We start from the raw sequence: 72,089 nt of genomic DNA, 5'->3' as shown, positions 1-72,089 counted from the left end.
ACGCTCTTTACTGAGGAGATCTCATGAGGGTGAGACTCACGAGATCTCCTCAGTAAGGAGACTATAGCACGCCAGGGAAGGACCGCAGTGAAAGTGCTCAGCATCATTGATCGCGCCGGGGGCACCACCGCCACCGACCGATCAATACTGCTGCTGAGCACTTTCAAGGCCCCCTGGATGCCCGAGGCCCCTGGGCTGTAGCCCAGTAAGCCCTAGGGTTAATCCGGCCCTGGGAAAGATAGATGGAGGCATTGTGCTCTATTTTTATTTATTTATTTTTTACACTGCTACATAGAAGAAGAAACATGTGGAAAATTGGCAGCAGATGCAACCCCAGAAAGAGTAATGGATCTTACTCTGATCAGGCTGTATGCAACAAGAAGGAATTCCCAGATTCCATTTGCTGCAGTTGCGGCTTCCACCTTCTGTCGATAATGAGGTTCTGTTTGCCGATCCCTGACCGTGCTGAGGTTCCTTGTGCCATCCTTCTTATTCTGAGTTTCCGTGTGCCACCTCTTGTCTGTGTAAAGGTCCTGGTAGCTGCCTTCTTCTTTTGTTGAGTTTCTGGGTTGCAACTTCCGTCAATGCAGAGATTCTGTGCGCCACATCCTGTCCTTGCCTAGGGTCCAGTTGCCTCCTCCTGTCCATGCTGAGGTTCCGTCAGAAAAATCTTGTCTGTGCAGGGGTTTCGATCATCACTATCTGTCCATGCTGAGTTTTTGGCTTCCACCTCATTTCCATATGGAAACTTGTTCCTCCCCAGCTGCACAGTGATTTGGTAAAGATTTGATGGGACCTGAAAGAAGAACAATAATTATGAAGTATGACCTCAGAGGAGGTAGGAGTTTATTTGATATATTGCATTATAATATCAGTAACAAGCTCACTTTATCGTATATTTAAATATGTCTAGTACAGGGCACTATTTTAGCAAAGTAGTAAAATGTCGTCATTGTCTTACTTCTAGTTCATTTTACATAATGTATTCAAGGTAGTATTTTTATTTCTTTTGAACCGAAAATCATGTGTTCATTTTTTGTTGATATTATTTACAAATAAAGTTAAAATTCAATGTATTTGCTTGTTTTCTCAATTTCAGCCACTCCTGTCCCGAAGAAGAGGTACAGAGGGATTGGGAGGGAGGAACCTCTTCTTGGGGTCAAGAGTGTGCTAACCACTAAGCTGGAACGTCATATAGTTTCTAGGAAAGATCAGGGCCAGATTAAGGGAATGGAGGCCCCTGGGCTAAGGTGGCCTCATTCCACCGTGAGGGCCACCTCCGTGATCTGAGCCTAGCCGCCCCCAAGGCACTTACCTCCTTCTCCTGGCATTGCAGTCCTTCTCCGGCGCGCTGTACGCTCTTTACTGAGGAGATCTCATGAGGGTGAGACTCACGAGATCTCCTCAGTAAGGAGACTATAGCACGCCAGGGAAGGACCGCAGTGAAAGTGCTCAGCATCATTGATCGCGCCGGGGGCACCACCGCCACCGACCGATCAATACTGCTGCTGAGCACTTTCAAGGCCCCCTGGATGCCCGAGGCCCCTGGGCTATAGCCCAGTTAGCCCTAGGGTTAATCCGGCCCTGGGAAAGATAGATGGAGGCATTGTGCTCTATTTTTATTTATTTATTTTTTACACTGCTACATAGAAGAAGAAACATGTGGAAAATTGTCAGCAGATGCAACCCCAGAAAGAGTAATGGATCTTACTCTTATCAGGCTGTATGCAACAAGAAGGAATTCCCAGATTCCATTTGCTGCAGTTGCGGCTGCCACCTTCTGTCGATAATGAGGTTCTGTTTGCCGATCCCTGACCGTGCTGAGGTTCCTTGTGCCATCCTTCTTATTCTGAGTTTCCGTGTGCCACCTCTTGTCTATGTAAAGGTCCTGGTAGCTGCCTTCTTCTTTTGTTAAGTTTCTGGGTTGCAACTTCCGTCAATGCAGAGATTCTGTGCGCCACATCCTGTCCTTGCCTAGGGTCCAGTTGCCTCCTCCTGTCCATGCTGAGGTCCCGTCAGAAAAATCTTGTCTGTGCAGGGGTTTCGATCATCACTATCTGTCCATGCTGAGTTTTTGGCTTCCACCTCATTTCCATATGGAAACTTGTTCCTCCCCAGCTGCACAGTGATTTGGGAAAGATTTGATGGGACCTGAAAGAAGAACAATAATTATGAAGTATGACCTCAGAGGAGGTAGGAGTATATTTGATATATTGCATTATAATATCAGTAACAAGCTCACTTTATGGTATATTTAAATATGTCTAGTACAGGGCACTATTTTAGCAAAGTAGTAAAATGTCGTCATTGTCTTACTTCTAGTTCATTTTACATAATGTATTCAAGGTAGTATTTTTATTTCTTTTGAACCGAAAATCATGTGTTCATTTTTTGTTGATATTATTTACAAATAAAGTTAAAATTCAATGTATTTGCTTGTTTTCTCAATTTCAGCCACTCCTGTCCCGAAGAAGAGGTACAGAGGGATTGGGAGGGAGGAACCTCTTCTTGGGGTCAAGAGTGTGCTAACCACTAAGCTGGAACGTCATATAGTTTCTAGGAAAGATCAGGGCCGGATTAAGGGAATGGAGGCCCCTGGGCTAAGGTGGCCTCATTCCACCGTGAGGGCCACCTCCGTGATCCGAGCCTAACCGCCCCCAAGGCACTTACCTCCTTCTCCTGGCATTGCAGTCCTTCTCCGGCGCGCTGTACGCTCTTTACTGAGGAGATCTCATGAGGGTGAGACTCACGAGATCTCCTCAGTAAGGAGACTATAGCACGCCAGGGAAGGACCGCAGTGAAAGTGCTCAGCATCATTGATCGCGCCGGGGGCACCACCGCCACCGACCGATCAATACTGCTGCTGAGCACTTTCAAGGCCCCCTGGATGCCCGAGGCCCCTGGGCTGTAGCCCAGTAAGCCCTAGGGTTAATCCGGCCCTGGGAAAGATAGATGGAGGCATTGTGCTCTATTTTTATTTATTTATTTTTTACACTGCTACATAGAAGAAGAAACATGTGGAAAATTGGCAGCAGATGCAACCCCAGAAAGAGTAATGGATCTTACTCTGATCAGGCTGTATGCAACAAGAAGGAATTCCCAGATTCCATTTGCTGCAATTGCGGCTGCCACCTTCTGTCGATAATGAGGTTCTGTTTGCCGATCCCTGACCGTGCTGAGGTTCCTTGTGCCATCCTTCTTATTCTGAGTTTCCGTGTGCCACCTCTTGTCTATGTAAAGGTCCTGGTAGCTGCCTTCTTCTTTTGTTGAGTTTCTGGGTTGCAACTTCCGTCAATGCAGAGATTCTGTGCGCCACATCCTGTCCTTGCCTAGGGTCCAGTTGCCTCCTCCTGTCCATGCTGAGGTCCCGTCAGAAAAATCTTGTCTGTGCAGGGGTTTCGATCATCACTATCTGTCCATGCTGAGTTTTTGGCTTCCACCTCATTTCCATATGGAAACTTGTTCCTCCCCAGCTGCACAGTGATTTGGGAAAGATTTGATGGGACCTGAAAGAAGAACAATAATTATGAAGTATGACCTCAGAGGAGGTAGGAGTATATTTGATATATTGCATTATAATATCAGTAACAAGCTCACTTTATGGTATATTTAAATATGTCTAGTACAGGGCACTATTTTAGCAAAGTAGTAAAATGTCGTCATTGTCTTACTTCTAGTTCATTTTACATAATGTATTCAAGGTAGTATTTTTATTTCTTTTGAACCGAAAATCATGTGTTCATTTTTTGTTGATATTATTTACAAATAAAGTTAAAATTCAATGTATTTGCTTGTTTTCTCAATTTCAGCCACTCCTGTCCCGAAGAAGAGGTACAGAGGGATTGGGAGGGAGGAACCTCTTCTTGGGGTCAAGAGTGTGCTAACCACTAAGCTGGAACGTCATATAGTTTCTAGGAAAGATCAGGGCCGGATTAAGGGAATGGAGGCCCCTGGGCTAAGGTGGCCTCATTCCACCGTGAGGGCCACCTCCGTGATCCGAGCCTAACCGCCCCCAAGGCACTTACCTCCTTCTCCTGGCATTGCAGTCCTTCTCCGGCGCGCTGTACGCTCTTTACTGAGGAGATCTCATGAGGGTGAGACTCACGAGATCTCCTCAGTAAGGAGACTATAGCACGCCAGGGAAGGACCGCAGTGAAAGTGCTCAGCATCATTGATCGCGCCGGGGGCACCACCGCCACCGACCGATCAATACTGCTGCTGAGCACTTTCAAGGCCCCCTGGATGCCCGAGGCCCCTGGGCTGTAGCCCAGTAAGCCCTAGGGTTAATCCGGCCCTGGGAAAGATAGATGGAGGCATTGTGCTCTATTTTTATTTATTTATTTTTTACACTGCTACATAGAAGAAGAAACATGTGGAAAATTGGCAGCAGATGCAACCCCAGAAAGAGTAATGGATCTTACTCTGATCAGGCTGTATGCAACAAGAAGGAATTCCCAGATTCCATTTGCTGCAGTTGCGGCTTCCACCTTCTGTCGATAATGAGGTTCTGTTTGCCGATCCCTGACCGTGCTGAGGTTCCTTGTGCCATCCTTCTTATTCTGAGTTTCCGTGTGCCACCTCTTGTCTGTGTAAAGGTCCTGGTAGCTGCCTTCTTCTTTTGTTGAGTTTCTGGGTTGCAACTTCCGTCAATGCAGAGATTCTGTGCGCCACATCCTGTCCTTGCCTAGGGTCCAGTTGCCTCCTCCTGTCCATGCTGAGGTTCCGTCAGAAAAATCTTGTCTGTGCAGGGGTTTCGATCATCACTATCTGTCCATGCTGAGTTTTTGGCTTCCACCTCATTTCCATATGGAAACTTGTTCCTCCCCAGCTGCACAGTGATTTGGTAAAGATTTGATGGGACCTGAAAGAAGAACAATAATTATGAAGTATGACCTCAGAGGAGGTAGGAGTTTATTTGATATATTGCATTATAATATCAGTAACAAGCTCACTTTATCGTATATTTAAATATGTCTAGTACAGGGCACTATTTTAGCAAAGTAGTAAAATGTCGTCATTGTCTTACTTCTAGTTCATTTTACATAATGTATTCAAGGTAGTATTTTTATTTCTTTTGAACCGAAAATCATGTGTTCATTTTTTGTTGATATTATTTACAAATAAAGTTAAAATTCAATGTATTTGCTTGTTTTCTCAATTTCAGCCACTCCTGTCCCGAAGAAGAGGTACAGAGGGATTGGGAGGGAGGAACCTCTTCTTGGGGTCAAGAGTGTGCTAACCACTAAGCTGGAACGTCATATAGTTTCTAGGAAAGATCAGGGCCAGATTAAGGGAATGGAGGCCCCTGGGCTAAGGTGGCCTCATTCCACCGTGAGGGCCACCTCCGTGATCTGAGCCTAGCCGCCCCCAAGGCACTTACCTCCTTCTCCTGGCATTGCAGTCCTTCTCCGGCGCGCTGTACGCTCTTTACTGAGGAGATCTCATGAGGGTGAGACTCACGAGATCTCCTCAGTAAGGAGACTATAGCACGCCAGGGAAGGACCGCAGTGAAAGTGCTCAGCATCATTGATCGCGCCGGGGGCACCACCGCCACCGACCGATCAATACTGCTGCTGAGCACTTTCAAGGCCCCCTGGATGCCCGAGGCCCCTGGGCTATAGCCCAGTTAGCCCTAGGGTTAATCCGGCCCTGGGAAAGATAGATGGAGGCATTGTGCTCTATTTTTATTTATTTATTTTTTACACTGCTACATAGAAGAAGAAACATGTGGAAAATTGTCAGCAGATGCAACCCCAGAAAGAGTAATGGATCTTACTCTTATCAGGCTGTATGCAACAAGAAGGAATTCCCAGATTCCATTTGCTGCAGTTGCGGCTGCCACCTTCTGTCGATAATGAGGTTCTGTTTGCCGATCCCTGACCGTGCTGAGGTTCCTTGTGCCATCCTTCTTATTCTGAGTTTCCGTGTGCCACCTCTTGTCTATGTAAAGGTCCTGGTAGCTGCCTTCTTCTTTTGTTAAGTTTCTGGGTTGCAACTTCCGTCAATGCAGAGATTCTGTGCGCCACATCCTGTCCTTGCCTAGGGTCCAGTTGCCTCCTCCTGTCCATGCTGAGGTCCCGTCAGAAAAATCTTGTCTGTGCAGGGGTTTCGATCATCACTATCTGTCCATGCTGAGTTTTTGGCTTCCACCTCATTTCCATATGGAAACTTGTTCCTCCCCAGCTGCACAGTGATTTGGGAAAGATTTGATGGGACCTGAAAGAAGAACAATAATTATGAAGTATGACCTCAGAGGAGGTAGGAGTATATTTGATATATTGCATTATAATATCAGTAACAAGCTCACTTTATGGTATATTTAAATATGTCTAGTACAGGGCACTATTTTAGCAAAGTAGTAAAATGTCGTCATTGTCTTACTTCTAGTTCATTTTACATAATGTATTCAAGGTAGTATTTTTATTTCTTTTGAACCGAAAATCATGTGTTCATTTTTTGTTGATATTATTTACAAATAAAGTTAAAATTCAATGTATTTGCTTGTTTTCTCAATTTCAGCCACTCCTGTCCCGAAGAAGAGGTACAGAGGGATTGGGAGGGAGGAACCTCTTCTTGGGGTCAAGAGTGTGCTAACCACTAAGCTGGAACGTCATATAGTTTCTAGGAAAGATCAGGGCCGGATTAAGGGAATGGAGGCCCCTGGGCTAAGGTGGCCTCATTCCACCGTGAGGGCCACCTCCGTGATCTGAGCCTAGCCGCCCCCAAGGCACTTACCTCCTTCTCCTGGCATTGCAGTCCTTCTCCGGCGCGCTGTACGCTCTTTACTGAGGAGATCTCATGAGGGTGAGACTCACGAGATCTCCTCAGTAAGGAGACTATAGCACGCCAGGGAAGGACCGCAGTGAAAGTGCTCAGCATCATTGATCGCGCCGGGGGCACCACCGCCACCGACCGATCAATACTGCTGCTAAGCACTTTCAAGGCCCCCTGGATGCCCGAGGCCCCTGGGCTGTAGCCCAGTAAGCCCTAGGGTTAATCCGGCCCTGGGAAAGATAGATGGAGGCATTGTGCTCTATTTTTATTTATTTATTTTTTACACTGCTACATAGAAGAAGAAACATGTGGAAAATTGGCAGCAGATGCAACCCCAGAAAGAGTAATGGATCTTACTCTGATCAGGCTGTATGCAACAAGAAGGAATTCCCAGATTCCATTTGCTGCAGTTGCGGCTGCCACCTTCTGTCGATAATGAGGTTCTGTTTGCCGATCCCTGACCGTGCTGAGGTTCCTTGTGCCATCCTTCTTATTCTGAGTTTCCGTGTGCCACCTCTTGTCTATGTAAAGGTCCTGGTAGCTGCCTTCTTCTTTTGTTAAGTTTCTGGGTTGCAACTTCCGTCAATGCAGAGATTCTGTGCGCCACATCCTGTCCTTGCCTAGGGTCCAGTTGCCTCCTCCTGTCCATGCTGAGGTCCCGTCAGAAAAATCTTGTCTGTGCAGGGGTTTCGATCATCACTATCTGTCCATGCTGAGTTTTTGGCTTCCACCTCATTTCCATATGGAAACTTGTTCCTCCCCAGCTGCACAGTGATTTGGGAAAGATTTGATGGGACCTGAAAGAAGAACAATAATTATGAAGTATGACCTCAGAGGAGGTAGGAGTATATTTGATATATTGCATTATAATATCAGTAACAAGCTCACTGTCATGTGCACTAGGAGTCTTTACCCAGGGATCACCAGGTGATGGACTTACCAGAGCAGTATAGATGGTAATATGGTACTCTGGTAGCGGGGTGATCACGGAACAGGAGACAGCAGATGGTAGAGAATGCTCGTGGAAAGTCTATAACTAGCAGCACTGGTAATATATAGGTAATAGTACACGAGGAACTGAATGGACAAAGGAAACATGATGGTAGTCAGTGGTCTGCGGATAGCAAGTTGTACCACTGCTATAGTGAGGAGGAATATCCAGAAGAAACGAGGAGGTAATGAGAGTCAGCGGTCTGCGTTTAGCAAGTTTTACCCTTTGTCTAGGTGAGGGAACAGAATCCAGGTGGAGGTATCCGGGAAGTCAGTGGTCTGCGTTAGCAAGTTGTACCACTGCTATGTGGAAGGATACTGGAAACAGGTGACACAGGAAACAGGAATCAGTGGTCTGCCTCTAGCAAGTTGTACCACTGAAATATATATGTGAGGAGGAGCACGGGGAGATAAATGTAATGCAGAGTATACACGGGCACACTGAACTTGATCCCACAATGATATGTACAAAATAGTAATGACTGAGCAGCACTGCACAAATATACAAAGTCACAGGAACTATCCTGACAAAAGGTAACACAGTCAAATGATGGCAACAGTCTAAGTGGATAGGCAACTCCAGAGGAGAACAACTCAGTCCAGCAAGGTATGCAATACACCAGCACAGTCAATGATAAGTATGCATACCGTGGTTCAGAAGAGCAGGCTGTCAGAAAGAGGTGCAGGGATACCTGAGCGGCTGGAGGCCGGCAGGATACGAAGTCCCAGGAAAATGGAAGCGGTAACCAAGTAGGTGCAGCGCACAGGTAGGTAGACCAGCAACGATGGAAACAATACTCAGGAAGCAGTAGTATATAGAACTGGACACCTGGCGATCACTGGAGGGTAGAAGTGGTATGGCAGAGAAGACAGCAGCAGAGCGTTGATCCAATGCAGACAGGCGAGTTGACACAGGCAGGAACACTGTAGAAGCACGGAGAGCGGATCAGCTGGCTGCAGACACGAGGAGTACTGGAGGGTAGCGATGAGCAGGACACTGCAGATACACGGAGGTAGCGGATAGGAATCAGCAGGTGCAGTCACGATGAAACACGGGAGAGTTGAGGTGAGCGGGAAACTGTTGAGCACGGAGGCAGCGGATAGGAATCAACTGGTGCAGTCACGATGAAACACGGGAGAGTTGAAGTGAGCTAGTAACTGTAGTGCACGGAGGCAGCGGATAGGAATTAGCTGGTGCAGTCACGATGAAACACGGGAGAGTTGAAGTGAGCTGGTAACTGTAGTGCACGGAGGCAGCGGATAGGAATCAGCTGGTGCAGTCACGATGAAACACGGGAGAGTTGAAGTGAGCTAGTAACTGTAGTGCACGGAGGCAGCGGATAGGAATCAGCTGGTGCAGTCACGATGAAACACAGGAGAGTAGAAGTGGACTAGAAACCACAGGAGAGTTGAAGTGGTCTGGAAACCACAGGAACAACAGGAATCAACAGGAGCTGAATACACGAGGAAACACAGGAACACCTTCAGAGGCTCATGGGGAATGAGACTCCAAGATCAGGCAACGAGGTATAGACAGCAGGTGCTTTAAATAGGGAGTGTTGCCTGATCAGCCAATTAACTAAAAGGAACATGTACTGAAGGTTTGAAAGGGCTGCACATGCGCAGACCCTCAGGATGGTGGACGGCCACGGTTCCTAAACACACGGGAAGAAGCACTCACAGTCCGGTGAGTGACACTCACTTTATCGTATATTTAAATATGTCTAGTACAGGGCACTATTTTAGCAAAGTAGTAAAATGTCGTCATTGTCTTACTTCTAGTTCATTTTACATAATGTATTCAAGGTAGTATTTTTATTTCTTTTGAACCGAAAATCATGTGTTCATTTTTTGTTGATATTATTTACAAATAAAGTTAAAATTCAATGTATTTGCTTGTTTTCTCAATTTCAGCCACTCCTGTCCCCAAGAAGAGGTACAGAGGGATTGGGAGGGAGGAACCTCTTCTTGGGAACAAGAGTGTGCTAACCACTAAGCTGGAACGTCATATAGTTTCTAGGAAAGATCAGGGCCGGATTAAGGGAATGGAGGCCCCTGGGCTAAGATGGCCTCATTCCACCGTGAGGGCCACCCCCGTGATCCGAGCCTAGCCGCCCCCAAGGCACTTACCTCCTTCTCCTGGCATTGCAGTCCTTCTCCGGCGCGCTGTACGCTCTTTACTGAGGAGATCTCATGAGGGTGAGACTCACGAGATCTCCTCAGTAAGGAGACTATAGCACGCCAGGGAAGGACCGCAGTGAAAGTGCTCAGCATCATTGATCGCGCCGGGTGCACCACCGCCACCGACCGATCAATACTGCTGCTGAGCACTTTCAAGGCCCCCTGGATGCCCGAGGCTCCTGGGCTGTAGCCCAGTTAGCCCTAGGGTTAATCCGGCCCTGGGAAAGATAGATGGCGGCATTGTGCTCTATTTTTATTTATTTATTTTTTACACTGCTACATAGAAGAAGAAACATGTGGAAAATTGTCAGCAGATGCAACCCCAGAAAGAGTAATGGATCTTACTCTGATCAGGCTGTATGCAACAAGAAGGAATTCCCAGATTCCATTTGCTGCAGTTGCGGCTGCCACCTTCTGTCGATAATGAGGTTCTGTTTGCCGATCCCTGACCGTGCTGAGGTTCCTTGTGCCGTCCTCCTTATTCTGAGTTTCCGTGTGCCACCTCTTGTCTATGTAAAGGTCCTGGTAGCTGCCTTCTTCTTTTGTTGAGTTTCTGGGTTGCAACTTCCGTCAATGCAGAGATTCTGTGTGCCACATCCTGTCCTTGCCTAGGGTCCAGTTGCCTCCTCCTGTCCATGCTGAGGTCCCGTCAGAAAAATCTTGTCTGTGCAGGGGTTTCGATCATAACTATCTGTCCATGCTGAGGTTCCTTGCGCTGTCTTTCTCACTTTGAGTTTCCGTGTGCAACCTCTTGTCCGTTTAAAGGTTCTGGTAGCTGCCTTCTTCTTTTGTTAAGTTTCTGGGTTGCAACTTCCGTCAATGCAGAGATTCTGTGCTCCACATCCTGTCCTTTCTTAGGGTCCAGTTGCCTCCTCCTGTCCATGTTGAGGTCTCGTCATCTAAATCCTGTCCATCTGTCCATGCTGAGTTTTTGGCTGCCACCTCAATTCCATATGGAAACATGTTCCACCCCAGCTGCACAGTGATTTGGGAAAGATTTGATGGGACCTGATAGAAGAACAATAATTATGAAGTATGACCTCAGAGGAGGTAGGAGTATATTTGATATATGGCATTATAATATCAGTAACAAGCTCACTTTATTGTATATTTAAATATGTCTAGTACAGGGCACTATTTTAGGCAAAGTAGTAAAATGTCGGCATTGTCTTACTTCTAGTTCATTTTACATAATGTATTCAAGGTAGTATTTTTATTTCTTTGGATCCGAAAATCATGTGTTTAGTTTTTGTTGATATTATTTACATGTGAAGTTAAAATTCAATGTATTTGTTTGTTTTCTCAATTTCAGCCCCTCATGTCCCCAAGAAGAGGTACAGAGGGATTGGGAGGGTGGAACCTCTTCTTGGGATCAAGAGTGTGCTATCCAGTAAGCTGGAACGTCATATAGTTTCTAGGAAAGATAGATTCATTGTGAGCTACATATTTTTCTTTATACTGCTACATAGAAGAAAATACAACTGGTAAATTGTCAGCAGATACAACCCCAGAAAGAGTAATGGATCTTACTCTGATCAGGCTGTATGCAACAAGAAGGAATTCCCAGATTCCATTTGCTGCAGTTGCGGCTGCCACCTTCTGTCGATAATGAGGTTCTGTTTGCCGATCCCTGACCGTGCTGAGGTTCCTTGTGCCATCCTTCTTATTCTGAGTTTCCGTGTGCCATCTCTTGTCCGTGTAAAGGTTCTGGTAGCTGCCTTCTACTTTTGTTGAGTGTCTGGGTTGCAACTTCCGTCAATGCAGAGATTCTGTGCGCCACATCCTGTCCTTTCTTAGGGTCCAGTTTCCTCCTCCTGTCCATGTTAAGGTCCCATCATCCAAATCCTGTTCATCTGTCCATGCTGAGTTTTAGGCTGCCACCTCATTTCTATATGGAAACATGTTCCACCCTAGCTGAACAGTGATAGATTTTGTGAAAGATTTAATGTGTACTGGAAGACGAACGAAGATTATGAAGTATGACCTCAGAGGAGGTAGGAGTATATTTGATATATTGCATTGTAATATCAGTAAGATCCTCACTTTATTGTATTTTTAAATATATCTAGTACAGGGCACTTTTTTATGCAAAGTAGTAAAATGTCGTCATTGTGTTACTTCTAGTTCATTTTACATAATGTATTCAAGGTAGTATTTTTATTTCCTTTGGAACCGAACATCATGTGTTCATTTTTTGTTGATATTATTTACAAGTACAGTTAATTTTCAATGTATTTGTTTTGTTTTCTCAATTTCAGCCACTCCTGTCCCCAAGAAGAGGTACAGATGGATTGGGATGGAGGAACCTCTTCTTGGGGTCAAGAGCGTGCTAACCACTAAGCTGGAATGTAATATAGTTTTTGGGAAAGATAGATAGAGGCCTTGTGCCCTATTTTTATTTTTATTTTTTTCATACTGCTACGTAGAAGAAAAATCCTGTGGGATATTGTCAGTAGATGCAACCCCAGAAAGAGTAATGGATCTTACTCTGATCAGGATGTATGCAACTAGAAGGAATTCTCAGATTCCATTTTCTGCATTTGCGGGCGCCACCTTCTGTCGGTAATGAGGTTCTGTTTGCTGACTCCTGTCCGTGCTGAGGTTCCTTGCGCTGTCCTTCTCATTGTCACGGTCCGGAGACTGGATAGGAGCCCAGTGGCAGGGAGGAAGGCTGGTCAACAGGAGATTAGAATATAATAATAGTCAAATATAGACGGGTATGGTACACAGATAGGTAATGAGGTCCAATGGTTATGGAAGAAGCGAAGTCGAGGGCAAGCCAAGGTCGGTACACAAAAAGTACAGAGAATCTTTTGATCTCTCCTGGATTGCAACAATGAGTTGTCTTGAAATGCTTAGAGAGAGTACGTGATTCCAATCCCTTACGGATATTGTAAACATGTTCCCTTATTCTAACTTTAAGTGGTCTAGTGGTTCTACCCACATATAGTTTGTTACAAGTACATTCAATTGCGTAAACAATGTTGGTCATATTGCAGGTAATAAATTGATTAATGTAGTAAGATTGATTATTTACTGTGAAACTCTCCATCTTGTTGAACTCCAAGGGACTGTTCCTGCACATCATACACATACCGCACTATAGAAACCAATACTTCTTGTGGAAGGTCTCTCAGTCTCAAGGTGACACTCCTGACTATCTTATCCTTAATATTTGGGGCCTTTCTATAGACAAATGATGGTCTATTTGGCAGGATTGTCCCAATAATTATATCTTTCTTAAGGACATCCCAATGATTCCAGAATATGCTCTCTATTTTTTTATGGGCCATATTATATTGTGTTCCAAATGCCCATTCATATTTCCCAGAGTGAACCAGTTCCAACTTTGTATCCTGAGTAATCAAATCAACTCTCTCAAGTTTCTTCAGACTATCTTCAGCTTTCTCTAATGAATCTTTACTATACCCTCTAGTGACAAAAGTATTTTTGAAATCTCTCAGTTGTTCATCTAATACTTGACTCTCAGTACAATTTATTTTGAGATGTTTCATTTGTCCCAGTGGTGTATTGGAAAGCCAGTTCACATGATGATGACTATTGAAATGCACATAAAGAGCTTTATCCTTTATCCATTGGCTTCCTATATGTCTTAGTTTGAATGATGTTATCTTTAATGTAAACTTTTATATCCAAGAAATTAACAGAGTTCTTACTAGAGTCAAATGACAGTTCAATATGTGATGAATTGGAGTTAAGGTAGTCACAAAACCTAATTAGTTCTACCTCCGGGCCATCCCATAAAAAAAAAATATTGTCTATGAACTGACTCCAAAGTACCAGGCTAGCCCCGAACTCATGTGGCCCCCTGACCTATTCTTCCTCCCATAAAAAGATTGGCATAGCTCGGAGCGAACCTGGTACCCATAGCAGTCCCTATACATTGTAAATAGTAGGCATCCTTAAAACAAAAATAGTTGTTCATTAAAATAAACATAATAGATACAATGATGAAATTTTTAAATTCCTCCGTCATTGTAGAAGTATCCAGATAATGTTTGACTGCTTTCACACCTAATTCATGCCTAATAACAGTATATAACGCCCGTACATCAGCGGTTACCAAAATATAGTTGGATTTCCACTCTAAACTAGAGTGTTTTTTTAAAAAATCTTTAGCATCTCTTAGTTATGCTGGAGTATTGAAAACTAGAGGTAGCAGATAGTGGTCTCTCAATTCTGATAGATTAGTGGTGATGGACTCTGTGCAAACAATAACTGGTCTCCCTGGGGGATTTAAAGGATCTTTATGTATTTTTGGAAGTACATAAATCACCGGAACCATAGGGTCCTAAATATTCACATAATTATATGTATCTTCATTGAGTGCTCCTGAAACAACATGCTTATTAAGTAACTTTAAAAATGTTGCTGTAATATTGCTAGTAGGATCCTCTTTTAATTTCTTATGTCACTCCTTCATTCAGTTGCTTAATGATCTCCTCATCATATTTTTCCCTGTCCATCACCACAATACCGCCCCCCCCCCTTATCTGCAGCTTTCACTATAATACTCCTGTTATTTATAGTTCTTTCAATGCCTGTCTCTCTTTATAACTCAATTATAACACCATTTTACCGAAATATTCAATATAGCTCCCCTTTACGTGATGTGGGAAGAAACTAGATTTTTTCTTAAACCTCCTGATAGGGTTAGTTTCTAAATTCCTTTCCAAGTGGCCCTCTTCCTTATATTGCGATAAGAAACATTCCTTTACAGTTAATTTTTTAATATACTTTTGAACATCTATAAATATGTCAAATGAATTGGGCTTGTGTGTAGGGGCATACTTAAGCCCTTTCTCTAATATCGAAAGCTCATCTTTAGATAGTGGTACAGAGCTAAGGTTAAAAACCATGGATTCTCCTTCTTTAGCTGATATGGAAGTAGATGTATTGTTAGCTTCCAAATGATGCATTGTAATGATTTTACTCCTACCCTTTTTGTTCCTATTTCTTCCCCCCTTTTTTCCTCTTTTTGTTTTCTTATTAATGTTGATCTTACTTATTATCCTATATCCTTGTTGTTCTTCCGTTTTTCCAAAAAAGAAGCAGTGGAGGGTGTGGGTACAGGAGAGAAACTCCTTAAATCTTTTCACCCCAAAGTTTCAAATTTATTCCATAGTGGAAGGTCGAGATCTCTCCTATTGGTCCTGTCCCAAGAAGTTCTCTTCAATTGGCTTCTATTTTGCCATAAATCAGGCTGAACAGTATCTTTATACTTATCGCAGGTGTGGGGTGGCCCTTTGCACCTATACCTTAAATGTAGACCCTTATCTTTCCAGTGCAGGGGTTTTGACTGTCTATCCCACTGTCTATATCTAATTTTAGCACCCCAAGATTCTTTGTATTGGGATAGTTTGTCCCCCATGGGACTTCCTATCTCTATCTGTATATTGGAATTGTCCACTGATAGATTAACCTTATGTCTATCTCTGTGAAATTTCTTCCTCTTCCTCATAATAGTCTCTTTTAGATCTGGTTGAATCTTTCTCTCTATATTGCTCTCCATCCTCCTATAGTCCTCCAAATCACTGAAAGGGGAGATAACCATTTGTAAAGTGGATATTTCCTCTTTTAAAGAAGTAAGTTCTTTTCTCCTCTCTGTCAGAAATAGATGGATAATAGAAAACGCACAAGTAGTGAGAATGGATTCCCACTTTTCTTTAAATGTGGAAGAACTAATGAATGATGGTTCCTTATCTATTTTTAATCCCCTTGGTATAAGTTATTCTAATGTAACAATTTCCCACCGCAGGCAATTTTCTTTAACCAGAATTTTTTCTAATCTGGACATAACGTTCTCTAGATCCTCATCGCTAGTATCAACAATCACCGGCCCTTTATTGAATATTTCATCAGTTAATTGTAGCCTCTGAGTTCTATGTGAAAACATTTTGCAGCCTTCCTTGTACACACAGTGGAACAATGAAACAATGAAAAAGAGAAAGTGATAAAGACTGGCGCGGATGTAACCAAATCAGCTGCCCGAGGTACACTTAGGAAAGACCACCACTTCCCAAAATAGTGAACAATAATAGATAAAAGTGGTTCATATAATCTGATTTCCTTAGTTACCTTTGGGCTGCAAGATGCATGATGTCATTCCATTTATGAATCATAAGATGTTTTTATGGTTTTTATGAATGGTTACTTTTCACTATACCTCAATCATTTTGAATTTTATTTATTTTTATTATTTATGGAAATTATTTATTATGTTAGTGTTGGAAAAAAATTAAATAATTTTAGATTGGCTAGCCCATATTTAAAATTGTGAGCAAGGCAAACTCTTCCTTTCAATTCTATCGCGCATGTATGCCAACCAAGCGTTTCCAATATGGAGCTACATTATGGTTTTACTGCACATGCGCTATGGGGTGCGGATCAAGACTCGCCTTCAGCATGGAATTACACAGCTGTTTTGTATTTGTGGATTTTATAACCAGTGTCAAGAATTCACAGCCTGCTACCTTGAAAAAGATTCCAGTCTAAGGAATTGAAACGCGTTGGTGAAGCGGGGTGCTTCCTACAATACTCTTCTCCAAGTCGCACGCTCCGACGGAATGAGAAACTACCTGCGTACTACATCTTTGTCCCTCCGTCATATGCGCTGTATTCAAGATCTGCTGGTACAAGTATTAAGGACACACATCTTTCTCTGCTTTATGTTTTTATTGGACACATGTTAGTGTCTCATACTTAATCATTTTTAATAAACGGCATTACACTATATATGCTTTACCCTTTCACGTCTGCATGTTTGGAGCATTGGAGAATTTGGAGACTGAGATATCCCAGGACATCATTCTATCCCATTATCTGATGTGTCACATACTCGCAATATCTCTGTAAGAAGATTTCCTATGGCAATTTTTATGTGTGCTGGGTTCACTTGAGAAGACTTTATGACTACATGTAGTGTCGGACTGGGGCATGAGGGGCCCACCGGGGGACTGCAACGGTAGGGGCCTACCAAAGGGGGTGTGGTCAATCACCATAGAGATGAGACCAGACACTAGAGGGGGAGTGGTCAGCCCATGACAGACACAGCGAACATAATGTAGTATATCAAGAAATGTAGTGTATATAAAGAGTGCATAGTCTAGGCACGCTCCTTAGATGAGGACAAAGTCTTGCTCCACTAGAATCAGAACAGTTGGCAGACTGTCCGTCTCTCTCCTACCTGTACTTGCAGCGTTTACTACGTTTAGCGGTTGGCTAAAATCTAGTCAAGCCCAGGTGTTCCAGTTGTGCATTTAGATAGAAGAGAGATTATATATATATATATATATATATTTTAAAAAAACAAGATACAGCAATTGGCGCTTGTAACAAATCACCAATAGTCCAATATAAAGTCTATGTTCTTTTCAGTAGACACTTCCCATGTGCAGGCGGCTGCCAGTCCTCTTAACCAAGCGGTGTAGCATGGAAATAACCTATAAAAGAAAAATGGAGGAGGAGGCGCACAATAGTGTAGTATATTGATATAATGTTGGGATCACACCAGAACCCACAGTAGAACCGGAAACACCAGTGGAGAGGAAACCAGGAAACGAAAACTGTCATATATCATCCAATATAAGATGTAGAATACAAGTTACAGCTTATTGTGAGTGAATTTGCAAAATTTCAATATATTAAACACCCAGGACACACTTATGTAGATGTATGCGTACCAGATAGCAAAACTTTTAAGCTTTGTGTACGTAGATATCCTTCATCTGATCATAAACAGGTCACACGACTGGATGCATAACTGTCAGCCATAAAACACGTTGCTTCCTTAGTCACAGTTCTGCTGGTTACAGCGACGGGTCTCTGGTGTCTACAGTCGCCACACTGTCAGCTGACAGTGATATATGACAGTTTTCGTTTCCTGGTTTCCTCTCCACTGGTGTTTCCGGTTCTACTGTGGGTTCTGGTGTGATCCCAACATTATATCAATATACTACACTATTGTGCGCCTCCTCCTCCATTTTTCTTTTATATATATATATTAGTAATAATGGAACAAATAAATGTTCATATTATGCCACACAGTAGTACCCCAGTTCAATTTATACCACATTGTTCAATTTATGACACAATTCAAATTATTTCCCAGAGTACTGCCCCCAATCCATATTATGCCAAGAACATGCTACCCACCCCCAGGTAAATAGGGAACATTGTCAAGTTAAAAAAAAAAAAAAAAAAAAGCAAATAAAAAAATTACAATAAAATAAATGTGACTTACCTCTGCTTCATCTCCACTCTGTGGTCGGTTGGGCAAAGTCCAACGTCATGACGTGTGCGACTCTTAAAAGTGCAGGTGACTTGCGCTTTGCAAATTTTTGATTCAGGGGGCCTCCACCGACATAGAAACGGGCAGGGGCAGATTATGAACTTAAAGTGGCCCTCGAAAAAAAATATGCAGATTTATGTCACTTAGAGTACCATTGTTAGCAAACTTTATAAGCTGTATTACACGTGTAACATAAACTGCGGAATTCAGTGATAGAGATAATGTGAAAAGTATTTTTACATGCTGTCAACAGTGAGAGGAGAGGAATGGGTCAGGCCAATCCATGTCTGCATGCAGTAAGGTGGCTGGTCCCAGAAGAATTGGAAACGCCAGTGCTCACCTGATATTTTTATATGTCTTATATTTATTTCCACATACATTCAATACTCCCTATACATGATTTTGTTTTTATACATACCAGTGGATATATTACTATGTAAATGAAATATCTTTTACCAAAGAAAAAAATGAGAGCAAAGTGATGCCATATATAATAATTAGTTATTACATATAATACAGCCCTGCTCAAAAATGGAAAAAATTTGATTATATGTCATTCCATATGAAAAGATGTATCAATAAATAAAGCTCAAAATCTATGCTAATGAACAAACCACTACTATGTGACAGGTGATTAGAATAAAAATTAAATGACAGAAGCTTTTGTTGTTGCTGACAACCAAGTAAACACTGCAGCAGAATATAGGTTTCCTCTTACTAAGTTATGATGACTGTATCACACATTAAACAAACACACAAACACTTACCTTGTCTCGCTTCCTGCAGTGCACACATGGGACGGCACCTGTCACATGGTGCGCGTCCAATTTGACTCCTGAATGAAATAAGTTACGCACGGGGGGGGAGAGAAGGGAAGGAAGTCGCCCGCTGCTGGCCTCTCCCTCTTCAGAAAGGGGGCGTAGCCTTAAAGCGTCGGGGCCTAACGGTGTTTCTTCCGGTATCCCGGTGGGCCAGTCCGATGCTGACTACATGCACTTGTAAGGAGGGCTCACCCACTGTCTAAAAATTTCATTTTTTTTGTATTGGTTCTATATGACCATATAATATTACCTTATGTCAATATCTGTCTTAGGGGTAAATGTATCAAGGTCCGATTTTTTTCAGCGTGTTAAAATCTCGGCAAATCGCGGATTACCCGCAACTTTAGTCCAAAATTTATCAAATGTATTAAGATTTTTACCCTGATCTTCAAAATCGCTGGTCATCTCTGGCGCTTTGCTGCGATGTAAAACACTCCAGTGTTTATCTAACTCTCGATTACTAAACCCATCACTGTTACACTGTTCTGCTATACAGCCGTAGATCCGGCAGCTGTCAAAACTGTAAAAAATAGATAAAAGTAAAGAAAAAAAAAAAAAAGCGTGGGGCCCCCCTCTATTCACTATTAACTCTAGTGCTGCCAGACTACTGCTGGTTCCGTGAAAAACGGGGAAAAATTTGCGTGTGGTTCCCCCGATTTTCACTGAACCAGCACTAGGCAAACCAGCCGGGGTTGGTGGCACTATAGCAGGGGGTCACGCTGCCATAATGACAACCAAGCCCAGGCTGTTCAGCGCTGAGCTGGATTCCCTAGGGAGTGGGGTCCGCCGAAAAAAACGAGCCCCCCCCCCCCCTTTCTCTCTAGGGAGAAGCAGCCCAGTGCTGAAAGCACTAGGGGTGCTCCTACACCCCTGGGCGGTGGGTGTAGGGTAATAAATGGCAATAAAAGTCTAAAATAAACTGCCGCCATTTTGTTTTGTGGAACTACAAGTCCCAGCCAGCCAGGGTGCCATAAACAATGTGGGCATGCTGATACTTGTATAACTACAAGCACCAGCATACCCATGGCAGCCAGGGCATGTCGGCACTTGGAGAACCACAAGTGCCAACATGCCCTGACACCCACGGCTGGCTGGGACCTGTAGTTCCACAAAAGAAAATGTTAAATACACCACACCCTCATTAAAACCACAACATTTAATAAAAAATAATAAACCCACAATAAAGACAGTAAGCACCCTTAATTATACCACATATTTTTATTAAAAATAATAAATGCCCTTATACTCAGCACTGATGTTTTCATCTGTTGTCAGCAGCTTTTAATCTGAAAATGGCTGTCAACCAAATCCAAAATAAATTTGTATCCATTAGTCCGGCTTGAAAAAGTCCAAAATAAATTTGTAATTCCCAAAGTCCGCCTTGAAATGTCCAAAAATTATTTGTATCCAAAAGTCCCTTTGCGTCTCTTGGCTCTTCATGCGAAAAACTCTACTACCTTTCTTTTCTGATGTGGCTTCCTCAGTGGAGCCAGTGCCCTCTATCACAATCCCACTGTGTTTCCATTTTGATCAATGGTTTCATCTTGCCCGCATTGAAATCCATAATGGTAACAGGAAAGGTTGCCTGCTCTCCCCACTCATTTTTGTTCTAATGATTGAGCCTTTTGCGGCAAAAATAGAAATAATCATGATGTATCTGGTATTCTGGTTGGCCCCCAGGTGCACAAGTTTGTACCTTACGCCAATGATATTCTTTTGGCAGTAATAAACCACATCATACCTCTTCCTAATCTGCTTCATGAAATCTAGTGTTTTGTGGATGTTTCAAATTTTAAGATTTTAAAATTTCAGATTTAAATTTCTCAAGACACAGATAGCAATCAATTTTATCTTCCTTTCACGCTGCTCTTCCTCTGCCTCCCCTCTCTGCCTTGCCCTACACTGGCTCTCCTTCCCCTACAGAATCCTCTTCAAACTCCTCACCCTCACCTACAAGGCCCTCTCCCACTCTAGGGCCCCTTATATCTGTAACCTCCTCTCCATTCACACTCCCCCCCCCCGTTTCCTGCGCTCGGCCAATGTTTGTCTCCTCTCCTCCACTCTAATCATCTCCTCCCAGTCCAGAATTCAAGATATCTCCGCTCCACTGGAACGACCTCCCTTGCTCCATTTGTCTGTCCCCATCAGTTCCTCAAAGTCTACCAGCCATCCACCTAACCTTCTCCATGCTTGTTCTCCCGACCCCACCTCTCTCTTCCCTGTCTGTGCCACTCTTGAGCTTGATCCCCTCCACTGACTCCTACTGTCTGTTTCCCCTCCCTTTAGAATGTAAGCTCTTACGAGCAGGGCCCTCTTCCCTTCTGTCTCGATACCATTTCTTTCTCCTCCAACATCACTGTTCTTGCTGTGCTTGGAGCTATAGGGGTCTTGGTTTTACTTGTTTTGTTCTGTACTGCTGTACCCTGTATGGTCTACTGTTTGTATTTTGTACGGCGCTGTGCACATCTTGTGGTGCCATATAAAGAAAGGATAATAATAATAATTACTAATAGCTAATAAATTCTGTCTATTGAAAATCTAATAAATGTGTAAGGGATTTCAGCATTCCGTCACTATGGTGGCTGAGCACTTATGCTCTTCACACTTTAATTATCAATAAACAGAACTCTGCTAATATGTTTTTTTGCTAACATTTTGAACTTTAAATGATGAACTGTCTGTGATCCAGATTAACCTTCTAGTGCTCTCCCGGGCTTTGTTATTAAGAAGTGGGATAAAAACTCTTTGAAAAATGTTCCTCTCCCCATGAGACCACTTCACTTATGCCCGGGAAGTCTGCGGTTTGGGCACCTCAGCTCCCATCAATAAGAAGGTTTAGAGGAGAAAGCCTCCTTTTAATGGGATATCATGAACAGTTTTTTTTTCTACCATATCGCTCTCTCAGCATACATCACGGTATAGAGAATTCACAAAGGGGGTGGTGTCAGTCTGCATGGTGGAGTTGTATCATGAAAATCATAAATACATTTATTGTAATTTATAGTTTTTTTTATCACTATAGTATCTTGTGAGGATATAATGTACATCACTTACTGTGTTTTACATCCCCTTTTCAGCAATCCCTGCTCCCATCCTCTATCAGATTCTGCCTGTCAGCAATCTTAATAGCATGCTGGATACTCCACAGAACCACTGATACAGTCAGCGGGTAGCTGGGCTGGGAGGCATATGCCCCCTCCCCAGGCAAGTCCTATAGTGGGTTACCTTGGGCTGGGTCTCTGGGTTACATGCATCTTTTTCCTTTCAACTGTTCCCTATAGGCTGCTGAACAAATCAGTGGCAAGCTCATGCTTAGGATGACGGGAACATGCTTATGATTGGTGGAATTATTCATATTGTTGTAAGGGAAGGGGAGGTACAGTGTGACCACCAGAGAATGATGGACATTTCTGACATGGACAAGTTTCAATAGATGGCATTCTTCCCTGCCCCCGTTCAGACTAAATTTAGGTAAAACTCAACCCTTTTGTTAAGCCCGTTCCTTTTGTGGTCCTTGAATTGGGAGGTATGAGATGCGTGTTGATGAGGTTTCAGGCAGGCAGAGCATGAATGAGGAAAGACTTAGTAATAAACACTACAGACATACAAGATTATGTGGTGTTTTGAAAATGCTATCAATTGGACCAAATATTACAATAACTGATTATAATTTTTACTTGATACAATTATTTAATATAATTTGGGGTCAGATCCCCTCTAATTGAATTATTATATATATGACACATGAAGTCAAACCACTGTGAAACAGAACTGATTTGGTATGATCAGATTCCAGAAAAAGAAAGTATATCATCATCATCATCACCATTTATTTATATAACACCACTGATTCCACAGCGCTGTACAGAGAACTCATTCACATCAGTCGAGAGAGAGAGAGAGAGAGAAAGAGAGAGAGAGAGAGAGAGATGTCAATTTTGATAGCAGCAGATATACACGATTTAACATAAAAAATTGAAATCATATTATCATGTCACGCTAGATAACACATATTACCAACATTAACAGTAAATCCTGGAGGAAAGGCATCGTGGGGTTTGACAAAGGGCATTGTAATAGATTCTCTTTATTAGGGGTTACCATAGAAAGCATCTGAAAAATTCACATGTAAACTTGCATGTGGGCACATTCCATAGCTTGTTTTCTAAACATTACTATGTCTCAAGATAACAAGAAGACTGGCCTTGGGCTCTATGGAATATTCAATATAACAGTACGCGACAAAAACAAAAAGAAAGATATAACTGTCTACAAAAGAAAATAAAACATAAGCCAGAAGATCCAGGCTGAAATGGAAGGGACCAAATCACCTTCATATTTCTGAGTGATAGGATAAAGCTTGTGTGTTTTTATTTTACTTAGCTGCAAAAAAGATTTCTTCTTGTAGGAACAGATGGTGTGGATCTTTAAAACTTTGTCAATTTCAAAGTACAACTACAACTTACAACTAAACGACACTACAATTATAAATTATTAATGTTGGTCTTTTTAAATGTTACATATGCAAAGTGAATATCACTATGTTGGCTTGTTTGCTTTGTGTAGTGCTGGAAAAGAGTATTCAAAATCTTGCATTGATGTATTATACTTTTGTACTATGCAGCCATGTACAAAAATAGGCTTTTTATCTGATGCTCATTATCATCATCATCATTTGTTTATTTATATAGCGCCACTAATTCTGCAGCACTGTACAGAAAACTCCCATCAGTCTATGCCCCTTTGGAGCTTACAATCTAAATTCCCCAATATACAGAGATAGAGACACTAGGGTCAATTTGATAGCATTCAATAAACCTACTAGTATGTTTTTGGACTGTAGGAGTAAACCGGAGCACCCGGAGGAAACCCACACAGATAAGGCCATGGTTGGGAATCAAACTCATGACCCCAGTGCTATTATCTACATTGTAGTTTATTTTATTTCATACTGACTTTCAGGCTCTAATATATCCATGATTTAAAGGTGTTATTGACCATTGGACAATTCCTATGACTCAGATGTACCCCATGTACCTATTCAGTGCAGGTGCCCAATAGCCTTTACCATTAATGGAATCCCTTATAGAAAGTGTTACAGAATAACCATGATAAATCATCAAATAACCAGTGGATCTCAAGATAATATGATTACCATGGTTATCCTATGTCTTTTTTCTTAAGTAATGCACTCCCCACGTCTGGAAGAGCTGACAGCAGTTCAAGCAACCAGGTGGGGGTGGGATTGTGAACTCTGGTCCTGATTCGATGGACCACAGCTCTGATTTTTACCAGAGATAGGGCTTAGACCCATAAATCTCCTGCCCAGTTTCCACTGCCAGCACTACCAGCTCTTGCCCCAAACAGTTCTTAGAAAAACAAGTAGCAAAAGACAACATCTAAAAGCACATAAAGTGCAAGAGCAGTTGCAATCCTATGCAATAGCATACAATCAACCAAACTGTGGTCATGTTTTATGCACACTAGTGTGCTTTTGCAAGGGGTAAGACGACAGTGGTCATCTCAAACCTTTTATCTATTACTTGGTGGGTACATTTGTCGCTATATATGTCAACACTAAAGCTTATATTCCATGTTTTTTCCTATGACCAACCAAAAATATTCCTAAAATGGCCACCCCATCAGACATGTATATATTTATTAAAATAGACATCTAAATGAAAAAAAACATGTGCTAATACTGAAATTATATTCCCAATTATCAGAAATAAACTGTAGTTACAAATAGTATTTTTTTCTCTTCAAAAATGTGTTGCAAGGGTTAATGTGAGTGGATTAAATCCCATAGTAATATAGGCACAGAACCCAGATGAAACCTGTACAGAGAGCCCATTGACCGACGCATTTCATACAGTGAGCAGGTGTATATGTGAAATGAAGAGCACTATCTTCTCTGGCTAATGTAACCTCAAAGCTTCTTTTCCTGCAGAATGTAGTACTTGACCTTTCCAGTATAGACTGGTACCAATTAAAGTGCACCAGTATCACCAGCGCGTCGTTCTTACATAATTGGCTCAGTCTATGATGAAAGGAATAGTTCAGAATAGTGCAATATCTAAGTCTTAAGAAAAATTGATGCACCAAGATCAATATTGAAACTTATAATGTTTTTTTTTAAATCTACTTTTATTCTTTCTAAATAGAGACAAAAAAAACCCACACAAAACAAAGATTTCCTTTTTCTTGGTTCCTTAATGATTACTAATGGATTTCAGTGGTCTAATTCTCTGATTTTTTTTTTTACAACTTTTTCAGCACCTACAATCCTTTTCAGCTTTTTCAACTACAATTTAAAATAAAATTATTCAAAAGTGTACAGTAACATTTGTACAATAGTAGTTGTTCTTTTGGTCTGTAATGCAGTAAGCATTTATATAGTACAGTAATTTATATTTTATTAATGCAAACGTTAAACAATACTGTACATAGTTACCATTAACAGTTTACAAACTGGAACAAACTGTTAGACAAAATAATAGAATGTTGTCAATTGCAAGTTTTCTTGAGTTGTTGCCTTACTTTATTTAAACTTGTTGGCGCTTTTAGACTTTATCCCAATTTTACACTTTCCTGGATTTTACATCAATATTTCCTGTTTGCTTGAAAGTGTACAAATGGTTGACTGAATTTTACTGTGCGGGATGAGCAGTAAAATGCACTTTTATATCAATATTTTTTATATAATATTGATGCTAATAGACAGATTTATTTTTTCAATACTGTTAAAATAAGTATTACAAACAACACATCAATACAAACAAATCATCCTATTGAGCTCCTTAAATAAAACAATATCTTATTCCTATAAAACTCCTCATCACAGCCTCCGCTTGGCTGTAAATATTAACACATGGTGACAATGTATCTCCTTTCTCCTAGGTGTCCAAATGTTCTTCATGCCAATCCCTGGTATTATAAAAGTCACTCAAGCTTATTATTAAATAGACTGCTATGGCCACATTCCTCTTAATTACAATATCTTGTGAATGGGCGCAAGGTAAATTGAAAACATATGAAACATTCAAAGTAAAGCAATCAGTACTGCCTCACAACTATCATACATTTGCTTTAATCACACTATTTCGTGCTACGATCAAAGCTCATTGGTGATTGGTTGCTTTGGGTTCCTGCACCGTGTAAGTCTGTGTGGGTGTTGCGTTTTTGTATTTTGCACATGTTTAATGCACAAAATAGTGCCAGACATGTAGAAGATAGAGGTAGTTTCCAAAAACAACAGAACAGGAGGAAAACACTAGGGGATATATTTACTAAACGGCGGGTTTGAAAAAGTGGAGATATTGCCTATAGCAACCAGATTCTAGCTGTCATTTTGTAGAATGCACCAAATAAATGATAACTAGAATCTGATTGGTTGCTATAAGCAACATCTCCACTTCAAACCCTGAGTTTAGTAAATATACCCCTAGATATTACCATGGTAGAACATGGCTGCAGCGTTTATTATTCCTTAACATGCCCATCATTCAAATGGAAACAATGGGTGTTACTGGAAACACTTTTCTCTATTTACACAATTTCACCTCCCAATCTGCAATAAGATGTGCTTTCTAGAACAATGCATACAGACTCCAGTAAACACAGTATGAGAAAATAAATGGTAATGTTCTCGAACATAGCTTTTGTAAGAAAGTACCTGCAGAGATGGATATAACAAATTTGCCTCCCAAGTGGTAGGATAATGGTCTGGAGGCACGAATCCCAGTCCATCAATGAAGCAAGTGTTTTTTGAAATGTAATGGTTTTTGGAAGCTGACCTGGCAACCTTAAATCACATGATTTATTTGGACAATATCCTCATTCTATAAAGTGTTCATCTGGTGAATTGCTACAGTACCCCCTGGCCTGAATAAGACCAGGGGGTACTGTATGTACATGGAGCCTCTCTAAACTACTTATTAATTTTACGGTAGATATGTGATACAACTATGAAAGCAATAAAGGTGTGATTCAGCGCTTATACATCCGCATTGGCAATATACATAATGAGTGCAATAATATAGTGGAGGATTAAGGATAAAAAACATTTAATGATGATTAAAAACACTAATTAATATTAGCATGGTGGCTAAATGGTTAGCACTTCTGCCTCACAGCACTGGGGTCATGAGTTCAATTCACGACCATGGACTTATCTGTGAGGAGTTTGTATGTTCTCCCCGTATTTGCGTGGGTTTCCTCCGGCTGCTCCGGTTTCCTCCCACACTCCAAAAACATACTAGTAGGTTAATTGGCTGCTATCAAAATTTACCCTAGTCTCTGTGTGTTAGGGAAGTTAGACTGTAAGCTCCAATGGGGGCAGGGACTGATGTGAGTGAGTTCACTGTACAGCGCTGCGGAATCAGTGGCGCTATATAAATAAATGGTGATGATGATGATTCAATCTATATCTATACATAGAATTGTGTATTTGTCACATTTTTATTGATGGTAACATATGCAAACATTGGTTGGCATTCCTTGCCATGATATTCATATTCATATAGTACTCATGCCTTGCAGTTATATCTATATAATTTACATCAGTCATTCCCAACTCCAGTCCTCATGGACCCCTAACAATGCATGTTTTCCATATCTCTTTGCTGGAGCACAGGTGTATGCATTGCTAACTGACACATTTTGAAAGATCCACAGGTGGCAACCTGGAAAACCTGCACTGTTAGGGTTCCCTGAGGACTGGAGTTAGGAAACAGTGATTTACATGAATATATAGAGGACCGTACAACAAAGCTAATAACGCTCTAATGGAATGATGGACAGATCACCATAGGATTATCTGACAATCAACCTGTGGGCTATTTAAACTAATACAAACAGGACTAACACACTTCCCATTGAGAAAGTCACAATAGTGACGAAACGCGTCTGGTTAACGCCTCTATCACGTCTTCAGCACGCCTCCACTCGATCTGCCCTCAGGAAGTGACGTGTGTGTTCCAGAGTGGAACACACGCTGACCGTCTTTCCGATGCAGCCAGCAGGAACGAGTCCTCCCATCCTTTTCTACAAGCCGCTCAATGCTATATAACCACCAGTGGTCTTAGCAACAAACAGCAAGTATTTTATTGGTCATTCTCAAACTGAATCCATCTACTTACTGTACCGATTGGATGTATAGACTTCAATTTCATACAGTTCCTTAATACTATTAGGGACTACTTCTAGCAGTACCCACTCATCATTTATTGGGATATTATACAAATATATGGTTTATGTGATTATACTCTTCTTATATGATCTGTATATTAATTAGTGCTTTTAATTAGCATTAAATGTTTTTTATCCTTAATCCTTCACTATATTTTTGCACTTATATATATTGCCAATGCGGATGTCTAAGCGCTGGATCACACTTTTATTGCTTTCATTTATTGTTGACAGGTTTGGACAACCTGTATGATCTACAGTAGCTAGTCCGTGATACTCTAGTATTTCAGTCCGCACAAACTGTGTTTTATGTGATATAACAATAATTAGAAGGAATATAGTATTTCTTTGTATGCTCTTGTCACATTTTACTGTACCCGAGAGGAGCCAACTTTCTAAACTGATTGAGGGTGTTCACATCCCCTCAGGGCCATCTCAACAACATTATGGGCCCCCTGGCAAAGCAGTGCACCTGGGCCCCTAGATATAGATATATAGATGTATACAGATATAGATATATAGAGATAGATAGATAGATGTACTTGCTCAGTGACCCTTGTAGGTTTTATTTGCATGGGGCCCCCGGGCAGCTGCCCATCGTGCCCAATGGAAAAGATGGCCCTGCATCCCCTTCTATGTGACTGAAATACGCCATGCAGAGATATGGTTAGTGGCTATGGCAGCGTAAATCCTGGGGGAGCCATAACCTATAGCATTCTCCAAACTTTACTAGAAAATTGAGAATCTGATTGATTCCTTAGGGTTTGCAAATCAGTCACAAAATTGTTGCATGAATGTGGAAAATATATATATTCGAAAGCAATAAATTTGCAGTGTTGCAAAAGTTACATAAAAAGTGGCTTTTGTGCTACCTGTCACACACAAGGTGGACATTATTAATGAAGTGCATCACAAAATGATTTGGGCAGCAAACTTCAAGGTGCACCCCAACCCTCTGCAAATTATGTGTGCGACTAGATTTGCAGGATAGTGGAAAAATCTGAAGAGGTACACTGTAGAAAATTGTAATAATCATATCAAATTCCTACCACCCACCAGTTTAGAAACATCCCTATTGTCAAGAGCGGGGGGGGGGGGGGGGGTTACAGGTGCCTAGAATCCCTCCTATAGACCACAAACTGATGATTGAATGATTAAAATATGAAGAGAAACTGCGGCACTGCTATAGAGCACTTAATACTCACTTGCCCGGATTCCTTTTTAAAGGGTACTGTGATTTGTAGGCTTTTCAAGAACATGCTATATATAAAGTTTGCTATATATGCTGGATGTGTTATGTATCTCCACAGAATACACTCAGTGGCCACTTTATTAAATACACCTGCTTGTTAATGAAAATATCTAATCAGCCAATCATGTGGCAGCAACTCAATGCATGAAAGCATGCCGGCATGGTCAAAAGGTTCAGTTTAAACACCAGGGGTTAAATGTATCAAGCTGAGAGTTTTCCGGCGGGTTTGAAAAGTGGAGATGTTGCCTATAGCAACCAATCAGATTCTAGCTAGTTTTGTAGAATGTACTAAATAAATGATAGATAGAATCTGATTGGTTTTTCAAACCCGCCGGAAAACTCTCAGCTTAATACATTTACCCCCAGAATGTGGAAGAAATGTGATCTTAGTGCACTGACCATGGGATGATGGAGACAGGCAGTGTTTTTTGAGTATCTCAGAAACTGCTGATCTATTGGGATTTTCACACAAAACTGTGTCTAGAGTCTACAAAAAATGTTGCGCACAACAAAAAAACTTTCAGTGAGCAGTAATTCTGTGGGCGAAAACGCCTTCGTAATGAGAGAGGTCAGAGACATGGCAAGACTGTTTTAAGCTGATAGGAAGGCAAAGGTAATTCACATAACAATACGTTACAACAGTGGTATGCAGAAGAGCATGTTGAACCTTGAAGTGGATGGACAGCAGCAGCAGAAGACCACACCAGGTTCCACTCCTGTCAGTTAAGAACAGGAAACGGAGGTTTCAATGGGCACAGGCTCACCAAAACTGGACAAGTGAAGGATGGCGAATCTCAATTTCTACTGCAGGTGGTGGGGTCAGAGGTCAGGCATGAATGTGCAGCCAACAAATCTACAGCAACTGCGTGATGCTATCATGTCAACATGAGCCAAAATCTCTAAGGAATGTTTCCAGTAGGTTGCTGAACTCATGCCACAAAGAATTCAGGCTGTTCTGGGGCAAAGGTGTGCAGAGTCGTATCCAGTGCTAGAAAGGTGTACCTAATAAAGCGGCCACGGAGTGTATATATTTTAGTGAAAGACAAAGCGGTACTATCCTCTGTGCTTGCTCATAACCCCTTTCATTAAATAAATATTTTCATCTAAAGTGTTGTTCCATTTAGCCTTATTTGTGGCTTATATTAATCAGAACAGTGAGGGGACATTGTTAGTTTTAATTACATGTGTGATTTTGTATGTGCTGAAACTTTGTTTTACATTGCTCAAGAGATTCCTAGAAATACACCTGTCCACGGTCTTGCAAGTGGAAAGTGTGCGCCAGTAACAGTATGGGACAAGACCTGATCTCTGCCAGCTGAGCTGAAACACAATTCAAGTGTTTTTGTGGAATGGATATGGCTGTGTGCCCTTGCGCACAGCAATGCCCCTATAGATGCGCCCTCTCCATCTAATATCAATAATAATAATAATTAATTCTCACTTATGCACTGGTGCGCCTTGTCACTTCACTTGATGCAAATGTCTGCTCCTCCACATGGGCTGCCATCTTGCTCTGCAATAGAAATTTAGTTGCACAGTACCCAAGGGAATTTAGTGCTGAACCTCAGCCATGTTCCTTTTCACAGATGACCTCGTGTCAGGGTGCCATATTGTGAGCTGAACTGATGTGAATGCGTCCTATGAAATCACCAAGAACTAATGACATAAATGAATGACACCACTAGGATGGAGACTAATACCACTTTCATACTGCCGCCCCGGCAATATCCCGGGTTGTTAACCCGGGATATTGCCGGGGCAAATGGCAGTATAGATCAGAAGATTCCCGGGTCGGGCGGGTTCATACTGCACCTGCCCGACCTGGTTTTAGAAAAAAAAAAAGTGAAAAAAAAGATTTTAATTACTAAAAAATACAAAACAAATGTTTACTTAACTTATTTTCAGCCAGCGGTGTCTCCGGTGCGTTGCCGGCTGCCAGGGGGACCTCTGGGTACTAAAATGACGTCATTTCTAGTCCATTAGAAATGACATCATTTTAGTACCCAGAGGTCCCCCTGACAGCCGGCAACGCACCGGAGACACCGCTGGCTGAAAATAAGTTAAGTAAACATTTGTTTTGTATTTTTTAGTAATTAAAATCTTTTTTTATTACTTTTTTTTTTACTTACCATTCATACTAAAAAAAAAAAAATTGGGGAGACCCGGGAATTACACGGATTGCACCATTCATACTGCAGGCGAGCGGGGTCCAACACGGGAATTACCCCTCGCAAAATCCTGGGTCTAAGTCCTGGGATTTTGTGGTTGGACTATTCATACTGCACCAAGACCCGGGTTTTTCAGCGTGCCTCTGCAAAAACCCGGGTTTTTGGTGCAGTATGAATGGGGTATAACATTGCTGTCTGTCTGTGTAGGTGACTTGTTGGTTCATAATTGTAATATTCAAAATGTTTCATGCCATAGTTTAAAATTCCCCCAAAAGATTAAACGACTACAACAACTTGGGGACAAATTCAATTGGCCGAGAGACTCTTCAAAACATCGCAGCCCCACATTTTTACCTTTACTATGGCAAAAAGTAATGCTCATTTTTGCTCACATCTCTATGGCGCATGACCAAAAAGGAACATTACTTCTGTAAAAAAGAGATGTCTCGCACTCATTCTGGAGGCACCTTGCACTGATCTTTTTTTTTTTTAACTGAATTCCCCACTTAGAATATATGTGTGATATATCTGCTAGTAACACATATGCGCTGAAATGTATCCATGTATTTTTATTTTTTACATTAAAGGTTTCATGCTGGCATCTAGTGCAATCTCAACCTTAATCAAAGAAAATGCTTATAAAATACACTACAGATGGTATTATGCCCCTTGGTTGAAGTGGAATTTTATAAGTGGGTGTATGGTAAATGTAAGTGAATGGAATTTAATAGTTTTACAATTAAGCTTTACCAGCCCACTTCAACCACTGACTATACCACTGACAACTTTGCCTTAAAGTACAATTCAGTGGGGGGGGGTTATTCCGGTGCATATAGATCCTTAGAATTCTAAAGTTGAATCACAGATAAAATTTATACAGCAGTGTATTCTGTGAGATAAATGTATAGCTTTTTAAATAATGTAAAGCACTCACCCAGTGTTGTTGCTATTAACACTTTGGACAATATTGGACCAGTGTCAACTGGTCGTTGTCAAGATGCAAAACTGGATACAGAGTATAGTTAAGTGTGGTTGAATCCGCTATGCCTCCTAGATTGCCCCTCTTCAATCGGTTGCTTATGCTCCATTAAAAGGAGAAAGTAGATACCAATAGTGTACACTGTGTGGCATAGAGAGTACTATAGAGTAAGTTGGTCTATTGGCACTGGTCCCCATTTCCGTTTCAACTTAATGTACAATTACTCTAATTCTGAAGGTGATGAGGCCAGACAAAGCACCTCCCCTTCACCGATCCTCCCTACCCATCATCCCCCAACTCTACTCCCAAAATATGTTTTCTAGATAATCCTTCATCTCAGACACAGAATTAAAATATTTTGCTACAACTGTTTTCACACAATATTGAACATTTTCAGAAACAAATACATTCTTTATTTGTATCCAAATAAACCCACAAACAAAAAAACTTAATAACATTTAGTACATTTTACATGTTCATATTGTGTAGCTATTTGTATAAATGTTATAGGCTTTAATTTAATAAAAAAATCACAAAAACTCCTCGTATATTACAAAATAACTTTATTGACAGTACATGTAAAGAAATTAATTATGAAAATAGATTTGCTAAATCGCATATTGATGGGAGAACTACCTGCTCACATTAAATATATAAATCTATGTCATATCCTCCAAAAAGTCCAGATCTTCGACAGTAACAACCCAAAATGGGCGTAATATACCAATTTGGGAAGTGGCCTTTGTTTGATGTGGAGTGACTGTGTAGATTGAGGCATGTGACCTGTATTTGGCCCACTGTTCTTTTCTCTGGAATGTTGAGAGGTGCCTGAACATAGTAAACAATTAACTCTTTCGTATAGTAATAATTAGTGATGCACAGAAATATCCCAAGAGAAAAATCCGGAAAGTCTGTTAAAAAAAACCCCCAAAAAAACCCTTCCCTAATATCATATTTTATTATCTCTTTAATGAAGCTTAATTTCAATACATATCATATTTATAGGAAAACAGAGTATTACAAAAAATAGTACAATAACTGTAAACCCTGGCAATTACCAGAGAGGTGACACAATAACTGGACAGGCATATATGGCAGAATGTGCCTGTAGTTGTACTACATACAAGTGGAGGGCACGATTACATGTGACCTGCTGAACTAAATCTACAACTACTCGTTCCCATTGGGCAGAGTGCACTTGATTTTGATAGATTTATAATTGAACAGTTAAAAAAAATACAAATTTGCATTATATTATAAGATTTTTGGATCCATACTATTACATTTAAAGAGCATCCATTACCTACAAACTGCAGAGGCACAATTCTGTGGTTGAAATCAAATTAATAAGACTGTTGCCTATCAAATGACTTCAGTATCAAAGTGCTTGAGAGATGTCCTTGTTTCCTACTACTTTGATAGGCTGCGTTTTCAACTTTACTTTTCACTTTATCAAAAGTTTCAAATTCGTGTATTGGCTACATTCTCACGAATATTGATTTGGAATATAAAAGGGCTGTCTCTACTCTGAGTGCTTCCAGGATGTCGCTACACTCAGGGGAATTGACAGGCTGCAACTTCTACTTTAGCGTTCCAATTAAATCGATAGGCTGCATTCTCCTGAATACTGATTCAGCCCACAAAATAGTTGTCTCTAATGTTTGTAATGGATACAGCTTAAAAAAAAAGTTAATGAATTATGCTCCTGATCCACTGTTACAGTCATAGGCACTTTTACAGAAGGATTACAACAAATGCTTTGGGCAACGAAGCAGAGTTGTGGTCAGCAAGTAGCAATGCAAAGCCTTCAATTCTTCTAAAATGTTGTATGCTTATTGAAATGTGTCTGTGCATATCCTTTTTGTTTACTATACAAGTTTGTTTGTTTAATTACAAATTGAATAAAAAAAAATATGAAAAAAAAAATAAAAAAATGGGCGATTGTGAAATGTCACCCTATTTTCCCCCCTTAAAAAAAAATGTGTGTTTTCCCTTGATGATACAGAGATTTAATTCCCTCATCTAGTATGATGTAAACTTTCTTGCTATTGGGTAATACTTTATAAAAATATTTTTGACAATCTCAATAGTATTTCCAGTGGGAGTAGAACTATACTTCTTGCCATTGTAGATGAACTCATTTTCCACACTGAATACCGCCTTATTGAACAGGTCTTGTTGGAAGGGTATGTCCATATTGAGACTCTCAATAAGGCACCACAAGAAAAGACTCCAACGTTCTTTATAATAATCCTGAACTAGCCCACCAAACTGCTTGTTGGCGTAGTCCAAAATATTGCCAGTAGGACCCCACAAAGTGATCTGGTTACGAGAATTCATATCATACAGAGAAGCCTCCTCTTCGGTGACTGCCATTTGACGAGCAGCTTCCAGCCATCGACCAAGCAAGAACTGGGGTTGGCTTGAAAGGAGATTATCAAGTTCAGGAAGGAGGTCATAAACCAGTACACCCCCCGCAGTCATAACTTTTTCTAGATCTTCATTCAGATAAGCCACCCGGATCTCTTTATAATACTCAGTTACCAACTGCTGCAAGGCTTCTCTGGTAACATCCACCAGGTCATACAGGAACGTGCTACTGTCTGCCAGGTAAGGGGTTGCGTAATACATAAACATCCATGCCTCAAACAGTTTGGTTTGATTGTAGCAGATGTCTGTGTTCATCCTGAGAGATGGCCGTCTAACTAGCGGGCTGTGATTGTGGTCCTTCCAGCTCTGGGTACAGTTGTAGACACTTTCGAGAAGCAACTGCCATGCAGACTGAGCATTCGTGTTTTCCAGACCATAACGTCTGGTAGAATAACTGGAGATCCACTCGGTAAGGTTAAGGGGATTAGACAGCCAAGCAATTTCATTCATCAGTTCATATATCATGTCATTCTGCTCAATGCCTTCTGGGGTTATCCCTGTTCCAACCATCGTGGAGTTGTTAAAAGCTAGGGCATCAAAGGGCCCTGTGTTCACACTGTCAACTTGTCCATATAATCCATGGTTGCCACCAAAATTATGAAGCATGCACCAAATAAATGGTTGCCCATAGAAAGACTCGGTTGATTGGTAAACAGGCATGTTTTCTGCAAATAAGTCCAGGACAATGATTCTACCGATGGGTGCTCCGTGGAGCAGGGCTCGAATTTGGGCTGGCTTCCAGAAAGATGGACTATTAACAAACAGCCATCCCTGCATCAGCCAGATGGCCCCTGGGTCAACTGTAGATGGAAGAAAGTGTGTTGCTCAGTATAAATATATGAATAAAGTTATTTGTCTGTAACATTAATAAAGCAGACTAAATTACATACAAGACATCTGACATTCCATGGTAGACCAACTGGGCCTGATTCATTAAGGAAAGTCAAGCAAAAATAAAAAATAAAAATGAATAACTTTGCACCTTGGCATAACCATGTTGCATTGGAGGAGGAGGTAAATTTAAAATGTGGGGACAGATTTATAGTTGGGATAGGGCATGTCCTAGATCAACTTTAAATTTCAGATTAAAAATAAAGCTATCGAGTATTTGTGTGTTACATGAAATTACAGTCAGTATTTAACTTATGTGCAAAAACAATATAGCCAACTATAAATCTGTCCCCATATTTTAAATATACCTCCCCCCCTCCAATGCAACATGGGTTTCCCCGGGTACAAAGTTACTCCTTTTTTAAGCTTTACTCTCCTTAATGACTCAGGTCCATAGTGTGCAAAAGTGTAAACTTCAAAGGCCAACCTCAACCATTTAGTACCCCCCTTTGGAATGAAATTAATTTAACATTCTCTCGCTGCTTTTGCAGCATTCAAGACAAAATAATTGTTATTCAGGGACAAGACCAGATTTCAGCCAGCTCAGAGCTTTGTGCAAAATCCAAGTTCTTTTGCGGAATAGAAAAGCCTATGTGTTCTCCTGCCAAGCAAGGAATGCTCCTGACAATGCACCCTCTCCACCCTCTTATCCAAGTACAATAATATCGCTCTACAAACTGAAATCTTGTTTCTGTTCTGCTCTGCACAAAATGCATCCCATTAAAAGCACTGAATGAGACTTGATCTTGGCCACCTCCGGGTTGGTACAATAATATACAATAATATATAATCTACAATAATATACTCCTTTTGTGGAATACACAGTTAGGAACACCCTTATAATGCAATGCAAACTTCTGCTCCACTGCAAATGCAGCCACCTTGATCCACAATTCTATGTGCTTTGGCTGAAATCTAAGAGCATCTGCACAAAACAAGGTGCATGTTGCCACCAAATAGAATTTATCAGTGGCATCAGCCTTTTTGAGCTTCATAAAAAGTTTGCTGCAATTGGGTGGCAGAATCCAAATCGGATGGTTCGACATCCATTTTTAGCCTGCCAAACATTGCGTCACCATTTTAAGCTGGTGGGCAAGTAGTTGAAACCAAAGCTACATTTTTTTTTAATTTTGAACCTACCATCAACCATAGATTTAAAGATGGCACTACTGATTGCGGACAAGTAGGCAGGATCAGAAGAGGTTGGGCACATCTCATTGAACGTGTCCGCACTGTAAATATGGTCAGTGCCGAACTCCCGGATTATTTCAGTCATAAAGAGCCCCCCAATCGTGTGGAAAAGGGGATCCTCTGGGTGCAGAAGATAACTGCAAGAATATGTACAATTGAAGTTGCTCCATCCACCTAGTCTGGTCACGTTGATTTTAGGAAACACCCTGTAGAACAAGATAGCAGAGTAAGAAAATAAACATTATTATTATTTCTATCACTTATAGGTAACATTTAATTGGATTTTATTTATTGTGTGCAGATAATGTGCATTTATATGGTATCGTGTATGAGGTGGAGCTGCAATATCACTTGCCCTGAAAGACTAGCACCACCTTGATAGTTACAATAGAATGAAAACCAGGGGCTCTTTATATTAATTGACGGAGTGTAGTTCTTCCCTTGTGGGTTAAGCAACATGCATTGTGGATACAGATGATAGCCTCATTACTGTTAAATATAGACTAGACAGAAGCTGCAGTAAACCATTTTACAGTACCCAATTTCAGGCCTATTGTAACCAATCTACTATGAACAGTGTGTGACGGCAGCTAGCCCCTTGCTTCTCTTTGAAATTTCATAAACTTGTAGACAGCAATGCTTTCTCTTGTCTGCGGTATATTTATCCTGAGCTGCGTTCACCATTCATTCAACACAATGAAGAAAGTGCCAATAGTACAGACAAGTGGTCAGTGTGAATGCTCTACTGATATGTACGCAAGACACTATGAACAACACTACCAGTGTGTATTTCATAGGATCACTGGTACCTATTTGCAGTAAAGGTTCTATAGATTGTAAGCTTGGGAGCAGGGTTCTCTTACCTCTCTGTCTGTATGTATTACCCAGTATTGTTTTATCAATGTTTGTTCCCAATTGTAAAGCGCTACGGAATTTGCTGGCACTATATAAATAAATGTTGATGATGATGATGAAGGTTGAGCTGCATTCCTTGAACACAGCATTAAATGAACAAGCAACAGACAAGGAAAAGCACCCGTGTGTACAAGTCCCAAGTCTTCCGACCTCCTTGCTTATCTAGCCCTGGACCTCCAAGGACTGAACGGAAAGGATTTGTCCTATTGTATGCGCCAATAGTAATTGTACTTTAGGGCCTATGTTTTACGATTCAGCTTATTGCATTTTCAGCAGGACTGTAGTTGTCCTGTAAACTCAGAATTTTATATAATGCCTGTAAATATTTTTGTGACACTTTTGTAATTGACTTACCTTAGTAAACTTTGTGGTATGTGTCCAGAAAATCCAGGCAGCACTGTGATCATTCCTAGAGACCTCATCCGTTCCAAGATCTTGTTCTGGGGTTAAACAGGAAACAAACATTTATATATCATGAACTAATTCTACCAAATGATGTCCATTGAGCTGCCATAAAACAATTGATGATGAAACCAGGGGGGGCCTGCCACTCTATGCCTGGGCTTATGTTACCTTTTCACAAATTCAGACCTGTATATCTTGCACACAGTACTTCTGCCCGGAAATAAGTACTGTTCTTTGTAATATTTTTCTTTATAAAATTGTAGGTATAAGCCATAGGTGGCAATAGAACAGTACCACTCAAACGGTTATGAAAGGAAGAATATGGAAGAACACTTAGTTCTGTAAAACACGGAAAATGCAGGAAATAGTCTTATAGAGGTCATCTCTTACCTGCAAGGAGAGCTGTTTCAGCATCCAGCTGGAGGAGAGTGGGCCGCCCCAAGTGTGAATATTCCCCATACGACCCCAAGCCAAAAAGGCTGGACCAGTGAAGAATTCATTGATTTCTGATTGGTTTAATCCCAAACTCAAATACACCTAAAATGAAAAATTACATTTAAAATAGAGGTACTTATTCACCATTGAGTGAAATTCTAGGGGGAAACAAGGCAAGGACATTATCACAAGTAACATTGTTACAAACCATATGTACATTTTACCATTCAAAAAGAAAAAGAAAAAGTAAAACATTGACAAAGCGCCTCTTATGTGCAATAAAAAAAAGACACTGGTTCTGCACTGATGTGCCAGGATGGTTCACTTAGCGCACTTAAAGGTGCATGTCTTCCTCCACTTCTATTAGAAGTGCACCTTGGTATGTTGAGAGATGGGAAGTGCACCGTGCAAAACTTGACACATTATATCAAACCCCAACTTCATACCGACCCTTTCAATATAATGAACATTTTTATTTTTCACCTAAAATACTTGTCAGTGTAGCCTACATTAATCAGGAGAGTGAGCTTATAATAGTCTTCGTTACATGTGGAATAGTGTGTTAAAAAAAAAAATCACATCTTTACAGTAATACGTTTATGTGGCTAAAACAAATACGAAATTTAACATGAATTTTCACTAATACATATGGGCATCATTATGGGCAAAGAATTTGACTGTATATTTCCATGAACAGGAAATGCATTGCTGCTTGTTCTACTAAAGCAAACAATCTACACAGCCACCAGTGGGCAAACAGTCATAAAAATAAAAATGGTACTTGTTTGGCTTTAGTAGGGCGATTTATCAAAACCCGAAAAGCCATATTGCTGAAAAAACAGCACGAATTACCTGTAAAACTGGCTACCTTTACTCCTCCATGGTAGCATGCACTATGGGGTTACTCCCCCTTACACGTGAGTCAGGACAGGAAAGAAGACACACCTGGAGGGTATACAGGGCCACGCTAAAAAATATCTTAATACCATATAAGAACAAGAACACAAACTTAAGGCTAGCAGCATGCCCCATAGAGGAATAAAGGAAACCAGTTTTACAGGTAATACTGCTGTTTCCTCTTCCTCCTCCATGGCAGCATACACTATGGGGTGATGCAAAAACTGTATTTCACCTAGGGCGGGTCCCATCATAATTTAACTGAAGCTTAATGGGTTCAACTTGAGCACATAATATCTATATACAGATACATACACTTTTTTTAGTCATATTACCGCACTTAACTCTTTCCTTCCAAACTTAGTATCTGCTGAAGCTTGGACATTAATACGATAGTGTTAGTGACAGTATGTTTTGAGGACCAAACTGTGCACTTAAAGAACTTTTTCCTTCTCTGCCCAGGAATTCTCCATGGCTCTTGTTGAATGTGCTCTTATACTTAGAGGCACATCCACCTTCTTTATTATGTATGCCTCTCTAACGCAAGATTTTATCCATCTAGCCCTGATGCCTTTGAGGCTGGTCCACCCTTCTTATTGCCGCTGATCAAAACAAATTGCTGCTTTGTTTTCCTACATTCCTGTGTCCTCCTCAAATAAATATTAATGGCATGGACCAAGTCCAAACAATAAATTCTCCTTGCTTTCGAGTTCTTTGGTTTTGGACATAGAGAGGGTAGAACAATTTCTTGATTAATATGAAATTGTGATACGACTTTTGGTAGGAATTTTGGATTGGTTCTTAGCACAACCTTACCCTCATGCATAATCAGAAAAGGCTCTGAAGCTGAAGCTCTGAAAACCGCCTCGCTGACGTAATTGCTACTAGAAAAATTACCTTCAATGTATTTCATGGGAATCTCTTGTAAAGGTTCAAAAGGTGATTCTCTCAGGGTCTCCAATACCAGATTCAATTTCCATGGAGCCAAAGAAGAGCGATTAAAGGGTCTTCTCCATGCAACCTGCATAAACTTTATTATATACTTATTTTAGGCCAACCTTCTGTACAACAATGCTCCAAAAGCAGACCTTTAGGGGTATATTTACTAAACTGCAGGTTTGAAAAAGTGGAGTTGTTGCCTATAGCAACCAATCAGAATCTTGCTGTCATTTTGTAGAATGTACTAAATTAATGATACCCAGAATCTGATTGGTTGCTATAGGCAACATCTCCACTTTTGCAAACCCACAGTTTAGTAAATATACCCCTATAGTGTATTAACCACTAGTCCTTTGACAAGCCCAGTACAGTACCCATGGAAGGATCTTTTGGTGAAAACTGTTTATAAGAGCAACATTTCCACAAAAATGTCCCAGATTCTATAATATGTCTTGATCGATGAGTTGTCCTTGCATTTCAAAGAGTAGTGACTAAACCACTAGAACAGCCTTGGCATTTCAAACGTCTCCTCTCAGTAGCCATGCCACCAGTCTCCAGAACCCTGGGCTTGGATGGTTTATCAGACCTTGATGGATCAGATCTGGCTGTAGTGGAAGGAACCACGGTTTCTCCACCACTAGCTGTAACACTTGAGAAGACCAATACCTGCAGGGACAAAAGTAGTATTGCTATTACTGTTACCCTGTCCCTCCTTATTTTCTTTATCACTTGAGGGATTATGGGCACTGGCGGAAATACATAGCCCAGACCAAATTACCTTTTTTTCTGAGAAGGCATCCATGGCCTCTGCTTCTTTGTCCACATGGCTGGCATAAAAGCTCCTTGTCTTGGGCTCTTGGCGAAATGATAAAAGGCCATTTGCGGATGGCCCCAGCTTTCTACTAGTTTGTGAAATATTTGTTTGTTCAATGCCCATTCTACAGGGTGTAAGATGTTTAGACTTAAGAAATCTGCACTGTCGTTGATAGCACCTGCTATTTGAACGGCTTTCAGGCTTACCACGTTGTTTTCTGCCCACAGCAGAAGAGGCTGTACTTCCTTCCTCATAGTATGGTTTTACGTGCCCCCCTTGATTATTTATATAAGACACTACTGTCTGGTTGTCCGAGTATATTCCGACATGCTGACCTGTAATGAGATCCTGGAAGTAAATGCATGCTTCAACCACAGCCTTCATTTCCCTTACATTTGAGGGTAGAGTGGCTATCTCTTAAAGACAATGGTCTTGCCCTATCTGTTGTATGCATGGGGCGACCCAGCCAGATAGACTGGTGTCAGTTGTAATAAATATATGCTTGTAATCTGTAAAGTAACTGCTGCTTTTCAGAGTGCTGCTTGCGGACCACCACTGCAGATCCTGTCTCACCTCCTTTGTTAGTGAAATCAGCTGACCATGATCTTGTGTATTTCTGTTCCCTCTGGATAGAAAATTTAGTTGTAGACTTCTCATATGTAATCTGGCCCATGGCACTACCTCTATTGCCGACGCCATAAAATCTAACACCCTGAGGCAGTCTTCTGCCACGGTCAAAGGTGTTCTTTTGAGATACATCACCTCCCATCAGAATTTCTTTATGATGTCAAAAAAAGCCTTCACTTGCACTGTATCTATACACATTCCAAGGACACAAAGGACTTCTTCTTTTGTTCATTATCCAGTCGTGGTCTTTTAGGACCTACAGCACCTGACTGGTGGATCTCTTTGCATTCTTTGCTGAAGATGCTGCAATTAGGATGTCGTCTAGGTAAGACCATACTGATATGCCCTCTTTTCTCAGTTTCAGCATAACCACAACTAGAATTTTGGTGAATGTCTTTGGTGATGTCGACAGTCCCAAGTGGAGCCCCTTGTACTGATAGTGACTTCTGAATATCGCAAATCTGAGAAATTCTTGATGTGCTTGGGGGGATTGGAATGAAGAGATATGCATCCCTTAGATCTACTGATGTAAAGAATGTTCCTACTTCCATTGCATGGAGGATGGTTCTCATTGACTCCAACTTGAATCTCCTGGTATTGATACGTTTATTAAAGCCTCTTAAATCTAGCAAAATCAAAAAGCCTCCGCTGTTGTTTTCTACCATGAAAATCTTTGAATATTATTATTATTAATTTTTATTTATAGGGCGCCACTAGGTATACGTAGCGCCGTACAGGGACAGACAGAAACACGATACAGGGTGAGACAGCACGGTACAGTTAACAAAAAGCACAGTAACTCGGAAGCTCAATGTACAGCTAGATGAGAGGTGAGAGCCCCCAGCGGGGTAGAAGGGCAGGAGGACCTCACGGAAGAGACAAGGAGCTGGAGAGCAGATTTAAGGTGGTGGAGAACAGAGGGAAAGGAGGCCCTGCTTGAAGGAGCGTACAATCTAAGGGGAGGGTAGCACGGACAGAGACGCAAAGGTAGGAGGATGGAATGGGGAGAACGGAGGCAGAGACGGAGAGGGGGGGGGAGAGGAGAAAGAAAAGGAGGGAGGTAAGAGGGGGACAGGAGGGAGGGCAGGAGTGGGAGGGGGGTAGGCGGAGACTGGGAGGAGGACAATTAGGTGGGGGACTGGAGGGCTTTAAGGAAAAGGTGGGTTTTTAAGGCCCGTTTGAAGCTGGACAAGTTGGGGGAAGTTCTGATGGAGCGGGGGAGCTGGTTCCAGTGGAGGGGGGCAGCGCGGGAGAAGTCTTGGATGCGAGCATGGGAGGAGGTAACCAGGGGGGAGGAGAGGCGGCGGTCATTAGCCGAACGCAGAGGGCGGGATGAAGGGCTTTTTTGTGCTTCTGGAACACTGCAATTGACTCTGATTGAACAACAATTTTAGATTTATCGCCTTAGCACCTGTTTTTCCTAGCTTCTGTCATTTGGTGATCTTTGGAATACTCCTTAAGGAGGTTGTGATAGGTACTCCAGTCTGTATTGTGGATAGCACCCACTCTGTTATGATTAATGCCCATTCTGCTAAAAAACAAAAATGTATAATTCTGCTTCCAAGCTTGACATCTGTCATTGAGTGGGCCTCTCTGGCAAAATTGGGGAAAAAATAAATTTTGAAGAGCATTGCTTCTCTGTTGGCGAAAGAAATTGCCTTGAAGTGTCAGGGAGATAGCATCTTGTGTAACCTCTGCCAGGTCTTTAAAAGCTTGCTTGTCTATACTCTGAACGTGGGTTTGGTCCCCCTGAACATCTGAAGAGAAACCCATTTTGGCAGGTCTATCATGGGGAAGACAGCCTGACTTTCCCCCATACAATTTAGATATGTCATCTAATTTTTTGCCAAACAGATAATCCCTTAGAGGGGGGGGGGGGGGTGATATCAGTTTATTTTTAGACTCTAACCAACCATGGGCATAGAAATAATGCTCTTTTTATAACACCTGAGGAAGTCATGGACCTAGAAGCCTGTCTAACTGCTTCCAAGAATGCTTCACACATAGATTCAGTTACCACCTGCATATCTGTGGACAGTCTTTAGTTCACTCCTCTTTATTCCATACTGTATACATTTTTCCCCAAATCATTAGTCCAGATCCAGAAAATATCGTTGGTATGTTTCCCCCATATTCGCCTTAGTTCTGATTGGTACACAGCGTGTGGGTGTCCTGTTACACAGCTCTCCTAGCTGCCGGAGGATGCAAGACCCTACAAGGAAGGTATCGCTCTGAATACTGGTGTCATGAAGCATCTCATAGCTGCAGGAGGATGAAAGACCCTACAAGGAAGGTATCGCTCTGAATACTGGTGCCAATCAGCATCTCATAGCTGCCGGAGGATGAAAGCCGCTATAAGAAGAGCATCGCTCTAAATACTGGTGCCATGCAGGTCTCATAGCTGCCGGAGGATGAAAGCCGCTATAAGAAGGGCATTGCTCTGTGAGTAGGCCGGTGCCACCACTTATGCTCTGCTAATACTCAGAGGAGTGCAACTACCAGACCTTCTGGAGGAGCTATCTCCTATCCTCCTGCTCCTTCTGGCAAAAATAGAGGTAGGCAAACACAGAAAACAATAAACCTGAACTGCCTGACTCTACTACAAGGACAGGAATGAAGACACGGGAAGGAGGGAGGCATGGCTGTATATATCTGGGTGTGTCTTTTTTCCTGTCTTGTATCAAGTGCAAGGAGGATTAATCCCCCCACATAGAGTATGCTGCCATGGAGGAAGAGGAGATAAAACTATATACAACCAGTCCTTGCTCTCCCAGAGTTAATTTTTACATACATTTTGCACCTTCCTTACAAAAAATACACCTTCATGCAGCTTTAATTTTTGCTTACACATGTACTCTTGGGACTCTTATTAAATACACTACTTTATTGGTTTCCGTCTGTATTTTTCAGGATTTATTTTTATTGCCCAAGGACATTACAGAGAATGCTCTGTGAACACAACTCTATCCAATATACAGAGCATAGTTATTTTGTGTCAAAAGGGCCTTCTGTCTGGATGACAAAAGTATTGGTGAAAAGCACAGAATGAAGCCAGAAAGATAATGCAAGGCATTACGTAAGTGTTGTAGCAGGGTAGCCCACTATGGCAACGAACCGGGGGGCAGATGCCCCCTGCACCCCAGCCCCTGGAAGTGGACAATGTTGTTTTAAATATCCACAAACCTTAATAACTGCAGTATGATATCCAAATACTATATAAGACAATACCAGACAACATGTTGCGCCTCTTAACCAACCATATCCCCAAATCATATTGAGCATGCCCACAATAAAAACAGTAAGGAAAGAGCTATGGTGGAGTATTTGGACAGCAAAATGTAGTGGTGGACAGAGGATGGTCTTACCCGCTGCCATATAGCCTCCTGGCCAGTGAATGCAAGAGGCATATTGATTCCATTAAGTGCCATCCAGTCTATCTCCTTCTCCCATCGGGCCCAGTCCCACCACACAAAGGAATAACTGGAGGTGCAGACGTTTTGGTAGTAGCGGAACCTAGAAACAGAGCAGAGAAGTGTGTGAGATAGTGGACAAATGGGATTTCAAGGTACATAACTACTGTAAGCTCTTGGCAAGCTTTACGTGTGCCTGGGTGTGCTGAGAGACGGACTGCGCAAGAGTCTAAACTTCCTACCACTTTAGTACTACCCCTTTCCTTAAATTAATCTTTCCAGTTTTTCTCCTAAAATACAACTTAAATTATTCACGTGTCATCATCGTTTATTTATATGGCGCCACAGATTCCGTAGCGCCTGACATATGACATACATGAGAACAGTAAGCATATTAACAAGCATGTGGATACAATTGAGCAGAATGATACATGCATTGATGTAATTAACAGGACAAATCGCACGGCATCAGACATGATAAGGAATATATAAGGTAGATGGATAAAGGACAGACAGGAGACATAAGGTAGAGAGGATCCTGCCCGTCAGAGCGAACATTCTAGAAATAGGGTGATAAAAGGCAGTAGAATCAAGTGGACCAATTTAGTTTGGGATATGGATCAGGTGATGGGGCTGTGTGGAGAGACATGGAGAGCAATCAGCGAAGTACAGGTACATAGCTGGTCACTGACTCCTAGGTGAGAACCTAGGATTCAGTGACCACCAAGCAGTATGGGATGCAGTTTTCATTTTGGTAAATGGTGAAGATAATTAAAGCGGAAGCTCAACCTTTTTTAAGCTTTTTGAATAGGCTCCTTAGCATACAAAGAGAAATATTATACATTTTAGAACAAAATACAGAGATCAAACAGAGGAGTTTAGCTGTACTGATCAATACATCTGAGTCAAAAGGGAACAATGTGGAAAGAAGGGAGAAAAAAAATAAAAAATCCCCATTTACATGCATTAAAAACGCACGTAAAAAGCATACAAAACAACACCAGTGGGTATGAGCCATTAGGTTAGTGTGTCTTAGGGCCGCTAGCAGTAGCTTTCAATTATAATAAAGGGTTAAACAATGGCAGTCAGAGATGAAATGTCTGGTCCAGATGTCAATAAAACCCTGGAAGTAGCCAGGCTATAACGACCTGCAGGAGGCCAGGAAGTTTCAGCGAAACCTTCCAGATGTCCCATTACAACATTATGATCATATAGGACGGTGTTCACTGCTGGGACTTGGCATATGTTATGTAAAACAATAATCCGGAACATATTTAACTAGACTAGAACATTGTACTGGAAATGTATTATATTGAAAAAAAAAAAAAAAAAGTTCATTTGCCGACACCCTTTGTTATAAACATGTCAGCTATAGCCTAACAGTGATATCTCATTTTTTAACTTACTCAACATGATTAACAATAATATTGGAAAATGTTAAATATTTAAGTAAAACGGGTTAGAAAAACACTCGTCGACATTATTTATTATATTAAAACTTTATATTAGATTAATGACTCCTCACATTACAACTAATTAGTTTTGAAGAAACAAAACAAAATTAAAAAATATCAATATTAAGCAAAGTTGCATTATTCTATAGCCGTGCTGGTCAGGTGCATGTTCTGCAAGTTTTTTTTCCCGAACACAGGTGAAATAATGTATACAAGATGCTGAAAAACACAAATAAACCGCATTAAAGCCACAGACCACGTAAATAGTCCTATCTATATTGCTTTGTGGCATAAAGGGTCACTTGTGAAGCCACTGAAAATATTGGAGCAGATTAAATTCAGTGCTAGCTGCCACGATGTGTTCGCAGAGACAGACTGCCTGATATTCTGACTGAAATCTCCACTCATTTTTCCCTCTTGTCCCATAGTGGTGTGCATAAAAAAAAAGCAGCAATATGCGCATCTGAAATGCAAAGCGATGTTCGGCCAGGACACCCAACGCTGCATTGAATCTGCCTCATAATGGTGCCCAATACTGGTTTAACTTCAATTTTTATTTTGGTTGTCTTTGTCTCTCTCATTCTGTTTCAGGTGACCTTACTAAATACCAGATGGCCTGGCACATTAATGAGTCCTTCCTTTGGATAGGCAACACCTCAGTTTTGCTGCCTGAATAACACATCAGTTACTGCCCATTAATACAGTATATATTGGAATGCATCATTGTGCTGGCCTTGCTCTGTAGATTTTAAAGGTGCTGGTCTTGCTTTGTACATTTTACAAGATCTTGGTACTTAAGAATTTATATACTGTAAAAACAAATTTAAACCTTAAATATTTGTTTTTCGCAAGCATGCTTTCCCAATAATTGTTTCTTTAACCGAAAATGTGTTTTGTTCTTTAAAGCTATGGGTTCAGAAATCAACCTCATGTGAGAATCTGGTTTGCGTTACTAGCCGCCACTGTGGGGGACTTGCTTTATCTTCCTGGACATCATGTATCAAAGCATCAGCATTACTTTATTAAATGAATCCTTGGAATCAAAGCTCGGAGGTGACAGAAGAATGCAGTTAAAAACAAACAACAAAAAGAAAATCCTAAAACATATGTAATTGATCCAAAGAGTACAAAGAGTTTGCTAAATCATACCCCCTGCCTATCTTAGTTCATTTGTTAGCTAGGTTCTAGCAGATCTCCTGGAGGGGTGACCTCCAAAGTTGGCAAGTATGGGCTAGTTACATAATGACGCAAATACTCTGTGTTCAAGAGTTAAGCGTATGTTAACAAAAGTGAAAATAAAAATCATCGTAACAATTTATTTTTACATGAATTTAATTTGATTTGCACTTCAGTGGATCAATTATACTTCTGGTTCTATTTTACGGCTGGTGATGTGCGCTATTGCAGCTGAAAACTTACATTCAATTGAAGCGCAGTGATATGACTTTTCACATGCATTTTGCTTGAACAAGGGAACAACTTCCTGTTTTGTGTCAGATGCAGTTTGAACACATTTGTAAATGCATATAAATATGCATACTTAATTTTTTTTTTTTATTCTATTTTAACATGCCATCAAATATACTTATCCTTAAGCTGACCGTATCTACTGATATTACATCTGATATTGGGCAATTGGCCCAATATTGCAGTGTTTATACACTGAAAATGACAACAGTGCTCGATAATGAACAAAATCAAATAGGATAGGATCATTACCAGGCACATTCATAAATATGGTCAGAAAATGACTGCACATGGCCCCTGTTGGTCTGTGTGCAGACAATTGCAATAACAAGCCCCACTGACACGGAGCATTCAAAGTTCATCCAATTTGGCCACATTCGTGCATCATCATCATCATTTATTTATATAGCGCCAACATATTCCGTAGCGCTTTACAATTGGGGACAAACATAGTAAACTAATAAACAAACTGGGTAAAACAGACAAAGGTGTATGTCCAAATTGCCCTTTAATCCTGTCAACCGGAGCTTGTGCCAAGTGGCAGGGTTAGCCTGTTATGTTTCGTAGCCCAAAGGGAAGGGACAGAGTGAACTCGTACAAAGGGGTTAACTAAGCGCAAAAGTGAGTGGACTGGTTTTTATTAAAGGTTTTACCTTTTTGTATGTATATTTTTGTATTACACTGCTCGGAGTACACTTAGAAATGCATCTTTCTACAGAAGTGCGACTTGAAGACACAAAGAGGTATATTTACTAAACTTCGGGTTTGAAAAAGTGGAGATATTGCCTATAGCAACCAATCATATTCTAGCTGTCAATTTGTAGAATGTACTAAATAAATGCTAGCTAGAATCTGATTGGTTGCTATAGGCAACATCTACACTTTTTCAAACCCGCAGTTTAGTGCACATACCCCAAAATGTTGTTTAATGAAAGCATAGGTAGGTCTTTCTTTACCAGATGACTGTCCATATTGAGCTTGACCAAAATTCAAGTCCTTTTGCAAAGTGAAAAAAGCTGTGAGCCCCTGTGTACAGCAATAATTCTTTTTTGCTTACTGCTTCACAAAACTAGGCGTACTGATGTGCTGGTGTGCTTACTCCATAATTTGCAAGAAATGCCCTTACTCTGACCAACTCCTCTTCCTACTTCAGAAATGCTACAATTTTGCTCTGAAAATATATGCTTTTCTGCAGAAAAAAAATCATTTTGTGTTAAAACTATGTCCTGACCTGAATCTGCTTTGAATCACAATTAGGTGGAAGTGGGCTGGTATACGGTGTAAAGCCATATTGCCAGGGGAGGGCTGGCAAATTTTAGCCCGTGTGGGCAAGACTCAACTCAGCAGCCTATTAGGAACATTTTAAAGGAAAAAAATGCAGGTGGCCCAGTGACCCAGCCCAAGGTAGCCCACTATGGGCCCGGCCCAGTGGGCAGATAACCCCCTATCCTGCCTGCCCCTGCATACCGATACTGCTACTGCCTACCTTGTAATACTATCAAATTCCATTCACTTACATTTTACATACAACCACCTCTAATTTTCCACTTCATCACTGATTACTATTCTAGTCCAAGAAGAGATTTACCTCAAAAAAGCAACAAAAATGGCAGCTCCATATCACACTTATATGTTCTTAATATATTAAACTCAGGGCAATGTACATCTGTCTTATTGAACATATGTATGGAACCAGAGGGAAATAAATCCTGTAAACTTGCCCCATTTCATCCTGGAGATCTGCTCTGGAACTTAGCCCTAACTTTCTGGACTCTTGTAAAAAAAACAACAACATTTTTTAGATCAATTAATTGATCACAGGTTAATTTAGTCAGAAAGTCTATGCAGGAGGAGACAAATATCCCCCAGATAGAGTTGGTTAAGTGGACATCTCAGTAAATAGTTAATATTTTCCCTTTAACTTACAAAAGATAAAAATCAGGAAGTAGATTAAAAAAACATCACATGACTGTCTGCTTTGTCACATGCAAATAACAATACAAGAGAACTGAAACGGAGAACAAAAAAAAAAGTGTAACTAGATAAACATACCATGGTATTGTAGTAATGTCATAGGTGAAATACAATTCAATATCAAATACTAAAGCTGGCCATTCACAGGCCAATCCTGCCATTTCACCAACCACTGAGCGAGTGATCTCGATAGGACTAAATCTATGGATGTGTTAGGACACCAATAGCACATGACATACCTGCTCAAATGTGACCGACATCTTATATTTAAGTGATCGGGATCTGTGGTCTTTTTGGGCCACCACATTCTGTGATTGGCAGACAATTCGGTCTAAAAACACTTAATTTGCAGCCAAAGTCATAGTGTGATCCTGAACATCAGTGACTGTCCCTAGAAAGGAGGGACACTTGTCAACTATGTACAATTCTCACTATCGTAATAGCAAACGGTCTTCTATAAAACTGCCATCAAAAGATAAATCAGGTCTGTCTATGTTAGGGAATTTAGACTGTAAGCTCCAATGGGCAGGGACTGATGTGAGGGAGTTCTCTGTACAGCGCTGCGGAATTAGTGGCGCTATATAAATAGATGATGATGATGATGATGATGATGAGCAAGTCAGTTCCCTGCTGGAGAATGTTTAATGAGAGCAGTGAATGATTGACATTTAAACAAAATACATCCATGTATGTCTATAATATTATTACCAGACTATTATACATGGTAAGATAAACCCATTTGCATAGTTCCCCTTAAAAGTTAAAATGAAATAAAATATAAAGTATAGTTTCTATAGCAGAAACCGCTTTGTCTGTTTTACCCAGTTTGTTTATTAGTTTACTGTGTGTTTGTTCCCAATTATAAAACGCTACGGAATATGTTGGCGCTATATAAATAAATGATGATGATGTCCACATATCCCTGTTAAAGGGGTGCATTTCTCATATAAAGGTTGTTGGGTCACGTCATAAATACTGTAAAACCTAACTTTGCATTGTCAACCTGTATGACCAACCTCATAGCCTGAGGTGACCCTGGTTTTAATCACTCCATGCACATAATAATTACCTGTTAGGTGTCCTCACAGTGACTGGTGAAGCCACCAGAGGTAGAGGCGAGGGCACTCTCAGCTGGACTCCTGACCACGAGATGTGGCAACCACAGTAATACTTCAAGTAGCTGTAGCATCCTGTGGCTGCTGCCACCCCACTGCTGCCCACGACAGCCACTTTCTCTCCCACGGAGCTCAGCTGATAGGCGTCCAAACCATCGCTGTCAGTCAAAGAGTTGTTGACATAGATCAAGAACTCGTCAGCGCGGTCCCCGATCAGCCGGTGGAGGAGGTCTTGTACGGCAGCGGTCTGCACTGCATCCCGGTACTGGGGCTTCAGGTGGGACAGTGTCTGGAACACTTTTCCTGAAACAACCAGACCAAGAGAGGTGAGGAACACTACAGCCAGTGCTGCCACTCTCATCATAGTGTCTGTGATCTAGTGTCCACTCTAGACTGTGCTTTGTCCCTGTAGAATGGTCACCTGTAACCTAGATCCCTAGAAGGATTAACTCTTCCTTATAGCCGGGGACTTTCATCTATTGCGTCAAGAAGTTCAGTGCTTTACAAGGGAAGAGTCTACAGCTAGGCAGCTATTAGTGAATGTTACAGATGCATGCTCCCTAAAGGGTTAACAGCCTCAGCAGCTACAAGTGTGGTCACTCTGAGACCTTTATACACCGGGTCTGTGGCCATACAAATAGCTGCCACACACTACAGCTGAGAGAGCTCTGCACACTTCCTGAATGTTGTAACATAATATCCGATCTCCTATTGGTGTAACACACAGGACTGTTATTGGACGATTGTCACAGCCAACAGGGTTATCTGCTGCAGAGATGTGATTGGCTGTTGCTTTTTAATGCTAAACAAATGTGGTCATTTCAAAAAGGGGCTATAGACATGGATAGTGCTATATAATGCCTTTCCTTGGTTTGCTCTGTAAAGTTTTGTAATCCTACTTGTCTGACTCTAATAATACAGTCAATAAGGACTTGAAAGCGTCAGTGTTTATGATGTAAAGAAATAGGTATGCACCCTGTTACTTATATCATTTTGGAGTATTGCGGCTGTGTACATTAAAACTGGCGCCATGTGAAACAATGCATTATTTCCAGATGATTACACGTGACTTACATTTCTGGGAAGCTCCCTGCTTATTACAACTATTGCATGTTTATTGTGCGTTTAATGTTTTAGTGTGTGTTGTCTAAACATCTCAGAGAAGAGACTTGACATTATCTTATGTATTATACTTAGTGCTTTTTTTGTCATAGAACTCACAGAACTGAGCTCCGGCACCTTTTTTCAACGGATTTTCCAAATTTTAAAAGTAACTTTTGAAAATTTAATGTTTGGTCCATGTGGACTTGAATCATCCTGTTGAGTGTAGCAGGTCAGCGGCAAAATCATTAAAACGGTGCATGCGGGCTGATTGTGTGGCGAGTCTAATGCATGCGTACTTCGTCCGCGCTGGTTGTGATGGCACTGCTTATGGCGCTGCTCAGCTTGTGATTGATCGTGTGGTCGCGTGGTGAGGGCTTACTGCGGGCGGTGACCATTATGTTTCGTTACACAACTAACGTGTGTGGGTGTGTACAGTGATTGACTATGTGCTGTGAGTTCCAGCACCTTCTTTCTTACAAAAAAGGCACTGATTATACTTCTGATACATGCTCCCTCACCAGGCAACATTTCTCTTCTCTGTGTGTGAATGAATGTTTACCATGCTACCAGCGAATGTGACACTAAATATTCAGGATGAAAGTTTCTAAACTGCATGCTTTATGTCAGAAACAAGTAGCAGACTAAAGTAATTTGTCTCTGTAGTCCCTATTTTTTTTTTTTTATATCTAGTGCCATATGTAAATACCATGTCTAGACATGAAGCATTCTATTTAGGTAAAATGTACCCTCATTTATTTTATATGATTAAAGAAATAGTCCTTTTCAGTGTTCTCCCCAGAAAATTTTGCCCGCTGGGTGGCATTAAGAAGCAGCTGGGTGGCATTAAGAAGCAGCTGGGTGGGGGCAGTTGTAATACTTTGCAATAATAATGAAAAATGTTGGAGGTTATTACCCATACCTGCCAGGACTGGTGGTCAGTGGTCTAACACACACTGCTGGCTGTAGTGCTCACATAGTGGCTGTTATACTAGGAGAAACAATGGTTTATTCTATTATAATAGGACTTTGTTGGGATCCAAGAGCCGGGTGGCAAGTAAAACCAGCCGGGTGGAGAAGATGCTGGGGAGAACGCTGCGGTTTATTTGAGGCTACACAGTCTTTTATTTTCTTGAACCACACTTAGGGGTCTATTTACTATTTGTGCTCAGTAAACTGAAATAGGTAACATTGATCAGATATCGCTGTATAACATTGAGATATATAATACTGTATCACAGGTATTTACTATGCCAGGGCTACTCTTCTACTAATTATTTTTTACTCTTTACCGACATACTAATGTTGGAGGCAAATGCTACAAGTGAAATGTGCATATGAGAAATCTCTGATTTCTCCTGCGTTAACCCCTTCATAAATTGAGAACAATGAGCCTATGGCCATTCTCCAAAGGGAGCAGCTAGAATCAGTGTTGGCTAACCTGTGACACCCCAGATGTTGTGAAACTACAAGTCCCAGGATGCTTTGCCAATATATAGCAGCTTATTGCTCGAAGGGTATGCTGGGACTTGTAGTTTTACAACACCTGGAGTGTGACAGTTTAGCCAACACTGAGCTAAATAGACACTTTCATTTGTAACTTTGAGAAACAGACGAGGGATGGATGTACATGTAAGTGCAGTTAACTTATTTCCATGTATTCTGTATCTGCAACAATCACAATAACCAGACAAATGCAGAGTTCAAAAGTATCACAACCCTGTTTGTCAGGATTGCCAACCCACCGGCAGTAGTCGGTGGGCTAGGTAGCCTCCTGATAGTTGCTGAAGGCAGAGGAAGTGGTAAGAAATCTCACTTCCCTGTCTGACCAGAGCAGGCGGCTTGAGCTCACATGTTAGACATTTCTACACGTTGGATAGTTGTAAGATGCTGTGTCTGTCACTGTGACAGACTCTTTACATCTGTCCCCCTTTAACACACTAAGAACGGACAAGAGATCTACTAAAAGAGTTGTCTCTTCAGGAAGTAGTAGTTAGAAGGACTACACTTTAGGAAGAGAAATAAAAATAAATATTTCAGACTTTTTCTAATTCTACTTGTCTTCTCCCTGTTGAAGGAGTTCACAGTAATTACACCTTACCCCAGCGATGCTTGTTCTATAGCATTTACTGCACTGCCTATAGCCGTCAGCCTATCCTTGCCCACAGCAGGCATACCAGCTCTGACCGTACTTGGCATAATTATTCTCACCAAAGCTGGCAGCGGTAAGTGACCCCAGTCTGAATAAGGGGTCACCGCACCACGGTCCTCAAGATTTTCACCTTGAGGTGTATTTTCGCCAGGCTCTTTCTCGGTAAACTGGAAGTCTGAGGAGAGAACCTCTGTCTCATCTAAGTAAGGTGCACTTAGTGAGATTCCAATGGCTGGGGCAGCCTTAGTAGGTAAGACACATCCAGCAAAATTATATGGTACACATTGGACTCTCTGAGGTGCAGAAATGTGCACAGATGGGACTCCGCACCACACTTATTAGAGAAGAAGAGCTGGTGTTATTTCGTCACACAGATGTATTAGATGTCTCAGCACTCTGCCCCAGATATTGACTCAGCCTTAGCCGCCACAGGGAGTGGCAAAATGCATAATGACTCCACTGACTGGACACTGACTAAAGTCCAATATAAAATTTCAAATGTTTTGAATGTTTGTGTTATTGTTTGTTCTTGACAAAGTCGAGAGGGAAGGTGAATCTGTTTGCTTTCTATAATCTCTGGTAGCCTCTAAATTTGCCCTTGTTAATGCTATTAGCAGAGCTAACCTCATCATAGGCCAGATCTTTTTAAATCACTAACACCTGCCAGTCTTGGCCGCTAAATCTCTAGATTTTTCCAATTGGTAGCTTTAGTGCATTGAAGCGGAAAGGCTGACCATAACTCCTGTTATTCCTTTTTCCACCTCAAGAAGGGTCAGGAACCAATCAAGAAGCCCTTGGATCAGGGGGATCAGATTTTCAAAGCCTGGGGTACTGAGAGTCTGGATGATCCCAAAGAGGAAGTTTAATACACAAACCCCAAGACCATGCGAGAGGGGCAGTCAAGTGCCTTGTTTTCCTTCAAGAAAGGATAAATCATGGTAAGTTCACCTCCTTCTCTCTATCCCTATAAAGTCATTCACAACTTACCTGTGTGACAATAGATCACCACATACAAGCAGTTGAAAGTTTCCAACAATAGATTTTTTCTTGTTCAAGGAACTGCAGTCTTCTGCTATGCAGCATCCTTACCTTAGCCATGGACCAAGGGAAAATGGAACTAGTCAATCCGCATTCCAAATGTTGGACCAGTCACCTGTTCTCTATAAAAATAGCAGAATGGTTCTTTCAGACTGGTCCTCAATGGAAGGTTTGCCAGATAGCCCTTAATACTAAGCAAGGGGTTTTATTGCGTAAAGATAGATTTAAAAGTGGCTTTCCGTTCTGTATTCATTCATCCAAACCATAGATGACGTCTGAGTTTTTACTGGAAATATTGCCTTTTTCAATGGACTGTAATGTTGTTTGCCCTGTTCATTGCTCCCTATACTTTCACTCGAGTAATGAAAGGAGTCGCAACACACTTACTTCAACAGTATGTTCATTGCATAATTTATTTGACAACATTCTCTGAATGCATCCAAATCGCAGCACCTTAGCGCACCACAGGGATTTAACACTTTCCTTTCTTATGTGTCTGAGTTTCACAGTAAATGAGCCAGTCAGTTTTGAACCCGCCACAAACTGTTACATTTCTGGGGTTCAAATTAGATACCCACACCTTTTTCTCTGGCACTGCCTCCAGTAAACTGTCTAGAAGTACAGGAGTTTATACAGAGAACCCTTCAAAAATGCAGAATTTCATTGTGTTGTCTGACAAGAGTCATAGGAAAAATTATTTGCCCGGTCCAAGATCTCCTGCATATGCTGCTCCTATGTAGAGAATCCCAGAGTCCTTGATTTGAGCCTGCTATATTTCACCTGACAATATTTATTTGACACAGTGCGTAAGACAGAACTGTATCAGTAGTGCAGCCTTCCCCCGGCTTCCTCCATGTCCTCTTTTTGAACCCCTTCTTACAACAGATGGGTCTAGTAAGGTTGGGAAGATTTCTTTCAAGAAAAAAGCATTAAGAGGCATTTGGAAAGTCGAAGAATCAGATCTAGCCATAAATCTGTTGAAACTACAGGCGGTGAAATTGGCACTGTTCCCAAACAGGTTCAAGGTTCCTCCATTCAGCTGTTCAAGAACAACAGGACAAGTTTCATACTTCAACAGGATGGAGGAGGGGTTACTCGTTCAACATATTTACAATGGAAACTTGAATAATTGGCAGGCTCATTATCTCACCAGCAGATTGTCCTAGACAGAGTGGCACTAAAAAGCAATATTTTTTAAAAGATACTACACACCTTCGGGAATCCAGGGATGGACCTTCTGTGAATCCTTACTATGCACAGTCCCCTCACTTTGTTTTCAAAGTATGGGCGAAGGGAACGTGGAATATGGACTCAATAACCTTCTCTTGGGCAGATTTGAGATGTCCATATGCCTTTCCCCCAGCAGCCCTGTTGTTGAAAGTCCTGTACAAAATCAGGACGGAACAGGTAACCCAAATAAATAGTTCTGGTATACCCAGTTTGGCGATTCAGAATTTGTTTCACCTGATTAGTCAGATGTGCTTGGATAACAAAATTCCCCTATAGTTCTCCAGGGATTGCTTCCAGGGTATTCTAGGTTTGTTTGGACACTACCTCCATGCAAGTGGATGGCAACATTCCTAGGTTGCCCACAAATTTAGCATTATCATCCCCCACAAAGACTAATACTCCCATGATGCCACTTACTAAAGCTAGATATGGCACAAGAATTTTAACTTGGATGATCTCAGGTAAACGCTAATGTCTCGCCTATTATTCTTTTAGCCCTAGACTCCTTACTTACTAAATGCAACACAGGATTGGCTTCCTATACAATTAAATCATATGGATCTGCAAATTCTCTGTTTTATCTTTGCCTGCTGCATGGAATCTACCTCTAGAGACCTATTTTATCTAGATACTACAACACATAGGACATTGATCCTTCCTTATCGTTTTTGGCTCAGTGGAGACAAGTTCTAATATCTATCAGCTATTATGTAAATTAGGCACGATATCTATATTGACTTTGGGACTGATCTTCCATTTACAATACAATCCCTGTGTGTCTCTACCCTTTCCCCATTTTGCGCCCATCCTTCGCTATTTATATCCTTTCTGATACTTTTGGAAATTGCAGGCAAATCTCCTTAGAAGGCAGTGGCTGCATCCCTATCCCTTCCCCCAACCCCCTTGTTTGCGCCTGCCAAACGTTTTAATCGATTTGTACTCTGTTAAAAGTGACCTTTTTGAGGCTAGAGGTGCAGAACCGGTTCTTATTCATGTTACAGGTTCTTTGTTAATAGAGACTCCAGGGTGATACCATTTTCCAAGGGTACACTAAGCATCTGCTTTCAGTCAGCCCATCGTGGAGTTTGATCCAAGATTCTACGGAACCTAGTCTGTGCGTTGTGTCTTCTTTGTGAGCCCTCCCTGCTCGCTGGTCCGCGACTTGAACTTTTGTGAAACATTATTGACCATCTGAGTTACAAAAGATAGAGTTTCTCAGAGCTACCACCAGGTAGTCTGGCCACCAGCTGTTAGTAGGTGGCTAGGCTACCAACGAACAAAGCCATAATATGTGACGAGTGAACAGAGTTTCATATGGAAACTGTGTATCAATAAAACACAAGTTTGCAGGAATCTGTGACCTGCAAACTTGCTTTGTTCTATGGAAATAGTATTGTCACCTAGCAACAGCCCCCACCCTACCCATCCTACAATTATTAGTTACTCTTGTATTTTTTGCTACCAGCACCAGGCTCAGCAAGAGACCAGAAGAGGCCTCAGACCAGCATGTCTAAGGAGATAAAGTGAAGCTCCATTTTGTAATACATCTGATAAAAAGTCATAAGATATCCTCCAATTTACCACAGTTTAATATTCTTAACAGTTCCAGTGTTGCAAGAAATATTTTTTTGTTTAACACATCTCTGTCACCCATTTCTTCTTTTCAAGTTCATACTGGTGTCATTCTGCACCTTACATCTTCATACGTTATATTTCAGTAAATATCCAGCAGTGGTTACACTTTGTGGCATTTGTGTTCTTCCCTGCTCAAGGGATCTCCACCTCCTTTCTTTGGCGTTTTTTCCCTTTCTCTAGGAGTCGATTGTCATCAGTAAGTTTCTGAAAAATCTGTGTTCAGACAGGGAAGTGAAATTTAAATAAATTTCACTTCCTCCTGCCTTCAGCATATATTGAAAAGTTTGCAACCTAATCCATGGGCTGTTGCTGGGGGCAATACTATGTCCCTTGAACAAGTCAAGTTTGCAGGTCATAGATTCCTGTAAACTTGTGTTTTATTAACACACAGCTTTCATATGAAACAAATGAGGGCTTCAGATCACGTCAGCTCTGAGAAGCTGCACACAGCAGTATTCAAAAATGCTGGTATGTCACTATCCTAATATCCTGAAGATCTGGGAGACTGTCACAACTCTAGAGTGTGTGCCATACTTCAATACCATTATGAGCCTGGATGAGCATGGACAGAGCAGCGGTGGGACCCAAGTATTTGGAGCACTGGATACAGTATGTGCGTTCAAGCTTAAGCTGTAAGACAAGTTTGGATACCAAGACCCAAGTAATTCCAGAGCTGGCCATGGGAATGAGTTGTCCTGTCAGAGCCAGTTGAGTGTGATTGTGCCTTGAGTCAGGCATGCCGAAAGACATGCCCAGGAACAGAAATGTAATGGCTGGAGAGAGCCCAGAAGTTGAGGCCAAAGTCTTGAAAACATGACCTACAACGCGAGGACAGTGCTGAATGCTGTCACCTCGACCTGCATCTTCCGTGTTGCCTTTCCCTCTCCCCTAAATACAATGTTGGCAGGGGCAAAAAAATTATAGACTGTGAGCATTTGACACTGATGCAGCAAATGCTGCAGTGTAGCAGAAGTAGTGGGAGAGAGATACCACCTCACAGAGGGGTCTATTTATCAAGGATTTTTCCTGTGTTAAACACCCGAAAACAACAGTTTTTGGGTGTTTACCGTGAAATTGCTATGTATTATTGAAGCATCGCAGCAGATATCTCAGATATCTGCTGCTTTGCATTTGCTATCGTTTTTCTGAGCACTCCCCATAACAGTGTATGGGAAGTGCTCAGAACCGCTATGTATGAAAGTCTATTTAGAGAAACTTTTCTCTTTTTTTACATGTTAATGTACGTCATCTGAAGCTGGCGCCATCTGAAGCTGGCGTACATTAACATATCTGAAAACTCTCGCGCTGTCCAGCTCTGCTCTGAAGAGAGCATGTGTGGAGGGATCATGTGATCCCTCCCTGTCAATCATCCTGCAGTTTGCCGTCCAGTATGCTAGTGCGCATGCACCAACTTTTCAGTAGGTGCATGCGCACTAACAATAAAGGAAAAAAAAAGAGAAAAAAAAAAAAGAGAAGATCACCGCAGCCTTTAAACTTGAGAAAAGACTGCGATGATCAGGTGAGTCACTTCTCAGGGACAGCAGTCTATCGGCACTGCTGTCCCTGAGAAGTTTTTTAATACATAGCCGTTACTTTTCAATCCTTATCAAGGAGATAAGGATTGAAAAGTATCAAGTGAAAAAAACGAAGGGTCATAAATAGACCCCAGAGAGAGAGTAAGCTCCTGAGCCCAGCGGTGCTTTCCAACCTGCGAGATGACCAAGTGCTTACTACTGTCATGTGTTGCCAGTGCTTTTTTTGTAAGAAAAAAGATGCCGGAACTCACATAACATAGTCAATCACTGTACACACACCCACACACGTCAGTTGTGTAACGAAACATAACGGTCACCGCCCCAAGTAAGCTCTCAGCACGCGACCACACGACCAATCAGAAGCTGAGCAGCTCCACAAGCCGAGCAGTGCCATGACAACTAGCGCGGACGAAGTACACATGCATCGGACTCGGCACAAAAGCAGCCCGCATGCACTGTTTTAAGGATTTTGGGCCGACCTGCTACTCTCGACAGGGCGATTCAAGTCCACGTGGACCAAACATCAAATGTTCAAAAGTTACTTTTAAAACTTGGAAAATCCATTGAAAAAAGGTGCCGGAACTCAGTTCTGTGAGTTCTATGACAAAAAAGCACTGTGTGTTGCAATGAGGCAACTGTTACTGTGATGTGAAATGATTTTACTGTGAACTAAAACTTAACTTTCCGTAACTATGATCTTGCTGTAGAGGAGAAAGGCTAAAGCCTGTTTTGGAACACAGCTACCTTGTTTGTTTATTCAAGTATAAGATGGCCTGGCAATCTGTTAGTTAATCACTGGTATACTATTGCTATACCTGCTGCATGTGCATCAACCTTACTCCATGTGCAGAAATACTTGTTTGCTGTTAATAAAGAACCGTGAGCTGGAGAGAGAGGTTTAGGGGTATATTTATCATAAGACAAAAAGTCCGTAAACAAGTGCTCCGTCCTACATATCAATTGGATATGTACCACCGCAATACTCCTATTATCTTCATTTCAGGATCCTGAGATGGTGATAACAGAAGAAAATGAAAGAGTAAAAAAAATTTTTTATTTAAATAAAGCATTCTTCAATAGTGCATAACTTTTAAACATTTTATATTTTTTAATAATTGAATTCAATTTGTAAACCATTTTTTACATTTTCTTTTTGCCAGGCCTTTTCGACTGCATATGCATGATCTAGCTAGCGGGTCCACGCAAGGGCATATGCCCTCAGACTGGCTCGGCGAAGAGGTACGTTAATCCTTATCACTCCGCTGACCCGGTGGTATTTAATGATAAATTGAGGCAATAGGTGATTTTGTTTATTGCTGCAATAAGTGGTGATAAAAAAAAAAATCAGCCTTACTGACACATATTAATACCTACATCCCTATGCTCTTGTTAGGTGACCTACCCAAGGGTACTGCAGGGTAGGAGTTAAGCATAGCACCCTACTATCTCCCCCTAGACAAACACTAAGTAAGTCACCTAGTAAGATGTGGTAGTGCAGTGGTTGCCACTCCAGCCAAAGAGTGTGCAGCTATTTTTCTCAGAGCTTTGCCTGTTCTCTATTACAAATTAATTTTGCTAACTGCCTTTAAATAACAGAGAGGAGGGGTAGCAGGAGGACCAATCACAAGCTGCAATGTCTTGACCATCCCCATGACGTTCTCCAGGTCTATAACAAGAACACAAGAGCCCTGGGGAAAATAGCTGCACGGAGCATCATCCAGGACTCCGGATGAGTGAGGAAGCTCTTGATTCTTAGTTTCTTACACACAGTTTTAAAACAAGTATTTGCATTTTTGGGGATTAGTTTAACTTTACATTCAGTCATGATATGGTAACTTTTTCCAGATTGCTAGTCATTTCTATGGGTATCCATCCTGTAAATTAATTTAACATAATCACTGTCCCTAAATAAAACAGCAACTTCCTCATAACTACATACATTCCATGCAACAATGCACAGTTCACTTGTAAAATATTCCAAAGATTTGTTTCTTTTTACAATGTCATAAATAGTTACCATTTACAGAAACTTCAAAGAAGCACTTCACTTCCATCCAATGCCTGGAAACATTAAACTGAGCACAGGGAATTTTAAAAGCATGTATTATTTGTCTGTGCAATAACACACAGTTAGGGGAGCAGATCCCATGACAGGGTTAGGTTTCAGCCAAATGTCATTGCTGCTTTGTTAGAACTTGCTTTGGTGTATCTGGTATTGTACTTATATTGTATGGGCACTACTACTAGAGATAAGTGCAGTGTCGGACTGGGGCATGAAGGGCCCACCGTGGGACTGCAACACTAGGGGCCCACCAGAGGGGGTGTGGCCAGCCATCATAGAGGTGAGACCAGACACTAGAGTGGGAGTGGTCAGCTCACGAAGGACAGCTAGTACAATAGTGTAGTAAATAAAGTGTACAGTGTGTATATATAAAGAGTACACAGTCTTGACCTGCCCCTTAGATTGGGCAGAACAGTCACCAAAAATCGGGATTGTCTCACTAGACCAGGCTTGGCTAACCTGTGGCACTCCAGGTGTTGTGAAACTACAAGCCCTAGCATGCTTTGCCAATATGTAGCAGTTTATTGCTGGAAAGGTATGCTGGGACTTGTAGTTTTACAACACCTGGAGTGCCACAGGTTAGCCAAGCCTGCACTAGACTCAGATCATTTGACAGACTGTCCTACCTGTACATGTCACTTTTACCACCTGTGGCTGCTGGTTTCTTTAGTTGCGGCTTGTCTGGATCCTGGAATGTTGGGGCCCTATTTGGAAAACTAATGGGTACATTTAGAGAGTTCCAACCAGCCCCAGCGTTAAATCAATAGTACCAACAATTAATACTTAGGCCTTCCTCCAGCCCCAACATTAAAGTAATAGTATTCCCATTTAATAAACCTATTTCCCTCCCTCCAGACAGCCCTTGCAATAAATTAATTGCATTTACATATAATAAATATACCTATTTTCAGCAACCATCACTGCCATTAAATAATTCATATTCACATTTAATAAATAGACCTCATGCTACTCAAACTCAGCCCCACATTCAAGTAATAACCCCCAAACCACCCCCTCTTATATTAATAGTCCCCACTATAAAATTAAATTGCTCCATCTTCACCCTACAAACAAAATAGCAACCATTATTTAGCCACCACCTACCACACACATATTACATTGCCACAAGCCCGCTGTGCCATCACACATACATTACTGTGCCCCTTAATCACCATGCTTTGCCTCCTTATGATCACACTGCGCCCTCCATGCTGCTTTTGCCTCCCCCTTCTCCTGGCCAACCTCCATCACCCTGTGCCATGCTGCTTTGGCCCCCCTTCACACTCTGCCATGCTGCTTTGGCCCCCCTTCACACTCTGCCATGCTGCTTTGGCCCCCCCCTTCACAATCTGCCATGCTGCTTTGGCCCCCCTTCACACTCTGCCATGCTGTCTTTGCCCCTTTTCACTCTCTGCCATGCTCCCCCTTCACTCTACCATGCTCCCCCTTCATGCTGTTCGTGCTCCCCCTTCACTCTGCCATGCCCCCCTTCACTCTGCCATGCCCCCCCCTTCACTCTGCCATGCTGTTTGTGCTCCCCCTTCACGCTGCCATGCTCCCCCTTCACACTGCCATGCTCCCCCCTTGCTTCCGTTCCTTCACTTACCTTTTCTATCGGCTTCTTTCTTCTCTTCTTCTGTCTTCTTCCCGACTCCTCTCTGCGGTGCTCCTCACTGAACGTCGGGCGTGATGACGTCACGCCCGACATTCATTGAGAACGGAGCAGAGAGGAGTCAAGCGCCGTGGTCATATGAGTATTATTATTTTATTTTTTTTAAGTTTTCCGTTCCCCCCACCAACGAAGAAGGGAACGATCAGGGTCGGGGCCTACGGCGGGATAGCCCGTTCCCCAGCCGGGTCAGTCCGTCCCTGGATAAGTGACATTCTCAAAACTGTTCCACAAATTATTCTCCTCATTTGCACTTTAACCCCTTAATTTCAGACATTTATTTGGTGGCATTTAGTCTTACCCAACCATACTACACAGTAGTAGAACTATTCACATACTGTCAACTCTTTGAAATGAAAATATATAAATACAGTGGAATGGCATTCCGTGGAACAGCAAAGGAAAAGAGGAACACAAGGACTGTATCACCGGAAGTTCGCACCTCTGAGGCATTGTTTCTGAGAGCTCGTACTTTTTTGTTGGGAGGGAAGATAATGATGTCTAAAGCTTTTTGGCTGACCAGTTGGGAAACAGACTTTTTATAGTACACACCGATAGCAAGAGATTTGTGAATGAGCTTCTCCTTAAATGTAAAGATGTGTGGACTTTGTTTTATCCCTTAAGTTGGACTTAATAGACCCAAAGGGTCAACTTTGTTAATTTAACCACTTGCCAACATGTATTGTAAGATACACTCTTTGGCAGACTGTATCTAGCATTAAACTGCAGGTCAATGATCTGTATTCAGGGGGGAAGAATCACATACAGTTCTTTGCTCACATGCCATCCCCACCACTCTACCATCTACACTATGCCAGCAGTTTTGAAATGCCTAGAGATATATTTACTAAACTGCAGGTTTGAAAAAAGTGGAGATGTTGCCTATAGCAACCAATCAGATTCTAGCTGTCATTTTGTAGAGCGTACTAAATAAATGATAAATAGAATCTGATTGGTTGCTATAGGCAACATCTCCACTTTTTCAAACCCGCAGTTTAGTAAATGAACCCCCCAGTGTAAATAGCTTTTATACTAAATTTGAATTGCTGTCAGGCATGTGAGTGGGGGGATTAATAATAAAATGAAGTCAAATACAAACTTGACACTAGTGGATACAAACATGAGGCTTGGCAAGTAATTTAGTAATAAAACTGAAACTAATGAAAGGACTGTTCCTAAATTGATAGTGAAAAGAGTAAAACTGCTATTTCAAAGTCAGATCTACTATGTGCATTTAAACCTAGACACATATTTTACAGATGCAGTTCCAAAGATCAAACTATGTGTGCGCACCATGTTCATTTCCATCTGGACCCATAAATCCACATAGAGTGTTTTTATGGGCTAGTTTCAAAATCTGAACTGAAGGCATGCTGTGAGCTTGCTCTTTGTTATGCACAAGGTGGACAATTAAGCACATTTGCACATATAGAAATGTAATTTATGATAATGTATTTTGCAATTCATAAATTGCCTTCATTTTATGAAGGTGGGTTTTTAATGTTCGTTTGAAAGAGGACAGATTAGGGGAAGTTCTGATGGAGCGAGGGAGCTTGTTCCAATGGAGGGGAGCGGCGCGGGAGAAGTCTTGGATACGTGCGTGAGAGGAGGTAATCAGAGAGGAAGAGAGGCGACGATCGTTGGACGATCGCAGTGAGCGGGAGGGAGTGTGAATAGAGATAAGGTTAGAGATGTAGGGAGCAGTGGAGTTGGCGAGGGCCTTGTAAGTCAGAGTGAGGAGCTTGAAAAGGATTCTGTAGGGGAAGGGGAGCCAGTGAAGGGCTTGGTAGAGTAGGGATACAGAGGTGGAACGGCGATAGAGGAAAATAAGCCTAGCAGCGGCGTTAAGTACAGATCTAAGGGGAGCGAGATGAGAGAGGGGGAGGCCTATAAGGAGAAGGTTGCAGTAGTCCAAGCGGGAGATAATCAGAGAGTGGACGAGAGATTTGGTGGCATCCTGGGAGGGCTGAATGCGGGTAATGTTGCGAAGCTGGAAACGGCAGGATTTGGCGAGAGAGTGAATGTGAGGGGCAAAGGAGAGAGAGGAGTCGAGGATGCCACCTAGGCAGCGGAGTTGGGGAACAGGGGAGATAGATGAGTTGTCAACAGTGATGGAGAGGTCAGAGGGGAAGGAGGTACGAGAGGGAGGAAAGACAATGAGTTCAGTTTTAGCAAGATTGAGTTTAAGAAATCTAGAGGACATCCAGGAGGAGATGGCAGAGAGGCATGCGGATACCCTGGAGAGAAGGGAGGGAGAGAGATCAGGAGAGGAAAGGTAGAGTTGAGTGTCATCAGCATAAAGGTGGTACTTGAGGCCGAAGGAGCTGATGAGTGCACCCAGAGAAGAGGTGTATAGTGAGAATAGTAAGGGTCCAAGGACAGAGCCCTGAGGGACCCCGACTGGAAGGGAGGAAGAGGGGGAGAGAGAATCAGAGGTGGAAACAGAGAAGGAACGGTCGGCAAGGTAAGAGGTGAACCAGGAGAGGACGGTACCGGAGAGGCCAATGGACTGAAGGGTGTGAAGCAGGAGGGGGTGGTCAACGGTGTCAAAGGCCGCTGAGAGGTCGAGGAGAATCAGGAGGGAGTAGTGGCCCATGGCTTTAGCCGAGAGGAGCAAATATGAGCAAATACAATGCATACCCATCTTATCAGTACACAATGCAGAGAGCACTATCTAGTGAGCAGCATATAATATAGAGCTAATCTTAATGATTAGTGGACCGCGCAGAGACCATGCTAGTGAGCACTGTACCATATAAAGCACAATGAGAGACTAAAATACAATACATAACTCATTCTAGTGATCCTTTTACAATTCAGACCTGGCACTCGTGATCCTAGCACACTGTTTAAATAGTAAAGAAGTCCTGTCACAGAGCTAACTTCACTAGGACATCTTTTACCAGAAGGCAGTCAGCGGAGACCTACAGCCTCCACTATTAGGTCAATGTAACCTGTTACTGCGAGAACCAGTTTTCATTAAATTAAAGTATAAATGTCTGGTATCTCACTTCAACATACATGTCTTAATCAGATAGGTACAGGCATTAATATAGTGGGTCTGATTCATTAAGGAAGTAAATAAAGAAAGAAAGAAAAAGAGTAACTTAGAACCTTTCCAAAACCATGTTGCATTGGATGAGAAGATATATTTACAATGTGATATATAGTTGGAGTAGGGCATGTCCTAGATCAACTTTATATTTCAGTGTAGAAACAAAGCTAACACATATTTGTGTGCTACATGACAAAAACAGCCTGTATTTATATACTATGTCAGTGGATCCCAAACTTTCTTAGTTCAAGGGACCCTTAGGGTCTCCATCATTTTTGCAAGGCACCCCTAAGCCAAAATAATTACCAAGTAGTCACCCACCTTACTTACCACCAGCCCTGGCCACGCCACCCCAGGAGGTCGCTGTGGTACCCCAGGGAGCCACGGCAGCCAGTTTGCGAACCACTGTACTATGTGCAATTTAATAAACTAATTTGCACCCCTTGCATTGTAACATGGGTTGTCCAAGAGAAAATTTACTCTTTTTTTTGCCTTAATTTCCTTAATGAATCAGGCCTAATGTGTTTATTGCGATAAGCAGGACGGACAGATGGCACTCATAGAGTTTTGCTTATCCACTTTTGCTGAATTTCTATTCAGATGTGTCAGGATGGAACAGTCAACAAAGTGTGCAATTCCAGCAATCACAAGACTAGTTTGCATTTTCTGCGACCTTGTGCCTGACTAAACATTCAGTCACCTAACTAGTCACCAGCCAACTAGTTCAGCATCGGTCGCCTCGCTCACAACACACAACCACCTATTCATACATCCTCCCCAGCACTAATAAACAAGGAATTAATTACATCCACAGAGGTGCTGCTGTTCTTCCATGGACATTTTCTCAGATCTGGCAGAAGTTAATCTTCTGCTCCTTGTTAATCACCACACCTGTGTCTCTGATTATTTATGCCCGTTCCTCCCCATGCACCTTGCTGGTCATTGTTTGTTTTTCCTCTAGACTACCTGCTTTGCTTCATTCTGTTCTTGTGATATCCTTGCACTCCTAGACCTGCTGCTCAGTAACCACTTACTATTTTCCTGAACTTAGTCACCTGGAGGCAAACCTGAAATATGTCTTATGTTTGGACATACTGCAAGTTTACAGCTCCTACAAAATTCTGGCACTTGATGTTCATCTTTGTTCAGCTAAGTTTCCTGTACCTGCTGTGTTGTTTTTATTACCATTTACTTATTATCCTGCCACACCTGGATGTTTGTTTATTTATTTACTAAGTCTTACCTGGTCAGTGTTTACCTTGCATCACCTGGTATGTGTTCTTGCTCCAATAAATAGTTTTTATGTTTTTATCTTACCTCTGGCTTCATGCCTGTCATGGCAAGGATCTAGGTTTGGAACAGAATCGTAACTATATATATATATATATATATATATATATATATATATATATACACAAATAATGCATACATGCACACCAATCAGTCACAACATTAAGACCACCTGCCTAATATTATGTAGGTCCCCCATAACGCTAAAACAGCTCTGATCCGTTGAGTCATGGACTCCACAAGACCTCTGAAGGTGTCCTGTGGTATCTGGAAGCAAGGCGTTGGCAGCAGATCCTTTAAGTCCTGTAAGTTGCGAGATGAGACCTCCATAACTCTGACTTGTTTTTCCAGCACATCCCACAGTTGCTGTATCAAATTGAGATATGGGGAATTTTGAACTCTTTGTCATGTTCCTCAAACCATTCCTGAACAATTTTTGCAGTGTTGCTGGGTGCATTATCTCGCTCACCTTGCCGTTGGTTCACCGGTTGTCCTTCCTTGGACCACTTTTGGTAGGACCTAACCACTGCATTCAGGGAACACCCCTCAAGACCTGCTGTTTTGGGGATGCTCTGACCCAGTTGTCTAGCCATCACAATTTGGCCCTTGTCAAAGTTGCTCAGATCCTTACACTTGCCCATTTTTACTGCTTTCAACACATCAACTTCAAGAACTTACTGTTCACTTCCTGCCTAATATAACTGATCTTGGGGGAGTGCTGAAAAAGAAATAACATCTCTTGTACCACATCTGGGTGCCAGATGCTCTCTCATTAAGAAAGGCCTTAGGAAAATGTATTTTCTTGGATTTCCTACACCGACTCTTTACACTGCATGTTGGACAACCTGTTCAGTAAAGTCTTTATCTTTTAATTAATCTTTATATTCCTGTGTCTGTGGTTATTCCTTCTTTGTTGAGTTCTGTGAAATTTGAAAAATCACTGATAACATTTAGCACTGAAAGTTTTACATTATTGGAATTTGTACAAGCAGGGAAAATTTAATACGTGAGATATTATGTTAATTGGTGCAATAGTGATTTGTGTGAATGCTGTTGATGTTATTACTGCAGTTTCAAGGTGATTTTTTTTCTCTGTTACACAGTTTATAGTGGCCCTCTGCCAAGCAGTGTTCTTGTTTGTCACAAATTTATGCTTGCTGTGGTATAATTGTAGCTTTGTTGATAATAACTATTGGGAAAAGAGTACAAGATGTTTAAGAAACTTAGGGGCCTATTTTTGCCCTGTTAAGTATCATCCTTCATCACAACAATGACAGATGACTTTTCGGGGCAATTTACTATAAAAGTCAGGTTGGGATAGCGCATCTGATAGGAGGCTGTCCTGGCGATGACTCTTTTCTAATGAAGACTCCGGTGTTTGACCTGGAGTCTCTAATGTGCATGCGCAGCCTAGGTTGCGAACTTGCCACTTACATTCAACAGCGCAGAGAGGAGCAGCAAGTCTGCCAGAGAAGGATTTGAATATTCCTCTACTGCGATGCTGTCCCCATAGGATTGGATGGCTATTGCCATCAGGGTCAAGCTTCAAAAAGCTAGGCTTTTCAGAACTTGATAAAATTACCCACACCACAGTCCCCATTGGCTATTATGGGGAATGCTGGATTGTGCAGTGATTTGCCTGATGCAGAAGATATCTCTGATATCTCCTGCAGGAAATATTCACAACACAGGCAGTGTAAGAAGTATGGGTAGCCTCATCCATCAAAGACAGAGGCTGGTAAGACAGAAATAATAGCCTGGGGACCAAGTGTTACTGCTACTGTTGTCTTATCTGACGATCATGATGCCGATATCAGATATTTTCCTTTCCACAGATTTCTACTTCTGTTATGAGATGAGAGGCCAAAACTCAACTGCAACTGAAACTGCCAGTCAGATGGATTGCTGCATTCAATTACTGGATTTATGTACACATATATTCATCAACTTGATGCCATCTTGCTCTTCCATGGACTTGATCTTATTATAAAGGACACATTCTTAAAGAACATACTACAGAGAGGGACTATTTCTTTTCTAACAATGTGTATCAAGGGGTGGACTATAACAGGGATTGTTTGTGATTAACAGTATCCATTCCATTTATATTTATATTCTTCCTGAATATATATATTTATGTATGTGTGTATATATATATATATATATACAAAGCACGGCTTTATCGTAACTTTTTCAAAACTTCACCGTACATTCTACATAGTAAACAGATAGATACAGACATTAATATATTAATAAATTAATTACTTAATACTTGCCAACTTTGCCGCAAGTTTTAACGCAATCAGGCGGCTGAGCAGCATACTCTGCCTGCAAGTTAGCTGTCGGGAAAGTGAGTAGTATGAGCTGCCACTGGATGCCCACTGCTTCTGTTAGCAAAAAAGGGGACTGGGCACAAATCAACCCCCCCCCCAAACAAAATACATTCTAGGTCCACTCCTGGTCAGTGCATGTAAAGTGCATGTTCACTCCAACATTTAGAATGTAAGGTCACCAGCTCAGCAGTGCACTCTACCTGGTAAATAGTTAAAAGTGTTGGCGGCTATAAGTTACAAAACTCTAAACACACTCAGAAAAGGAATAAATAGGATATAATATGAAAAAGAACCATTTGTTAAAGTCTGTTGAAAGTGAACACCCCCTTTAAACTCGGGTTTGTAACTTTGAAAAGGGTGATTTTATTGAACATTAGAGGGCACAGGTAGATTCCTTTGCTGAAGAAGAGATACATGTATACATTACAGCACTTTATTAAGTCTATATTAAAAAAAACTGTTCTCTGACCAGGGGCGGAACAAACCCCTAGCAAAGTTAGGGACGGCGGAGATGCCAGTCCTCTCTTCCAAGGCCTTTTCTGCTCTTCTGAACAGGGGATGGCGAATGCGATGTGAAGCCCTGTATTGCCTGCACCCCCCCCCCCCCCATCCCCTCCTCACCTCTGGACGCTGAATCCCTTTTTCAATTTGGCCTGCTTTGGGGAGGTATGCTATGTTGGAATCATACCTGACTCACTGTCCCAATTACAAAGGGAATATCCTGAATTGTGGACCTCAAAAGGGAACAGGTCTTACATAAAAATGGGCTCAAAGTGGGTGGAATGGGTGAGGTTTGAGTGGTACAGAGGAAGCTTATTTTGTCCCGAGTTTTGAATGTTGGGAGGTATGATGACATAGCACATACTGCTCTAACTTGTGCACAGCTAATTTTACAATTCTTTTTGTTGGTGTTCTGTGTTTACATGTTTAATTATCCTCATTGTAGATCTCTTCAGATTATGTTGCAAATTTCTGAATGATACAGAGATGTTCAGCCATTCAACAATTCATTATAGAAACCATTCACATTCTTCCACAATATTCAATATTCTTTCTGCAACATCAGTCTGGATGTATGGAGCACAACAGTCTGTTCATCTCCCAAACCTTTCAATGGAATTCCAGAATTATGTATCCATAATGATTAAAGTATAACCATTTGACATACATTGGATAGCTCATAATGTGAAGAGCATAGTGGCACAAAATGGTGACATTTGCTTAGGGGATGGGGCCAAAATTACACGATTTGTCGAGTGAGCCCCATCCCCACACGCCCACCTCCCGTTGGATCTCCCGGAGGCCAACGAGTAACAGTTGGAAAGCATGATATAAACGCATAGTTAAATATAAGGTTGTT

General features: G+C 41.5%; 1 protein-coding gene and 1 long non-coding RNA gene across 3 annotated transcripts; one reads left to right on the top strand and one right to left on the bottom strand.

The window, feature by feature from the left end:
* Nucleotides 1–33,211: 33,211 nt before the first annotated feature.
* On the bottom strand, nucleotides 33,212–52,301 carry NAGLU (N-acetyl-alpha-glucosaminidase). 2 transcript variants are annotated; one of them, XM_075177379.1, is made up of 6 exons: nucleotides 51,584–52,301; nucleotides 45,575–45,722; nucleotides 38,888–39,034; nucleotides 38,447–38,532; nucleotides 37,127–37,383; nucleotides 33,212–35,895 (listed from the first exon to the last, which is right to left on the bottom strand). In XM_075177379.1, exons 1-6 carry the CDS (start codon nucleotides 51,991–51,993, stop codon nucleotides 34,688–34,690), a joined length of 2,256 nt encoding a protein of 751 aa, XP_075033480.1. In that variant the 5' UTR covers nucleotides 51,994–52,301; the 3' UTR covers nucleotides 33,212–34,687. The 2 variants fall into 2 exon arrangements, with proteins under 2 accessions (XP_075033480.1, XP_075033481.1); XM_075177380.1 differs by having other exon boundaries at nucleotides 37,352–37,383.
* On the top strand, nucleotides 51,614–61,528 carry LOC142094827 (uncharacterized). The gene is made up of 3 exons (XR_012677713.1): nucleotides 51,614–51,955; nucleotides 55,650–55,820; nucleotides 61,481–61,528. It is a non-coding gene; the product is annotated as an uncharacterized LOC142094827 (long non-coding RNA).
* Nucleotides 61,529–72,089: the final 10,561 nt, after the last annotated feature.

Source organism: Mixophyes fleayi, chromosome 6 (genome assembly GCF_038048845.1).
Source record: "Mixophyes fleayi isolate aMixFle1 chromosome 6, aMixFle1.hap1, whole genome shotgun sequence".
Classification (NCBI taxonomy): Eukaryota; Metazoa; Chordata; class Amphibia; order Anura; family Limnodynastidae; genus Mixophyes; species Mixophyes fleayi.
The sequence above is the reverse complement of the archived record's forward strand: the minus strand, read 5'-3'. Positions and strand labels throughout refer to the sequence as shown.

Excerpts from the sequence above, each read along its gene's own strand:
- NAGLU (XM_075177379.1), bottom strand. The coding sequence starts at position 51,993 with ATGATGAGAGTGGCAGCACTGGCTGTAGTGTTCCTCACCTCTCTTGGT. Across the intron at positions 38,533-38,887 it reads TGAAACAGCTCTCCTTGCAG|AACAAGATCTTGGAACGGAT; the intron begins GTAAGAGATGAC and ends GTTTAACCCCAG. Across the intron at positions 35,896-37,126 it reads CTTTAAATCTATGGTTGATG|TTGACCCAGGGGCCATCTGG; the intron begins GTAGGTTCAAAA and ends TTCCATCTACAG.